Genomic DNA, 72089 nt, shown 5'->3' with positions numbered 1-72089 from the left:
TTCAATTCAATCTTGAATTCTCCAACTCTTGATATCTGCAACTATCCTGTATCCAAACTGGATGAGATTCTAATTGAAAAACATTTTTATTTTTATTTTTTTACAAGGACATCTTTAATTGACAGTTCTTCTCTTTCAGAAGAGCAGTCCATGTGAAATAGTTGTCAGCCATGTCACAAAAGGCCAGTCTGTGTGTGGAATGCTACCTGCTCCTTTGCTATGTAAATTTGGTTTGCAGGGGAGTTTATTGGGGGCAGTAAGATGGACAGTTCTCTGCTGAAGTTCAGTTTTTGATGGCTAAACTTTGCACACTCTGCAGAGATTTCCTACACAGCTCTGCAAAACTAAAAACCTACCGTGCACAGTCCTCATGGCTTTGACCTTTGCAGGCAGCCAAGCAAGAAAGAACCTCCGTCATCAGTTTCATTTTTCAGATCCAGTTTGTTATGTTTTGAGCAATAGGGAAGTTAATGGAACAAATAGTGACTTTGGTGAAGCCGTTCGTCTGTTGAGTGTTTTGATTCACAATGGAAAATTAAATATTTGGGTTTATGTAGGAGGTATTTTCCTTGATTTTATTCAATTCATAGCCCGTGTTAGTGGGAGGTCAGTGTCGGAGAGCATTTTGTTTGGTCTCTTCAGTACTTTGGTCAGGACTGAAATATCTCAACAACTATGCGCTGGTGTGAAATTTGTTCAGACTTTTGCAGTCCCAAGTAAATGAAGACTACTTTATGGATCTGGCTTTACCTCAGCACCATCAGCAAGTTATTGTTTTTGTTTCATAGGGAAATGTCTCAACAACTATCGAATGAATCATCATGAAATTCAGGACAATATATCCATGATGTCCAGACAATGAACCCTAATCACTTCACTAATCCCTTGAATTTTCCTGTAACACCACCAGAAGGTCAAAGTATTCATGTGTCCTTTGAAAAATCTGTTCACTGGAAAGGCACCTCACATATTCTTCCATACAGTTCCCCTCTATAAGGACTTCACCGTGTTTTCTGTTCTGTTTTATTCCAGGCTGTCACATGTAGAGACAGTTTATAGGGTAATCTGTCCGGATTTACCCATAAGTAAGACCTTTGACAGAACTTTGGTATGTTTTCTCATTTGTATGGACACCTTAGAGGCCATTTTATCACGTTTGCTCGATCGTGAGGGAGCCTTGGACTGCATTTTCATGACATTTTTTCGCCCCCTGGGGGCACGAAGGTGGGTTCACCAGTGCTGACATTTAGCTCAGAGCACTGCTGTGTCTAAGTACAGCCTCACAGCTGCGAGCGTGACTTTCTTATTTCTTCATCTTTATTAGGCTTTTGCAGACTTTTTCAATATGCATAAATACATACATAATAGTTCATTTGCATTGACCATAGGCTACATTGTTCAGCCATCGGTCAGCCCTGACACACAATTTAGTACACATCTCTGCTCACTCTTTCCAGGACTGGGCTGACATACCTCTCAGCATCCACACACATAGTTTATACTAAACACACAGAATCAAAGCCAACAGCATACTGTATATAACCAAAAAAAGAAAAACCTAAAATACTACTGTTGTTAGCGCACAGGGAGGTATGCACATATTCCTGAGTTTATCACATCTGTTCCCCAAAGCCAGGAACCATCAAAGACACAGAAGACACAAGCAGAGCCCCTTGAGCTGCAAGGGCCCTGGGCCAAAAAGCAACTTAAATCAATTCCATTTGATTAGGTGCCACAGCATACACTACATCATTATAATTCCATTAACACAGGGATGGATTTTCAATGAATGTAACTGCAGGCAAATGGTTGGGCATAATTGTGTGAAATGAAATACAGCGCAGGTTCAAAATATGGGTGTGAATTTCTTTCTTTTCTCCTCTTTCTCCTCCCCATTTGCAGATAAGGACCGCGTCTCATTTTCCTGCTCTAGTCTTGATCTTTTTTTCCGAAGTTCCCCTTTCCCCCCACAGCATTTTGAAGGCTTTTAGTATGCTTAGTCTAAATGATTTCACACTTTATTATATCAGCTTTGGCTCAGTAGGCTGGGGTAAGACCTCCATGTAATTGGTTGATTTACCCCTAACTACTGATAAATAAATAGTGTATATACAGTATGGCATTAGTTACAATTCACTGGGGTTAAGGATTTAAATTACTGCTATTGTTTTTTCTCTATTTTACCATCCAAAAACCAGCATTTTGACACAGGGTTGGACAGAATTTCAATATGATTTCACAAGTCATCTATGGAGGCAAGTGACTGCTCCTCAGAGAACATCATAGCATGAGTGGACCCATAGTATGACTTTAAAGACCCAGAGTAAAATATCTATCAGGAAACCAGCAAAGACAGCTAGATTTACTGCATGACTTCTGCAATTTTCTGCCTCACTAATCAACCTTTACTCTACATATACCAGGATAATTTAGGGCCAGTGATATAGGGACTTTTATTTCATGGCATAGGCACTCATATGTAGCTATAGGCCTCATGACCCAATTTATCCTATCACAACAACTGAACAGCAAATAGGTAAAAAATTTTTGGTCTCCGGTGTCTATATTGATGTTTATCTTAATTTTATATATATGTATGTATATGTACAGCGCACTGATGAGCCAATATTTTATGATCACTCCCAGATAGAGTGAACAACACTAGTGTCAAGGCACCAGAATGTATCGAATCATAAGTGCACAGTTGTTACGATAAACATTTAGTAAAAAGGCTGGAAGATTTGACTTGATAAAGATTTGATAGATAGATAGATAGATAGATAGATAGATAGATAGATAGATAGATAGATAGATAGATAGATAGATAGATAGATAGATAGATAGATAGATAGATAGATAGATAGATAGATAGATAGATAGATAGATAGATAGATAGATAGATAGATAGATAGATCGCTGATCAGAGCCAACTCAGAGTTAACTGGTCCTTAAGCTGCTGCAGTTCGTGTTGGACACGGTGCTGCATCTTTAATGCAGTTCTAGCTGGGGAACTCATCAAATATTTGTGTCTTTCCCAGTCAAGCAACACAGTGCTTACATTGGCTGAATGACTCGGTGCCCCTGTGTCCCCTCTTGGTAAGTTGTCCTGTGTTGAACGGATGAGGCAAACAGGTGACTTTCATTGGTGACCCTGACCTATTCATCAGCGCTGAGCATGGAGAAATGCCTGGGCTACTGAGAGAACATTTAAAATGATAAATGTAGCACATATAAATATATGAACATAAATCCCAGAAAATTTGCAGGCCAGATGTTTTACTTGTAACATATTGATCTAATCAACTACAGTATGGCAAAGGACACTTATGAAATAACAGCGTGGACTCAGGCAGCATAAAACTGGATTTAACTACCTTTAAAAAGTAAACAATACTAATTATCAAAGTGCGATTGTTGCAATTCATTTTAAATAACATTTGCTATAACACAATGGTCAAACATTTCCAGCTGATATTAGCAGGCCCCTTATTGAACTCCAGCATCATATTCCTACAAGGGCAATTGGATGAAACTTGTATAAATATCCATATTATTTTAGTCATTAGAGCACCGTAATAACATATGAGCAAAAGCTCACTGTAGTCACTCCATGGTTTAATATTTAACTGTGAGCCAGCAGCACTTTGCCAGTGAGGGAGCGGAGCAGCAACTGTGCCTGTTTATGTTGAGCAAGGGGAAATCAAGGGGAGATTTATGAGCATAATAATGAATCCTATGCCTGCTTTAATTACAACAATCCTGGACTCTTTGAAGTAGGCTGTTGCAGCTGGAAAACATTTGCCTTGTGTCTTAGTCTTTTACACTGCATAGATAAACATGGATCAAGTATTAAATTTGCATCTCGGTGTTTTTTTTTTAAAATTATTTTCTCCTATTTGTCAGTATTGCTGTTAACAAATTGTAGCAAAATGAGCTTAATTGCCAGCTTACATATGTATCACAGAGAACATTTAGGATTCACTTTGACATTAATTTAGTGAAATTTAAAGTGAACTGGGGGCTAACTAGGTTTGTGAGATACATTATGCCATTAGCAGCTCCTGACTTATAAGCACAGATGATGCTAATATATTTCATGAATGAATTTTGAATGTCAACCAAGCATCATTAGAGAGGCAAAGAAGAGCCTGGCGCAGATGCTTTTCACTTGCGTTGTCTCTGATGCATCTGTCCCTGCCGTATGTCAAGTGCTCTGACTGTTCCAAACCGAGCTAAACAAGGCAAACACATCAAAATCAGTGCCAAGGCAGGTGTGAGACAATTCCACCTGCGTTTCACCGGGCATTTGCTTCTCTTTTTTCATGCCCAGATAAAGAGTCTGATCTCTGGCAGAATAAAAGGGATCTGTCAGCTCCTGGCAGGCTGGAGATCTCCAAAGGATCAGGCTCCCAAAACGCCCACCTGCTCTCCCCAAGGTGATGCTGATAGAGGTTGTTTTAGTCTTCTAGTTACCAGCCAGCCTGTTGATAGCAATTATATTTGATCCTACATTTACTTAGGATTTTCATATTTTCCTCATGAACTTTTGAGCATTAAAGATACAGTGAAATAAAAAACTCCAATCTGGTGACACGTGTCACCTTTGTACTTAATGTTTTGTTACATGCAAACACCACATTTCTTGTTTTATTAATTAGTCCTTGGAGTCCTCATTTTAATTTCATTATTATGCAAGGTTTTTGCTTTTATTTTTCCCTTTGCATTATTCATTGAAATTGTACAACCAACATGATTCTTGCTTACTAAAGAAACAATAACCAAAGGAATAACCTTAATAAGATTTTAGGGGCATTAAAGTACTTAACACAAGCATAAACATGATAGGTGAATCAGTTTCACATCAAGCTATGGATTCAAAGTTCACGATCAGCATCAGGAAGTAGAATTGCAGTATGCATGACTAGTCCAACTTTAGTGTGAGTAGGAGAAATTTTCCCCAAAAGTTTAAATTGGAGGAAAAGCATTTGACCTTGCATGGTCTTGGCTGTGATGGGAAGATAACCTTTGCATTGAAAGGCCTGCATGAAAAACCACTGAACCGATCATTTAAGAATACCATGGGCATGCAGAAGCATGGTGGATTAATCATTAGCACCATTGCCTCACAGCAAGAAGGTTCCTGGTTTGAAACCCATCAGGGACCTTTCTGTGTGAAGTTTGCATGTTCTTCCTGTGCTTGTGTGGGTTTTCTCCAGGTACTCTGGTTTCCTTCCACAGTCCAAAAACATGTATGTCAGGTTGATTGGTGACTCTATATTGCCCATAGGAGTGAGTGTGAGTGTGTGAGGTTGTTTGTCTCTATGTGGCCCTGTGATGGACTGGTGACCTGTCCGGATAGGCTCCAGCAGATGCCTATGAAACTGTTTTAATCATACTAGGTACATGGAAAACGTGCTTTATAATGTGTTCTTTGCTACAAGATATTCAAAACCACATTCTGCGTTGTTTAATTACTTAAAATGCATATGTGAAAAAGATATATGTGCAATATAGTTATCCTACAGTATACAGCATTCATAAAGTCATACTAAAGGTATCCACAAATACGAAGGTTAACATTTTGCCTAAACTGTTTTAAAATAATGTAATCCCAAGCAAAACAATAAATAAATAGATTTTTATTCATTCTATCAGCTCATATTATGAAGAAACAAACTCATGCACACTCATGCAGTACATAGGTTATCACACACTACACTCCTCAAACACCTGCTTCCAGATGATATTAACAAAAAACCTAACCTAACCCCAATAACGAATAAACAAAAAATGCACAATTTAACTCCTGCATGTGGAGCATTTGGTAGAGCGTGAATGCACCAGTTATGTCATTCTCTACCTTGTGTGCACATCACAACTGCACATACATTATACATAACATTTTGTTATCACTGACTGGCATATGGGACTATTTATGCTGATAAAATATGTTATATAAATATATATAAAATCATGGGACATACAATAACATCCTCATAGTATGATATAACCAGAAGCCTCTCCACCTCCTCTTTTTATAAATACACTGTAGGAGAGCACTATACAGGGACATAGCATCAAAGAACAGAATGAGAAGAAATGCTCATCGCAAATCTCACTGACTTTGCCCATGGCATGACAGGCTGGTTGAGTATTTCTGATCTCCTGGGATTTTCATGCACAACAGTCTCTAGAGCTTATTCAGAATGGTGTGAAAAAAAAAAAAAATGAATGACTGACAGTTCTGTGGATGGAAACGCCTTATTGATGAGAGGGGTCAGAGGGGAATGGCTAGACTCATTGGAGCTGGGAGAAAGACTATGGCAACTCTGATAACCACTCTTTACAAGTGAGGTGAGAAGGAAAGCATCTCAGAATGCAAAACACTTCAAACCTTGAAGAGGATGGGCTGCAGAACGGCAGAACACCACATTGGCTCCCACTCCTGTCAGCCAAGAAGAGAAATGGAGGGCTGCAGTCGGCACAGGGTCACTGAAACTGGACAGTTCAGAATCTGGATTTCTGCTTAGACCTGCAGATGGTACGGTCGGAATCAATGGCATGAATTCAAGTACTCAACCTGCACCCAAAAGTCCAGACTGGCAGTGGTGGTGTAGCGGTTTGGGAAATGTTTTCTTGGCACTCTTTGGGCCACTTAACAACAATCATTCATGGTTTTAATGTCATGGCATATCTGTGTTTTATTGCTGACCATGTGTATCGTTTTATGGCCACAATTTACCCCTCTAGTTTCACAACGATTCCAGTCTTCTCTCTCCCAAGTCACCACAACTGAATCCAATAGTGCACCTTTGGGATGTGATAGAACAGGAGATTCACAGCATGAATGTGCAGCTCACAAACCTGCAGAAATTATGTGATGGAATTAAGTCAACATGAAGCAGAATCTCAGTTATGGTTTTAACTTCTTGTGGTATCAATGCCACAAAGAAGTGCTGCTGTTTTGAGAGCAAAAGGGAAGACATATCTAGAATTAATATAGTGTTGCTAATAATGTGCCTAGTGTGTTGACTAGTTTTAGTTCAGAATTAAAGCAAAAGAACATTTTTAATGAACAAACTCTTGTTTGATTTTTCTCAACTACATTTCCACCTTTCACTACTGTGTGAGTTGTCTATCAAAGGAGCTGTGTGAATCCCATTAAGGCTTTCAACACTTTTGTGGTTAAGACATAATTTATTATTGGTGACTTGGATCACACAACAGATTGACAAAGTGTTATTTAAGTCTTTCTTCTATATGCAAATACCTTTGAAAATTGGATCTGAATCTTAGGTGTGAAAACAATTAGTAAGGTTGCACATTTCCAAGTAAACATGTTCTTGTAATACACTTTATTTCTAAAATGGAAGAGTGTTGACTTTGTATACAGACAGTCCTGATAGTTTTTTGTGATCAACTTATTTCTTGTTTACTTAGAGTGCAGAGTGCAGGCAGCATTTCAGAAAGAATCCCAAAGTAGACCTATGTTTTCCCAAATGATTCTTTTTGTGTGTCTGTTGTGTTGATTTATTTCATTTTTTGGCAGGAAGATTTTGTTGCTGTGGAACAAGGTCAGAGCCCAGAATACTGCAGGGGAAACATGTTAAGTGAGCTGAGAGGAGGCAGAGTGTATTTGATGGATGTTTGGCAGGTTTGGAGTGTAGTGCCTTAAGACCTCTCTCACTCTCTCTCTCTCACACACACACACATACACACACACAGAGTCTGCTACTGCTTTTTTCTTTTTTCGTTAGGTGGTGGATGGTTGCACGGCCTGGTGCATGGCATCGATCAAGAATGCTGATGTGAAATTAGTGATATGGTAGGAGATAACTTAATTTTTCTTCAGGGGTTTAGTCTGGGATAAATTAGATGTTAGATCTTTCCAGTCTTCTTTAATGCTGTTGAAGTGGAAGGGAACTTCTATCACAGGAACTGAGCAACACTGGCCTCTATAGGCAACCAGAGAAACAAGACTTAAAATGAGTAACTGCAGGCTATGAGCTGACTCCATTATTAAAAATAACAAATCTCATTCTGTCTACCTCTCTTTTCCTCCCTATGTGTGTGTGCTTATGTTTGTATTTGTGTGTGTGTGTGTGTGTGTGTCTGCCTTTTGTATTTGTTTGTGAACACGTCAGTGCGTGGCGTCTCTGGCACACGTCTGTTCTCTTTGTGACTGTGTTTGTTAATGTCATTCGTGACAGCCAAATTGAAGGTGCCATTGTTAGTGCCGGAGGGCAGCGGGAGTAAATTCGACAGCTTGACAGCTCTCATTAGCGTATTAGACACAAACAGTGGCACAGATGCTCCCGGTCAGTCCTTGGTCAGCCTGGAGCTTCGCTTAACGGCCTGCTGACAGGTGGCTTTGTGGCACTCTGTCTCATGGTTGACAGGGTGGCAAAGCAGTAGCTCATCTTCAATAGACTGCTGGGATTGCCAAGGACAGCAGATATTTCACAGACATGAATACTGTAGAATAATTATTAGCGAATTTTGAAGGGTTTACAAACACAACCAGAGATACAGCATACAGTAAAAATTATATAAATAAAGAACTGAGAGAAAAGGATCAGAGACACATATTCACATGAACTTCACAGTGGGTGGTTCTGTGGCTATTTCCATCCAGTATCAGGTATTGTTAGGGAAGGGTACAGTGAATAGCTGCCAGAGCAAATGAGTACTTGTGTTTACACTGCCTTGTTGGTATAAAGTTATAGAATTTATAAAATTGTTAAAAAATTGAGTGAATATACAGATATCTGTGTTGTATGAAACGTGTGCACCACATTGATTCCTCCAGTTTAAAAAACACACTCAAACAGCACGCAGAGTGCACACACACACACACACACACTGCGTGTTCTGGTTCAGTGGTTCACTTTGGAGTCAAATTTTGCTTTTTACTGTAGCTATTGTCATTTGTTACGGCACAAAGCTCAAAAGTTCGGTTCTCACTTTAACTTCTCACCAGCTAAAAAAAAAAAAAAAAAAAAAAAAGTTGGTGCCAGAGGCAAAAAAGTTCTGTTAAACTGAATGAAAGTTAAATGATTTTTCCCACACACCTTTTGAAGTTTTTGCAAAGCCTCAAGGGTACAGTAGAACAGGGCTTACAAGTAATACAGATATTTAGAAGCCTGTGCAGGCAAATAGTTTGAGAAAAAAGTGAAAGTAGAGCCGTATGAAAAAAGAGTGAATGTAACCCAACAGTGAAAATGACTGAGCTTGTAAAGAAAGTTTAACATTCAGCTTGGACTTTCTGTGCTACAGACATTGTTCACATGCATATATTTGTTTCAAAATGCCCATAAACATCACAGAACAAAATCATAACAGAATTTTAAAAACGAAAGAAAGAAAGAAAATGAAAAGGTTCCTGTTAATGACCTAAAAATGTCATGAGTCCCTCTGGGGACTTCCTGCCTGAGGACCTTTATTGTGTAGTGACTTCCGTTTTCTCCTCGCACTGGTCCCTGGCAGCTTTGTGTTCATTTGTGTTCATGTGTTTCACCTGTCCCCGTTATGTTCACCTGAGTTTGATTACAAATTTATACCTCCCCTCTTCCTTTGTTCTGAGACGAAGCATTAGTTGCATATAGTTGCAGTTAGTTGGTGTTCGCTATTAGTAAGTGTATTTTTGTTGTGACCGTCTCACTCGGTCCTTTCGAGTTTTTACCGTGCTATCCGGTTGGTCTGAGTTTTGTGTTTTGTGCCTCGGGAGTTCCCCGGGAGGAAATAAACGCCTCAGTTGTCCTGCATTTGGGTCCTCACCTCTCCTCCTTCACACCACACCACCCACACGCCGTGGCAAAAAAAGTTTCGGTGTTTGCAATAGGTTGATGACATTTACAGTAAATCTGCCAAAAAAAAAAAAAAAAAAACTGAATCAAAAATTGTTTTGAAAGTTTAAAACTAACGATGAGTGTTTTTGGAAATAGTCTTGAACTTGCCTTTGTCAAAAACAATATGTATGATATTTATTGGATGGACAAAAAAAAAAGTTACTTGTGGCTTGTGGGGTTATATGGACTGCAGTGTGATTCTACTGTAAACTTACTAATGTCATTTTATCTTATTACCACACACTAAACACGTCATTGTTCATTTATTTGTTATATGACAAGTGAAAGATACAATATGAATGAGTTGACAGGGTATACTAAAATGCTAAGTAAATTATCAATGTGTGAAAGATGGGAACTGCTCACAACAGTGAGAGAAGGTGGTGGGGGAAGGAGAGAGAGCCTATTTGTGACACTAAAGTCTATTAAAATGCCAGTGTGATTTGGCGAAATGGCGATTTTGCATGGAAACAAATCTAGGTATGGATACTTGTTATTTAAGAGGCCTAACCCTGAATGGGTTTTGCTCATAGGTTAGGTTTTCCCAGAGGGCTGGGTCAGTTGGAAGTCCATGCAATTTCCTCCTAATCCACTTTAAAGATTAATATCAAAGCATGCCAGTGCATGCTATAAACTGTAATAGTGACATAGTTGGATGTTGATTCTGTGTATACAGGTTTGTGCTTTACACTCTGCATGCATGTGTTTGCCTGTGCTTTTACTGTTTTAGGAATACATCTTACACTTTGACTGAAATCCCAAGACAGATTCTGAAACTGTAACAGATGGACAGTGGCACAGATTAAGAGAAATAAACAGCAGAGCAAGGAAATTTAAGAACTTTGCAGTTACAAAGCCAGCCTTTTCTTTCATTGGCTCAAGAGATGAAGCTGTACATCAAAAACTGTAAAAATCTAATACCTGAAGAATGACTTACTTTGGCTACTGGCCATGACAACAGAGAGAAAGTTTCAGTCCAAATATGATTTCACCGTTCTCTTTCACATCCCACAAGACACTGTAACACCGCAAATCTGCTTTTGTCAGCAGCAATAATGCAAGACACCTTAAACTCGAGAGTGCTGCTAGCAAAATGAACTGTCCTCATTGATTAACATTATTCATTACCTTGCCACTCCTCTGAGGAGCATTATTGCAAATCTAGACAGGGATGAAGGCGTTCTTTACTTTCGCAGTCTGGTCTTCTATTCTTCTGTAGAAGATTGTTTGATAACTGCAAAAAACATGTACCTGCACTGGAGTTATACCACATTCAGGTATTTATTATTTACAGCCACCATGTGTTTGTAAACACTCTATGAATTAAGATATTAATGATGTTACCACGTACTGTAGTCACGCTCCAAGCATGATATTGTAAAGGTTTGTTTACATATGACTGAGCCGGGTTTTCACTGAATGCTAGGCAGACTTTAATGAGAATGTGCGTTACTATTTAAGATGGCAGCTTGGTGTGTTTGTGTACACACACATGTTTGCTCTCCTTTTTTCACACTAAGGATCTCACATGGTTATTGACAGAGCACTGTGGGCAAAATCAGCTTTGCTCATAAGCCAGGGAAAGTCAATAGCAAGAAATTAAGACAGTCAACAAAAATAGCAAACAGTAGACAGCTAGGATAGATGAGAACATGGAGCAGGATGGATTCCAGTACTGTGCCATCAACCTTATGACAAGTAAAAACATCCACATTTATAGTAAGGCCTGACATTGTTTTTGGAGGGTACCAGGGAACAGGATGATTACCAATACTTCACCTATTTTTAACAGATTGCACTGGCAATGAGAGTGCAGACACGTGGCAGCGGGCCAGGTGATGACCTTGCTGATGGATGTGGCAGCCATGACAAGGGGTAACCAGCTTGCCATTGCTGTCCGCATCATTGCAGACATTGTCAGATGCAAGCCTCCAGCTTGTCAGGAGAACAGCATTTTACTGGCTGACTCCACTAAAACACTCACTTTGTACTGGGACATGGTCTGCTAGAAACACCGACTGTGGCATTACTCCTACAGAAATAACAAACACATTAAAAATAAAATTATTTTATTTGACATCATGTCAAATAAACTGAAAGCTCTGTTGGAGTGCAGATGCTTTTATATTATGAATATAAATGCACAGAAATGTAGAGAAACTTTTTTATTCACCCAAAAAGTTCTAGTAGTTTTATATGGTGTATGTAAAGCATCAGAGACCTACTTCACTCTCTACTTAAAATAACCAAAATAGCACATTTTAAAGTATTCCCAAGGCTGACTTCAAACAAGTGAAACATCTCAAAGGGTTTAATTTAGTGAACAGCTATTGTAAGTTGCTCCGTGATGAATCATTATTTTCCAGCTCATTCATAACAGTATTCCGGTCTTCTTTCTGCAATAATTTTCTCTGTGTATTCAGAAAAGTTGGGAAATATTAAAATGATTTGTAAATAAAATTCATCTAACTACTCTGTGTTTTATTATTAGAGAATTGGATGGAAAGAAACTCTTCTTTTTTTTTTCATTATATACCCATTAGTCCAGGTTGGGTATTGTTGATATCGATATGAATGTTACACACTAACACTGAATCTTTAGTCTAGTCCAACATTACATAGAATTTTTTTCTCTACACCTGTATTTATTAATAATGGGAATAATTCAATGTTTTGCTTAAAAATACTTAGAAATAGTGGTATCGGTTAGAGCTAGCAACCATTTATCTTAAGACTGGATACAGAGAAAAACACCTGCACATAACAAAATCTGCATGTCACCTTGTTATGTTAACACTGAGCACTTGAGTTACTGGTAAATTTTATCTTACCTTTGCAGCAGTTGTTTAATGCTGAACAATTGCTGGTTCCAGCAACATGTCTATTATACCTGTATAGCCATGAAAGCAGTAACAGTCCTTTCATCTAACAAAAAAAAAAAACAAACAAAAAATCCCTAAATGTAGGTCTAAATTATTGGTAAGCTAGTGCCCTGCTGATTTTTTTATGTGCTTCTCCTTCAGTTCAATGCAGAGCAACCTAAAGCAGACATACTGTGCACAAGTTGCCACAGTCAATATCCTTTTCTAAATGATTGTCCTTTCTCTAACGTTTATGCAGCGTGTTGCCATATGGCTTTTGCATGGTACTGTGATACTGCTGTGCAAATGTGTTGCTTTACTTGACACCCGAAACCTCATTTACTGTATGAAAACATTAGCCAAAAAGAATTTTGCAACACCAAATGTCAAACCAATGTTCATGGTCTGGATTTGAAGAGTAACAGAGCTTGACGCAAGGAACAGGCAGTTTAATTAAATCTGGGAAAATACAAGACAAGACGCTTTCAGGCTCAATTCCTAACATTTGAAAAGAAAAAACCCCAATGGTCACACCCAGGAGTTGGAGCCCACTGGTTCTGAGCTCTGTCTCCTTCAGCATCACGGCATTGGTAATGCTCACAGTTTTCCCACACAATGTTATCTGCAACATGGAAAATCTAATCAATGAGTGAATAAAATACAAGACAACAGATAGTAAGCCTAATAATGAAAACACTGTTTATTGCATGCATGGACAGGAATTTCAGTGTTGTGTTATCCATATGTAATGGAGTTTAGTTTGTGGTACAGCGACAATCCACATCAACTAAATTATGGTCTCTGGACCATAACACCATCAGTCATTATGTCTCCTCTCAGAAATACCACCACAGTGATGCATTTATGAGGAATGCAAATAGCTTATGAAACAATAGCTCTTTACTCCAGTGATGGCCACAAGGACACACAGTCACACATACAAATCAAAATACTAGATCCCAAACTGTCAGTACTTTGCACTGCTATATACATAGATAATCAATGTCTGCTAAATTTGGCCCCTTTAAACAGCACTCCTAATGTATTACACAAAATATACATCTCTGTTGATGTTAGACAAATGGGGACATTAGTGCTTCAGAGTTGATCTGACAAAAACAAAACATGAATCGATCATTGTATGAACATGGTTCAGCACACAGTTTTCTGTTTTCCTCCTGTGCTAGATGATCTCTAACTTGATATCAAGCTGTGTTACATTGTGTTTAATGCTAACGTGGACTCACACCTAGCCTACTCACACACTGGATATTTATAGCATGGCAAATCAAATACAGCATCTTTAATAAATCACCAAACACAATTAAGACAGCGCTTCACTTTGTAGATGCTTGGACTACATCTCCCATACGCAAGAGACACGCTTTTTATTTCCAACAATCCTTTGCGCCGTCCTACGCTCATAGAAACAAGAAGGTCGCACAGCAGCATAGTACTCAGGAGGAGAAGAAATTGAGTCGCAATCATGTTGGGACAAGCTGTGAGGCGCTTCACAACGTCTGTTGTTCGTTCTGGACACTATGCTGAGGGACCAGGGAAGGTGAGAGTACCTCCTTAAAGCAGCATCATTATTTTAAACGTGATGTTTTGCGACGCGGCCTTGTCGGAAACGCTATCCACAGCCTAGCGTTAGCTACTTGGAGGTCATGTCCCTCATTGACAGAGCTGGATCGTCATGCTAGGAAAACTAGCCACAGGCACATTATTAAAGTTACCAGAGCACTTGAAGATGGGGACAGTCAGTGTTGATTTATTGTTGGACAGTTTTGAATGACGACAAGTTGGTTAGCATTAGCTTTGTGGCTAAGAGGTGGTTTATTGTTAGCTAAGTCGTTCAATGCTAACTTGTTAGAATCTAACTTAAGAGGTTCATTTATATATATATATATATTTATATATTATATTTAATGCGACTCAGGGCGTTTGGTATAATGCTGGAACATCCACAAACACTGTGTTGTCAATAATAATTACTCAAATTATTAAATTCAAAATTATTAAAACGAATTGGTTTGTACTTCCGGCTAATCGGAGTAGCTTTAGCTTACAGCTAACGTTATAGGCTAACGAGTGAGGGACCTGGAGAAAGGTGTCTCAGGTCTGGACGTTTTTCACATTTTCTGGACCTCAATAATGGCATCAACATAAACTCTCTCTTGACAGTTTCCCATTATGCATAACACGTTACCCCCCAGTGATCAGTGTAAAACAGGTGTCCATTTAAACACAATGGAAATGTGTGTGAGTCCTCTAGTATTGACACATTTCGTTGTGTCTCAGTCTTTGTCACAGGACGGCCCTTCATTAATCTCTGCTTTGTAATGTTTGAATGCACTAGGATGGTGTATGTGCTAAGACTGAATGAATGTAGATGTTTTAAATGTGAAAGCGAAGTGTTTTCTACAATGTGCAATAAGAATAGTTAATTTAAGCATTGCATTTAATTTCTTGGCGTTTCCCTGCATCACATAACAGGACTTTTTTTAAATATATATATTTTTAAATACAGAACCTGCCATTTTCCGTGGAAAACAAGTGGCGTCTGCTGGGAATGATGGTGGTGTTCTTTGGCAGTGGCTTTGTGTTCCCTTTCATTGTTGTCAGACATCAGATCCTGAAGAAGTAAAATGGCCCAGTGCTATTACTCAGCCTTCAAGGTAATTATTACTGCTATGTTTATATAGCATATCTACTTTCATTAAAATGTCAGGATGATGTGGCATTTACTTCAGCCTTGATTTGAGTAGTGACCTCAGACAATGACAGTCCTTCAGTGCCTCTTCAGCTTTTTGCTCAATGGCATATCTTAAATTACCTGTATGCCTGAGAGTGACGGTAACAAATGTCATGTGGGTTCATATTGCTGCTATGTTTAGATAAGCTTGCACTTTAGCAAGTTAATGTGACAGTTTATTGCAGACATTGATGTGTATCAGGTGGGAGCAGGTCATAGTTGTTGTCACATTTATCTTCACCAGTGTTTACTCAGAAATTGCTTTTCTGTCATCAGATCGGTGCAAGTCTTCTTATCAATTTTTTTGCCCTTTTCTTGTTCTCCCTGCAGGCTGTCAGCTGGAACATATTTATACATCAGCGTTCTGTCCTGGCAGAAGAATGGAAATCTCTTAATTGTCTTTGTAAATAAAGTTTCCTCAAATATGATCATGTCTACTCTTAATCCTTGAACTGGCAACAGTTATTTTATATGTAAAATCAGTAACCTTGTTACAGAAAGAGAAGGTACATTAAACCTTAGTGTTGATATCTTTGATTATGTTTTAGTTTGTTTTTTTTAGTCAAGGTGGTGAAGTTCTCATTTTAATATTGTTTAATATGCCAGTAGATCTAGACTGTAAACACAACATATATTTTTGCAGGAAGTAATGTGAAGGCATATTGATGTGCAGGTCTTGGCAGATGAGGATGGTCATGTTTGCCTAGTAACTCATTCAGTGTTTAACAACTGAATATAGCCCACATGGTTCAATGAGATTTGGCCTTGTAGTATTTTATATCCACAAAAAGTACTAGTACTCCAGATTGATGAAGGATCAGGATCATAATCTAAAGGTACTGTAACCTCAACCTCATTCAAATGCTTTGTAGATCCATAAAGGTTCACAAAATAAGCAGCTGCAGTATGTGGTTGGCCTTATGCCATAAAGACAGCATATTGTAGAAGTTAATAGGGAACCTCTAACTTTGTTGCCATTGAAGGGAGGGGAAAAAAAGGAAATTGAAAATCAGTATGAGGAGGCTTGCGATGAAGAATCCATTCCTCCTCGTTTTAGAACTCTTCTGATGGGTATTGTTCCCCCACTACAGCTCTGCTCTACTGAATAACCTTTTTCAGTTTAATTAACCCTATGCTTCTGGCCATAATTATCCAAGGACAACATTAAAAAGAGAGGTGTGGCTGCTCTGTTTGTATGGAAGTGTAATGTAAAAGTTAAGAGGTTTTCCTTACGCTTTTATTCAGGTCTACTGTGTGCCCGAAGTCATTTGAACGAAATAAGCTACGGTTAGTTTTTCATTTGCACATACTTTATAACCAAGAGGTGCCTGAGTTGGCCTAAGGACATGAGGGGAGACATATGAGGACAAGCTGTAAGTGTGAGAAACAACCTGACATATACCCATTGTAACCCTTTGGCTCCCTGACTTTCACACATACACAACTCATGACCACTTGTAAACCTGTCAGGTGGTTTTTGTGTTTCCTTGCATTTAGTGATGATGTTACACTGTCTGTGCCTCTGGGCCCCCTGTAAGAAAAAGCATTCAGGTCGTGTAGTTCTTGGTGACGGTGATAAAGGTAGTACACGTTTAAACGGTCAACAAGTGGGAACCAATATTTCAAAGGTTTGTTGTTGGCAGTCAGAACAGGTTGACCTTTGTAGCTCAAGGATAGAGAGGCTTTTCTGTTCAAAAACTACTCAACATATAAATCTGGCACCCCACATCATCACAAAATACTAAACTGCACACACCACACATTTTCAAATTGCCAAATGTTTGCTGATAATGTAAACAATTAACAGTTGATCTGACACACATGCTGAACAATGCGGCAGTCTCATCAGCACCAAACACTTTCCTGTTTACATGCACCTTAAGGTGATAATGCAGATCAGCTGTCATTTCCATACGTTTCTGTTAAGAAAGTGTGGGGAAATCATCAACACTTTATAATGCAGGTACTTGTCATTCTGCTCAGTGAAACCTCAATATCTTTTCTGTTTATCATGAAAAATGTCTAGCCTGTATCCGTCTTAAATAATTATTTCTCAGAAGGGTCCTTATCAGCATGTAATGAGCCATCATGATGAAGTGCGCAAGCCTGTATTGAGAGTATAGGCTAGTTGAGTGATTTTGAGTGCATCTCAAAGATCACTTTTCTTCATTCACACAGAATGAAAGAGCTCTCAAGTGCCATTAGACAAATGGGATCAAGTGATATGATGGTCCTTTGAAAGTCTAACTTTTGAGTATCAACACTTGTCCCTGACTTGGAAGGTGCCTGTAAAAAGTTAGTTTGGTAATTTCTCACATCCAGCGTGTCAGTTTGAGTTTAGCATTATCTTATGAGCAGTTAGTTTTGTTTAAGAAAAACTGGTTACAGTAGTACAGCTCCACTTTTGTGCTTTTAACTTTGTCAGAAGTATAAGAAGCTACTTTAAATTCCACAGTTAACTTGGTACCACAGTACACTCTACCACTCCAGAGTGCTAATTTAATCATGTTCCCAACATTTGCACCCATTTGCAAAAAAAAAAAAAAAAAACTAGATTATAAAGAGACATGCATTTGCTCTCCCTAGGAGTACAAATTTAGACTGGAATTGACAGTTTGTGAGATCAGGTCTGAGAGGAGTGTCATGTTATCTGTGAGTAAAAAATGTGAACCAAGAACTGGGTGCTTTTTTATCATAAATGTTTGATCTATTCTCTGCCATTATGGGCTCTAACCAGGGCTTTTAAGAAGCCTGGTTGATGCCAGGTTCCAGCAACGAGGACTAATTAGACACAATGGTGTTATCTGGACAAGGACCAAGTTGCAGTGCAGTGCTGGCGACTTATGAAAAGTACAAAAGGTTGTGCTGGCACAGGGCATATTGCAGTAGGGGTCCTATTGTGTCCACAGTAGTCTACATCACACATTTTAGATGGGCTTGCACCATGAGTGATTGCAGGAAGGAAGAGGAGGGAGAGACAGAAAAAGAATACATTACAGGAGGATTACGTATCCAGCATGCCAAGTCTCTTGCAGGAGCTTGTCATGCTGCATTTAGTATGTAAGTGTGGAGGAAAATGAAAGAGAGAGGGAGTGCTGTTGTGTGTGTCAGTGGTATGTTTTTTTGTTTTTTTTTTTGTGGTTTGCCAAAATTACCACCTTCATTGTAGCCAATATCTAGAAAATTCATTGTTGTAATTGTCAGTCCAAATGCTTTACATTCCCCGGTGTATGGGCGCTAATTAAAACTAAGTGTAGTCATTAAAGTTCAATTCCATACCAGCTTATCGCCATTCAGTGATTCTTTAACATTTTACAGATCCATGATAATAAAATAAATAGGTTACCTACAATTGCACACCCACTACAATCATGAAAGCCTTTACAGCACAGTAATTCCACACATGTAGCGTTTTTGTTTTCTCTTCTGTCCAATTAAGCACAACAATACAATTTTTAATGCTCTGCAGATATGTAAGTTACCTTATTTTTAGTATTTCTGGCCCTTCAATGCAACCTGTGTGGACTGCTCAATAATAGACTTTTCTGCAGCTCACGTTTAGAGTCTAATTATAGACTCATTTGCACTTCAGAGGAGAGGACAGTGGGCTTAGCTTGGTGTAGAGCCTACACAATCATCTAATAAAAAGACTTGACATTTTATCGACTCCCCTCAGTAAGAGGCATTTCACATCCAGCTACAGTATTGTCGTCAAACAATTATGTCTGTAACTATTAGTTGGTGTGAGCATACTCAATAGTGATTGATGGTTATATAAACATTTACTTATTCTGAGTGAGAGTGGGTGCCTGACAAATACTCTACAGACTAAATTACCCCTCTGGGTGAGTTGGATGAGCTCCAATCAGTGCATTGTTGTAAACATCTTGCACAGAACCATTTTCTTGTACCACCCAATCACTGTATTGCATCCAGTACCAGGGATGCTTTAGATGCGGCCTACCCATCATATCAGCATGATGACGAGAGGTGAAAAGAGTCACCGAACAACACCCTGACTCTACCCCGTCAGTCAATAAAGTTTCAAGGACGCGCCGAGCTCCCAGGTCTTCTGCTAAACCCAACCTCTTTCCCTGCCCTGTGTGTTTGCGTTACTCTGCCTTAAAGATGCTGACTTGTGGAGAAGTGCAGAACTGTCAGTGCAGGAAGATGAAGTGTACATTCACCTCCTACTTTGCTGGAGTAGGGCTCTACTGCCTCAGCCAGGAACTCTATTAGTCCAGAACCTCCAGGGGATGGATGTTTATAGGGGATGAGTGCTCACGGGATACCAAGTTGACTTAAGCGTATATGTATGCATTTTTGTATGTCACAGAGATATGCAAAGACGCACAAGAGAGACTTTACCATTTGATGGCATTTTACAAGTGGAAGACAAAAGTGAGTTTATCAAAAACCACATTGTCAGAAGCACATGATTGTTACAGGACATATTGCATTTTGCAGACTTTATATTTCATTAATTTTGCAGTACTTAGAACAAAAAAATCCATGCACTCAACCCCATTATGGATCTTGCCCCCTTTTTTCATCAGCAGCAGATCACAAAAAGGGGTGAAACCAAAAGAGAAAAGTATGTCATCTGTCACTTCAGGTATTTTGCAGCGGTCTGATATGAAAATAACAAATGAAAAGACCTGGCAGGGACGCTGGTCAAGATCCGGCACTGACATAATGTCTACGTCCCCTCCAGCTCACTTTAGAGCCCAGAAAAGTCTCCAGTTCAATAATGTAGCACCACACACTGCCAGAATTAATAGCAAGTTTGAGGGTGAAAAAGTTATAGTTATAAAGTTGATATTTGCCCACTTCAGTCTACACTCTCCCACTTTAAGCCTTATGTTAATACCTCAGAATGGTTGGAGGTGGATTGATTCTTCCAATTAGCTATGTGTCAATTTCACAAAAAAAAAAAAAAACATTTTATCTTCAGTTAGTGCATATAAAATAGCCAACTACATCAATCGATCATGAGATCTTTCCACATATGTGGAGCATATTTGCTGTAACAAACCCCTCTCAGTTTCACCAGGGTTGGGTTGGTTCAGTTCCATGGGTTCCATAATCCTCATAGACAGAAAAACTAACTCTGAAAGGTGTCTTTAATGAGATGCTTTCTCCAGAGATGCTTTCTTCTGGGATGGAACAGCAGGGTGGGAATAGGCTCTGACAATGTGAGACTACTAGAGAGGTATAGCAGAGAAAAAGGAGGTGCAGTTGATCATTTGTTGTTGTTTTCTCTGGCTTTCTTTCCTCCCACAGATAGAGAGGAAATATTTGAACCTTTTCTGGGCCAGAAACTGTGTCTGTTGCTCTCCAGTGGTTTCCCGACTCTGACTGTAGAGATTCAACCCACAGCATTGCACACATACAGAGGCATCTGCCACAAATCTACATAGTCACATTTGCACACACATAAGCCCCAAAACAGATGCACAAACATTGTTCAAGTACATCCACGAGAATCTTACTGAAATATGTATACTTTATCAGCCAATTTCAGGGACTACATCTATCTTATGTGTGATTGTATAAATTGTGAGAAAAAAAAACACAGCAGCCTAAATGTCACAGTTGCAGGATCAGCTGCTCTCCCTGGAATAGTGCCACATATGCAAGCTGGGAATGTTCCTAAGTCTTACATCTGACTGACATGTAGATACAGATAAACATACACACACACACCTATGTCCAATTTGCAGTAACCAATCATCATAACCTGCATGTCTTTGGATTGTGGGAGTACTCCGAGAAAACCCACTAATGCACAGGCAGAACATGTACTGTACACTCCATACAGAAAAGAAAGGCCACAAGTAAGGCACAGGCTCAAACCCCTTACTGTGAGGCGACAGTGCTAACCACTCTAACTCTGTGCCACTCTGTATTTATATATTTAAAGAGAGACAGAGCACACAATATTGTATAGACAGCTGGGTTGAAAACAGACAACAGAGAGACATAGATGGATATAGAATACAGAAAAAAAGGTGAAGCATCTGCACAGGTATAAAATCTATCTCGACACTTGTTTCCCACTGGCGGCAAACAAAGTCCTGAATTCTGAGCGTCAGCACTTTTATAGTTCTTGCAACACTGTTTACCATATTTGTGAGATTTCTAATGTAGCTCTGCAGTAGTCCCCCAGGACAGAGATGCAGAGGTACAGAAGGAAGCTATGTACATATAGTGGTGCACTGTGGTGATATTGTTGGGTAGCCTGATAGCTCCCCCATCTGGACAAACAAGGACAAACTATCAGCCTGTAATTTTAAAGGAAATCTTGGTGACTTGCAATACTTGTAAACGCTAAGGTTACAGATGTTGCATGATGACACTAAACTAAATTAAAACAAAGCTCTTTGAAGTTTATAATGACATATTTTCCATAATATTTTTCATAACAGACTATAAGGTGGCAGGGCAGATTTTGAATGACAAAATTTTCAAGACGTATTTCTTACGACATGACACGGCAGATTCAGACTGGTCAAGGTGGTTAGCATCTTGGTGACTAACACTGTCAGGAGTGTTTTATAAAGTTGGGAATGTTAAGGCCTTTTCACATTGTTGTCAGAAGTAGTCTAGATCAGTGTTTGATGGTATGTCAGTATCAATTTATTTTCTCAGTTGATCCAAAATGCAATGCAGTCATAGCTGATTGTCACACATTCACATTAATGCCAAACTACTGCAGACAGGTCAAACTTTGACAAGCTCATTACATAAAACTCAGAGCAGCACAGTACGAGTCCATACAAACACAATTTGATCCCGGATAGATGTTGCGAGAGTGTTTGTTCAGAGGGCGGGATGCAACAATAATTGTTTCTTTTGAATGTGGGAACAAAGCACCAACAGAGATAGAACACAAGTCACAAAGACAGGACTGACTGTGCCGGGGAAATATGAATGAAAGGCTTGTGTCTTGCAGAGACAGAGAGGGAGTACTGTGTCAGAGGAAGGCACGGGGTGCTCAGAATGGTTTGTTTTTTCTGCACAACAGTCTCTTCCAGGATGTTCTTTGGACAACACAGATGTTTGGATGAAATGAGCAGGCACAATTCAGGTTGGCCTGAGTTCAGTTATTCTGTGAATGGTGCCTTTCAAAGCCTCACTGATCCACATGGTGCCCAGGTCCTCAGCCACACATCCTCCAACCACAGCAACTCAATATTGCAAACATAAAAGAGTCAAACAACTGATTTCTTTTTTTTTTTCCTAAATAAAGCACAGATATTCACTGTACAAATTAGATTGTATTGTAAATGTGCCACAAAATGACATGTAATTCCACTGGTACTTTCACCATGCAATAACCAGGAAGCTTGAAATCTATATATCTCAGAGCTGCTGTCAAGGATAAGCCATTTAAAGTTCTACTCAGTGAAACGCTGAACTTTTATCTTTACAGCAGCTACTCAAAGTTATACAAATTTAATTGCTTTTCAGTTTTAAATAGCATATGGACCACTTCAGAGTTCTGTATATTCATCATCTTGTTAGTTCTTTCAACTTTTATTATATAGGCTAATCAAGTGAAAATCACTCATTTATCCTTTTCCTCCTTGCAATTATAAAGATATAAGATGCAGATTAGATTGATGAAAATTGTTACCTGCTGCTTTTAGTATGCATGTGTGTAGAGATCTACACAAACAAAACCCTCCCACTGCTCCATGGCCTGTTCACTACAAAAAGAAAGGCCAAGCTGTCCAATTAATAAGAGAGGTTAAAGTTGACTTTTCACTGACTGGTCCAATCACACATATGTGCGCTGGTTAATTTGGTGAACAAAGTCATGGCTGGGGTGGGTGGCCACTTAGGGAAAAGCAAGGTGAAGGAGAGGAGATGGATGAGAGGAAGCACGATAAGGACTGACTGAGGGAAAGACTGCGGCCCCCCGACAGCTCTGCTTGCATGGCAAATGAGGAAGCTGACTGAACAAAAACATTTGCTGAATCTGTAATGGGAACGATCAGACCACTTCAGGAGAAAGCAGTAGGCTACAACAAAGACCAAAACAAAACTTTTGCAACAACCAAACACCGATAAAACTGCCGCAAGATGCACTACCTTGTCATAAAGTCTGCACATAAAAGTTATTAAAAATGTCCAAAAATATTTTAGCTTACTATTTGCTACACAATAAAATAACATAACCAGCATTTTATGTCTGCTCGTTCCATAGGGCATGAATCTAATGTGACAAGTGGCTCTTTCTATTTTAGACTCCCTATGGATACACAATCAAAAACATTACACATGACTCTACCCAGGTAGCCAGTGACTCCACTCTGCAAACGAAACTTTTGAGGTTGCAAAAACAATTGATAGATATTTCCAAAATATTTCATACATGCACACACAACTCACTGGGACTTAAAACCAGCCTCCTGTCTGACAAGCAGCCATGGACAATGCTCAAGCAAATCCATTGCTCCTAAATCTATATACAGACAATGGTGCCAGTTTTTCCTCCGCAAGCTAAGAAAATATTCCTGTCTGCTGTCTCTCTTACCCTGCATCCTGTCACATCTTTCACACTTTGGTTTATGAATCCAAACTGACAGCAGGCAGACTTCGTTTCAAACTTTGAGAAAAGTGACTCTGAATAGAACATGTAGCCCTTCGGCTCCTGGGGGCTCCAAGACTCCAGAGCTTACTTTAATGGTGCATTTCAAAAGGAGAGAAAAGAAATATATTCAAAACAAAGAAAGTGGAGAAGTAAAAAAAAAAAAAACACCTATATTTCCAAGAATTCAGATAATGATAACCTTAGAAAGCACAGGAAACGTGATTTATTACCTGTGCTATGAAAGTTGGAGAAGGTACTGGTTTAATAAAAAAAAATTCTCACAGAACTTTAGCCACATATTACCAGAATTTCACTGTTGTTTCATCATTTCCAGTGGAGAGCTAACCTATCATTATAAGCTCTTAAAGAAGGCATTCTCAGCAGTATTATCTTGATGCAATGTCATCATATCATAGCGTGCCCTTATTCTGAATAAATGTTTTCATCTATCCTTGAAAAGTTTCCCCTATGGCTATATCATAATATTTCATTACTTCAGTGTAATTTTCTTAGGAATAAATTGAACAAAGTATGTTGGCTTAATTTGATGCAGCTATGGTCTTTTAGAGTCTGAAATTGAATTTCACCTACCTTCAAAGTCTGGTAACACAATTAAGTTTAGTTCTTTGACTTTAAATGGGATTTTGCTCTGAAGTGTCTTTGTTCTGAATGTCTTTTCTTAGAAGTTAATTGCATTTTCTGCATATGTTGTTCACCACTATAAAATGGGCATTTGTGACACCTGTTTTTTGTTGCTACTCACAGGGCTGCCTTGTTGTCAAATTCCTTACTGCAACATGAAATGAATACATTTATATTTTTAGGTTATTGGAAACTGGGTTATGACAGAAGTCCCTAAACTGGCAAAGGAAAATGTGGAAGATCTTTGGTATTCTTGTCTCTGTTTTGCTGCTAAATTGGTCCAATTTTGTCATCGAACTTCACACTAAAGAATCCCTCTTTTAGGGGCTGGAAATTTCAATGGTTCATTAATTCGCTTTCCTTAGTAAAGTTAAGGTGAATGGCCTGCCTTACAGAGCAAGAAAAGATGGTCTAATTAAACTATGCTCCCCACCACTCTATTTAACCTCTGACTGTTTTTTAATGAGTTACTCACATGGAACAGGTTTGATTTATATTCCAATGATTCACGGACAAAAATATCGTTCGACCATCCACAGAAGCCTTAATCTTAACCTGGGGTTATCACATTAAGGCAATTACAGTCTGCAGGAATGAGAATTGAAATACCTGTTAAACACTCCACAGTTATAAGAACCACAGTCTCACATTTTATCCTTTAAAGTCACGGTCATAACAAATGGATAAAAGTTCCAGCACATTTTCTGAAAGTGAATGACTCTTAGGGTGAGGAAGAGGACAGACAGAAGAACAGAGCAAGCAAAGACAATAGGGAATCTTATGGGTTTTGTAAATACATATTATAGCTGAGTATCCGGCCAATCAGTCCATGCAAGCCCAGCTTCCCTGGAGCTTCCTCAGTAGCCATCTGTGAGTGCAGCAGAGAGAATAAGCAACAGGGAGTTTGGGAACTCTGGAAATGCTGAATCAAATCTGCACTACCAGCTGCAAGAGGAGAAAAGTGTGATATGGTGGCCTGGGAGAAAAAGAAATTAAAGAATAAGTAGAAGAGAAAACCTGCTTTATGGTGAAAATAATGCATTACTGTTAGTATGCCAATATGTTTTTGGTGGAGAGACACTTAAACTTGCAAATAAAGGCACAAATATTTGCATAACTTTGTTTTTATTTTCCAACACAAGGTTAAACTGTATTATGAAATGCGTATAAGTGTAGCCAGCACCTTATTATCACGAGAGAAATGCGAATGAAACTTTATGAAATTATACCATATAATGCTTTTAGCAACAGCTATGCCCTCTTCTAAACAAGGGAGTCAAAAGAGTGACTGACTGACTTGAGTGAGGGACTGAACAATTGAGGAAGAAACAGGGGAGTAGAGCAGGAGGGAGTGAGAGAGCCAGGCAGTCTGGGAGGGAAGGAACAGACTGCTCTATCATCTCCGCCCAGACACCACTGGGATTTAGAGTGAGAGACAGTATAGAGCAGTGGAGAGACAAATCGCTTCTCTTGACCTTTGAGAGAGTAGCTACGTACAGTAATAATCCACTGAGAGGGGGAAGTTGAGCTGGCCTTAATATTGGGGTTTTCACTTTCACTGCAGAAAAGTGCTCTTCCAATATACTGCTGCAGAAGATAAGGCTGGATGCGTGGAGGCCTGCACACTCCTGTGGATTTCTGTACCTGCATGTGTTTGTTAGTATTTGATCACTGGTGATTGTGTGAGAATTCATTTATCTTCCAGTTTAGAACTGACCAGGATGCCACAGTGCACTGTGAATGCACATATCAGTTTAAAGATTTTCTCAAGCTAGATCAAAATCTTCCTTCCAGCGTGTTTGCTGTAGCATTTTTCTCCTACCTAGCAGTTTGGTGAGGTCTTGAACACTGAGCTATCTACTTTATGTGTCTCCATTAAATTCTAACTACGGCTATAATTCTCCTCCCTTTGATTCAGAAGCTCTCCTCTGCACTTTTTTGCCATACAGTACTACATTCGGGATTTGGCCTGCAGTGATGTGCAAGCACTGTTGCAGCATTATGGGCCCTTAACTTTTTTTTTTTTTTTTTTATCTGCTACAGTGCAACTCTGTCTCCTGGAGGTTAGCATAATGGACCACTACCTGGTGGTGCCTGTCACTATAGTGTGCACTGCATTCTGATCTACATCGTTCTGGGCTTTAAGTACTACTTCATGCCCTGAGCAATTATGGGCTGCTTCACTATAGTGTGCTGGGGAGAAAGGTGCAGATATATTGGTGGGAACAGTACCATTTCTAGTAGTGAATTATTCATCTCTTACATTACTGTAGAAATGATTTAGGTCTTTCTTTAGATTGCTTGATTTATTTTCACCTGCAATTTCTAAGAGTCACTTCTACCAGGCTTTTTTCTTCTGCTGTGGTCTCACCTTAGAGCACAATATTTTTAAAAAATGTATCATTACTGTATACAGCCTACTGTAGGTATCTGACAGTATTTTCAGATGACACTTTCTCATTCTTCTTTTTTATTCAGTTACACACTAAATGATTTCTATCTGAGCTGCACTGGCTTCACGGCGTCCTACATTCATTCACTTCGACAAGACTCTGTAGCCCCTCAGTGGTTTGCTCTATATGCATCATCTCTAATCATCATCCCTGTCATACAATTCAGTATGTGGGGAATCACTATCAGTTACGCACCAAATCTAAACCTAGTTGTCTACATCTGATTGAGCAGGAGGGGGTCTGCTATGTCTTACTGCATGTTCCCCCTGAATCCAACAACAGCAGGATGAGCTGATTGACTGTTTCCTCAACACAGACAAATTAATAACTGCTGCAAAGATTCAGGTCATCCTTGAAGAACGGTGCTCACTACAACATAATCAATTTGAGTAGAGCACAAAACATGCCATTGTATTATTACAAATAATAAATGAATATTAGGCATCTGGTAATGCAGCCAATTTGTCTTTCTGAGGGTTGCTAATGGTGCAAAACACTCTAAGTGAACTAACCAGAAAAAAAACTTTGGATATTCTGGCACTTTTCATTAAAAATAGCAATCAGGGTTGTAATCTTCGGCTGCAATTCTTGCTGAAGTCAATGGTGCTGAAACAACAACCAGCCAGTTCAATCTAATTTCAATCAATCATAACAGATTGTGCTCACTGGATGAAACTGCTGAGACAAAGAGATGGAAGCTGGTTCTGCTAGGGGTATATACATAGCCACCATACATTCAACATTCAAACAAATTGATTGAAGAACTGACCAAATGTTCCCCAATAGCCTGCCTTTGTATTATGATTTTTACAACTGAGCATGCCTATTTGAAATCTGTTTGACCTTCCATAAATATGTTTGATTGTTCTTTAAACTGGGGACGTCCTTGTCTGTGTATTCCAGATCGCTGCCTAGGCTCATTAAATATCTCCTCACCAGGGCGGAGGGTCACGGACACTGGGTTGAGCTGTCTGAGTGTGTATGTGGTGTGGAATACCAGAGGAGCCCAGCCCAAGTGCCAGTCAGACATCCCCCTCGATCGACCCCACCTCACTTCAGCTCTAATGAAACAGATGAATTATAGCTTAGTGTCAAGAGTTTCACAGAAAGTGATGTTAGCAAGAGCCACAGCAAAGATGTACCTTATATACACGCAGAGACAGCAAGAGGAGGACTTCAGGCTTTGCGTTATGCATACACAGTGTGTGTATGTGTGTGTCTGTGTGCGTGTGTGTGTGCGTGTGTGTGTGTGTGTGTGTGTGTGTCTGAAAAAGAGAAAGCATGTAGAAAGTGGCAGATAGAGGGTTGGGAGTGTAGGAAAAGAGAGAAACTGTATACACACACACACACACACACGCACCCACACACACACACACACACACACTGCAGCACTCCTTCTTTCTACAATTCAGTAAAGCCCAGACGCTGTAAACAGGATTTATGTCATTTAATTAAGCTTTTGTACAATTGCCTTTATTTACAGCTGTATGAAGCAGGCAATGGGGAACTCATGGCGGCATGATCCAAACAGAAAGGACATAATTTCTGTCCTTTACTTCTCATTGTTCCCACTTTTGACTATGTAGATATGTGTTTTCTTGGTGTTTCATCACAAATTAGTTATTCTTATGGTGGAAAAATAATTACCATTTGTTTTGTTTCAGTCCATGTCAAAGCCTTAGCTTTCAGTTATGGATGGGCAGTGTTTTTGCAATTTAGAACTGTACTAACTGTTTTAAGAATCACCTGTAAATGGTGTCATCAGAAACTATAGCCTGCTTGAAATATACTGAGATTGTGCATTTTCTTCTGTTATTATCTCCTCTTAGAACACATCTTTCATTTTCACCAATCTGTTTCCTAATTTGAGAGGAAACGCTAGTCTGACACATCCCATAATAGTGATATATTTTCCTGCCTCTTTCATATTGCAATATAAGAGCAATTGCTTCAGCTTTGATGGTACAGTGCCATCTACTGGCCAGTCTGAACTGTTCCGTGGCGGATTGGTTGCTGATACAGAAAATAAATGAAAACATGTGATTTTGTGTGCCATGCCTGTCTAGTTGGACAACAACAGAGGCCCTCTCTGACAACTGTTCCCATCTCCGTGTCAAAATCAGAACACATGGCAGTGTCTGTGCTGGCTCTCTGCCATGTGGCAGACTCACAGACAAAGCAAAGACTGTTGGCATTGTTGTCCTCAAGTGAGTCTCATTAAAAGGCATTGTGAGGCAAGAATCACATCATCCCTGTAGATATTTCACTATGCATCATTACATTTAATTGAATATCTATCACAAGGCAAGATGCACTGCCATTAGCATCAATTAGATTGTGAATATTTTCAGTTGGATTTGTCCCAAACAATGTTTTTTTGTTGGTTGATTTTTTTTTCTTTGTTTGTTTGTTTGTTTTGGGGCTTTTTGGGGGGCAAATTCTAACAAAACCACTCTTGATTTATGGGTGCAAAATCTGTCCAGGAGAGGGGGCTTTACCCACACGTTTTCTCTGAATGGGGTTAGACATGGAGTCTGGCAATACAGAATGTCTTTTTGTAGCTTTCTTGAAATTTATGGCATGATTAAACTTAAAATCGCAAATGTTAAATATATAATTGAAATCTACTGTGGTGTTTGTCAAAACGTCTTTTGTGTGTCTTTTGTGTCTCTAAATACATTTAAACTTGAGGATCACCAACCAGACTCCTTTTATTATTATAGCATCTATTTATTACTAGTACTGCTGGTGAACAGCAGAATTTGTATCAGGCTGTTTTTTTTTTTTTCATCATGTCCTTTTGTCAACCCTTCTGAATGGGATGGGACATGAAACTATGATCAGATACTCAACAGGCCCCTGAGGCACCCTGCCTGAATGCAGAGCTTTACTTCTCATTATGGTCCTCATAAATGGGGAGGTCCATAGAGAACAACAAAAAGGAAAGAGGCAGATGGAGGAAAAAGCGGAACAGGACTTGATTTGCAAGTCACAAGACAAATATAAAGAACCGACCTTCACACAAAGAAATCTATCTATCTATCTATCTATCTATCTATCTATCTATCTATCTATCTATCTATCTATCTATCTATCTATCTATCTATCTATCTATCTATCTATCTATCTATCTATCTAAAGGATATAATCAGCTCGCATTCCCTCCACAACATACAGTGTGTATGTACTGTATGTACACAGTCTTGAATAATACATTCCTAAGCAGCTATTGTTGTGAAAATTGAGGAAGAACAGCAACAAACACATTCTTTCACTCTAGTGTCTTGAGGCATTTTTTTACAATCTTTTGGAAGACAGTGAAGGAAGGGACGGATAAATATAGTTCCTGTCTAGCCACTAATGATAAAACCATACCTGCTGATCCGGAAGCTAACCTTCATCTCCTTTGAAGACCAAAAGCCAAGAGCAACATCAAGAACTCCTGGCCTATTCAATCAAGCACAAAACACACTGCTAAAGTCTACAGGGAGTGGTTCTTTGCATTGTCTTGAACCCTTGTTTTTGATCTCTAAATTCCAAGGTGTGTCAGAGGAACAGCTATATTTTCAACAATTTAAAAACACAGCACCACAAGCCCTAAAACAAATTCTGTGTTCTGATTACAGTAGCTGAGGAGGTACAACAACTCTGCTGCAGGACAGAGGCTGTGCGTGTGTACTTACGTGTGTCTTTGTGAACGGTGGCAAGAACATTAGCTAGTAAAAGCAGAGGATAAAGTGCTCTTTAATTAATTGCAGAGTTTTGCCCTCGAGCAAAAAAATTATGCCTCCTCCTGGTTTTTAGAGACACTGAGAAAATTGCTGCTGGTGAAAAGACAAACTGCAGAGCCTTTTCCAATCCGTCTGAGGTCTGTCTAAATCTCAGCATCAGGATCATTACAGTGAGTGCCAGTGAGGTCAAAGATTAAGCTGGCTGTTAATAAAAACAGTTACTATACAGAGTATATAATACGGTAGGGTCATTTTCTATTATTTGAGTCAATGGAGTTAATATTGGCAAGTGGCAATATAAACAGGACTGCAGTAGCCCCTTTACTTTAAATAAATGTGATATTTCTCTGCTGGAGTGTGTGGGTTATACACAGCAGAGAAATATGTTTCCTCTACTAATGGCTTGTCCTAGATTTCCCACACCTGCAGTGCCTTTATTTTTCACAGTGGTATTCCACCATCAGTCTTCCACTTACCATGAAACACAGCCTCCTACAGTGTGACTCTGGGCAGCCTATGAGGTGCTCTGTTGAAACCCAACTTCATTACATTGTAAGTAACACACAGTTTTTTTTTTATTTGTTTTTTTTTTTTTCGTGACATCCATTTCAGGGAGAGGATTATGTCAAACAGATAGCAGGCACACACCTCCAAGCACTCTGCTGATCCATAATGTAATCTATTCCATAATCTAAATTTGTTTTGCATTATTCATGCGAGATTGTACTTTTTTTTTTTCTGAGGGATAATTCGCTTGTTATCGAGCCACTGAATGATACAAAGAGCCTCATGAGGAAACCGCAGTAGTATACAATCATTTAGTTTTTGATATAGGCCACTGCCGCTGATGTGATCAAAGAAAATGTTGCCGTCAGCATGTAGAGTCGGTGTATAAGTTTATTAACAGCCACTGTCATAATGTCATAACCAGCTGTTTAAACTACATCTCCTGCCATGTGGAGGTCCCTTGATCTTACATCAACCTCCTCCTGTTTCCCACCACCGCTGCTTTGCTAAATATATTATGCAGCTATGCAAGGGACGAACTATATTTCAGGGATTTTTTTTTTATTTTATTTTCCTTACTTACAAATTAAATTTTGCTATATTTATTATGCCAAATAAATTAATGCTTGTGTTCGGTAGCATTAGCTTTACTGCCTGAATGCTTGAGGTAACATAGACCTCGTTGCTCTATGTGTAAAAAAATCCACTGAATTTAACCATAGGGTGTCCAAGCCACCAAGAACACTAGGGTTAATCATTTTTATCTATTTATCTTTAAATTATCTATCTTATATTTCTGTAAACCTGTTAAAACTCCAGCAACATCTTTTCCTGGAGAGGCATGGGTACATACTACATGGGTTGCAACAACAGGCACACAGAGCCAGATCAAGCAGAATTAAACAACATCCACCTCGGTGCAGAACAGTAGGGGGTACCGCAGGTGATTGTAAAGCACACTGAGCCTAAGTAGAAAATTTGCTGAACATAGCACAGATCAATGGGGAGATGGTGAGTAGCCGGGCGCTACTCGCGAAACATGTCCTGTGTTGCTCTGATCAAAGTGCCATGACATGTACATCTCTGTCTCACTGACAGACAATTACTTCTAATATTTGCACATTTCACCTATATGGGGAGACATTTCAGCAAGAAAACTGTTGTATTTATTACCTCAGATTGTGCAATAATATGGGTAGTGTAGAGCATATGAGAGAAATAGTAAAAATAATAGTCTCACTGGGTAAATCTGCACACACACACACACACACACACACACACACACACACACACACACACACACACACGCACACGCACAAATACACTTCCCAAATCTGGTTTTAAAGTATGAAGACATGAAAAGTGGTTGTAAAAACTTTGTAATTTGCTCTATCAACAACAAAAATGTTGTGGTCTGATTGGATTCAAGTCAGATTATGTTTATTTTTATTTCACATCACTGAGCCTCCTTTACATTACTGGCTTGTTTGTTCAATTTATAGTAAGCCATAAACATGTCTGATGCTCCTAGAAGTGATAATGGAGAAATCCTGTAGAGCGAGTGATGATGTTGCACAAATAAAGAAGGCGAATTACAAGAACAGTGTGTTTGACTCCTGGAGCTTTACAGTCCTGTCCAGACTCAGTCCCCTCAACTGATCCATTCATTATTGATGTGTGCAGAACAAATATCCTAAGGGTAGATATTTGAGAAGGACAAAGGTATCTTTGTTGTTTTTGAGGAAATGCTTAGCTATGTTTAACAACCAGATCATCTTAAGGACTTGCCTCTCAAGAATGTGAGGGCCCCGCCTCCTCATTTCTCATTTTGTCTCAGTATTGATCTGTGCATGCTGTTACAGTGTCTAAAGAAGGATTCCAAAGATGAGCACAGATGAAATGTTGCTTTGAAACCACTTCTGCTGTGAATAATACCAATAAAACACCCAAAGGTGATCAATGGTAAACACTTTAACTACAATCACATGCCTCTTTGAAATATAACAGGTGGATGAACAACCAAAATGACACCAACATGTATACAAATGTCTACATAAAATGTATTCATTGATCTTGTGTAAGGAATAAAATGTCTGGCATGTAAAATAGACACATTAACACAGCATGTGCTTACACATGCCAGTAGCACTGCCTTAACTATACTTTCTATTGATCATACTGTTATAATGTAGAATGTAAATGTAAATAATGTTATGAGCATAAAATAAGTGTCATAACATAAGTGTCAGAGAGGCACAGAAACACAGACGGTTGCCCTGTTCTCTCTAAGGGAGCATGTGGTGCGCTGATGTGACAGTAAGCATTGGACATGTCTCTGGGGATGCTTCATTATTTACACGTTGCCTTCTTGTGGCCCCGATGAGACATGACAGAAGCCACAGGAAACTCATGAATTAAACAGTGGGGCCTAAAAGCACAAGGGGAGGGTATGGGGTGATGAGGTGGCCTGGGGAGACAGCAGACAACTGGGGCTGCGGATTACAACACACGTTGCCACGGCCTGAGAAACTAGTGCGAGGTGAGGCAAGGAGGAAGGGGCACACAGGCACAGATGGAGATGACAAAATAGAGCCAAAACATCCTGTTGATGAAAATGTATAATGAAGATTCAACAGAGAAAAAGATGGCAAATAGCAGAAAGTTGTGAACTGAACTGAGTGAAATTGTCTTAGTGACACAGACAGAGGAGGGGCATAGCTAAAAGATCAGCAGCAGTCTTAATTTAGCCAGAGAGACATTAATCCCTAACGGATGCATATAAAAGACAGGAGTGAAAATGATGTCATGCATTCAGTGGACAGTTAGCCGGGTGTATGATGTCTCAGCTGTTGCTCAAATAGGATGGGCAGTGAGTAGCTTCTGGTGTCAGTCTGCATGTCTGGATGAATGGAATAACCTCATTTAGGCTCTGACTCATCACCTGATGCAGCAAACCAATACGCAGAAGCTGGGCTAGGCAATAAAAGACTCAGGCATTACCCTTCCTCTTTTAGAGAAGCGATAAAATTTGACTAATGGGTAGTGAGGTCACAGTCATAAATGTTAAATTTGAACAATGATGAATTTCTTGCATATTCCATATAACCTACTCTGCATGGCTATTTATATTCTTAATAAAAGTAAACATTAGTTTCAGGAGTAAACCAGGATGTGTATTAATATGATCTTGTGTGGGTAATATCTCAAATATAATCACTATTTGCTGGATAAGACCACATGCATATGTCTCCCTCACACACACACGTTCACACAACCTTATGTGTTTTATGAGTCTGATATTTGTAAGTAACTTTTTACAGGAAGTGCCTCTAATGACAACCCCTTTCATTAGCCCCGAGGGTGCTGCTGTCCATCTCTCATGGCGATCCCAGACGGGAAAAGGAAACGCCCAGACCAATGGTGCCAGGGTGATATCATCTGATCATCAACCTCAAACATGGGCGCTGAGCCACACAGTGCATTTTCATATAGTAGCAGGTCTTCATCCTTCACTTTCCCCTTTTATATTCAGGAACATTTTTCTGTAGCTATTGATCCTGCAGAACAAGTGAAATTGGCTTGTCATATAAAATGGGAAGTTGTGGGCATTATATATCTGTATGGAAGCCAAGTAAATTAGGCTTATTAACTTGAATCAGTAAAATCTTTTTTTTTTTTTTTTTAACTTCAAGTTGAATGGATCTTTTCTTATTGATGCAGTCCATTAGTTGTAATAGTATTCTGTCTGTGGAGTATCAATTGTCATTCTACTTGTACTTGAGTGCTCTTAATTCCCTCCTGACCCCATCTGGACAAGAACCTTTTCGAACAATATGACAAGGCACTACAATGAAAAATTTAGTGGCAGATGCAAACTGAGCATTTATGCAATTCAACTTACTTCTGAATCAAAATCCCAGATGGGTTGCAACGTATTTAGTCTATTTATTTAAACAATGACATGATAGTGCTTTGGCATAAGAAATTTCCATCTCACAGATTGATATAGCATGTAAAACAATTGAATGATGTATAAGCATATAAATGAATAGTAGATGAGGACCTGTGATCTTTGTCAACCACACTATGATTGAGTAAATGAAGTATGGGCTTCACTATAATAGAACAGTGCAGCACCAACCAGAGGAGGTGTAAATAAGGTAGTATAATATATTTATAATACATGTGTGAAATGCAAATATAATATGATTCTTGCAATGCCTACCTATTTACAATGTACAGTTTGTGTTGTTAGATAGCAGCCAGACAAATGGGTAAGATGTTGGCCATCCTATTGTCTAAGGATCCACTGGTATGTTTAATAAAACTCTGGTAACAGAACAGCGTGAAGCCATATTCAAATAGTCAAAAGAGGTCTTTATCGCACTGTAAATTCTATTCCTACACACTCTTCTTCATTGTCACACCAGACATTGAAAAGTCATGCAAGCAGTGAACTTCTACCACTGTCTAAAAAGTGTGACTGAAGGTGCCATGTGCTTTCTCCCCCCGCCCTCATCTCACCACCACTCTGTCCATACATGCATTCGAGTGGCAGCTGCAAATTCCCCCGCTTGCCCTCTGAAAAAAGAAAGTGAAAAACAGCTCTCTACACCACAGCGAAAGTAAGAGAGCTCTTCTCATCAAACCATGTAAGGCTGCCAACGGGTGTCAGGAAGAACCAAAACGAAAAGTACAGGAAAGCAGTTTTTAGCCTCTGTTGCAACAAACAAATAATTTGCTAGCACGCCATTGCCAGTGTTTATACATGAAGACAAAAAGTCTTTTTGAATTTTGTACTGCTTTGTTATTAAGTAGATGCATTATTCACATGCATGTGTGTAGACGCCACCACCCACATGACCTGTAGTTATTCTTCTAATAAAGCACCACAGTGTCCTCCCCATCTGGCTTCTTCAACTCCCTCTGGGAACTGAAGGAGGTGTAGAGCAGCAGACTGTGCCATAGCCTGCTCAGCACATTAGCAACTCACTGACACACAGAGGCCGGGTGAGCACATATTGAAGCAATGCCAGCAGGAGTCTCATCCGGCACCAATTAGGATATTACAAGACAAGTGGGCAGGCAGGGAAGCAAATGCAAAAATAGGCTGTACAAATAAACATAAATATGCAGCAGGCCTCATACCTTTGTCTCTTTCACTCTGTTTTACACCACAACACACAAGGAAATGTCACCTCATACCTATAGTACACACACACACACACCAGATCTGCTCAACAACAGAAGGAAGTGCCGTCTCTGCAGCATAATACCCATCATGTGTGATGTAAGAAATCAAGTCATGTGGATTGTTAGAATAATGAACAGACCAGATAAAATGCAATGGAAAAAAAAACTCAAAGATATTATATTTTGTACAAAACACATTCCTAAATATACCTTTTAATCAACACAGCCTTGTGTGGGTTCGCCTGCATAAATACATATAGTTTTGATGTACAGCAACTGATTTCTTTTGGCCTAATGTATCACCTAATGTGTCAGCAAATGCTACAGTAGCCTGCATCCTGGCATGATCTGACATATGGTTGAGGTTAATATTATTATTATTATTATTGTTGTTGTTGTTTCTTGTTTTTTTTTTCAGATGAATAGTTCAAGTCAGATCACAAAGCTCACTGGTAATTAAACTTTAAACATCTGGTTAACACTAGATATGGGATGGGAAGAGTTCATAAATCCACATGAAAGTATTTTTGGAAAACCAGGCCCCTGCTCCCGAGGACCCATGCTCACGCTATCCATCCATGTGTCACGCACTTCCTTTCTAAAATTTTTATGTTAATATGGTGAATTATTTACACACATCCTGATGTGTCGACAAGTGTCCTCTGACTGAGAAAGGATAGATAGCCTGTCATGCTCACTTACGTCTTCATATTTAACACTTCTATCTCAGAGCTTATATCTAATATGTGACTACAACATCCTATAACCACACAGCATGAAATAGGACTGACAAGTCATTTAAGACAGGGTTGGCACAGCAATTTGCCTAATTCACTTTAAAGACAAAGAAATATCTTACAATGACCATTTGCAACAGGTAATATGTTGAATGGCTCTTATTCCCACATTCCTAATAGCATGGGAGTTTATTTTATAAATTACACTGAATGGTATGATGTCAGTTCACAACATCACAAGTCAGTCAGTATAAGTCACTGTCCTCAGAGGCGTAGGAGAGAGGATACCTTTCTATGCACTGTCTTTGAGGGCAATCAAGTGTTATGATAACAGACTATGAATATGGATGAGAGCCTTCAGTCGACACACACTCAGTCTCCTGTGGCACTCAAATCAGTGCCCAGCCTCATATCTAACAACACATTATGGTGAAACAGAGCAGAACAGCCAGGCTGCCCTGCAATTTGCATTCACACACTCTTCATCCCCTCTGGAAATCTGATGGCACTGCACCCCCCACCACTACATAGACACAGACCAAATCACAGAGACACATTCCCACAGCAGTTGAATTCTTGAGTTTGGATAAGATTATTTAACCTCTCCAGGTACAAAATCTTCATGTTCTTATTCTGATAAACAGGTACACAGTCTGTGACTGAAGTAAATAATATGGTACATAGGGAGAATGGTTACTCCACCTCTCAGCAGGTATGAAACTGGCTCTCTCATAACGCCTGTCTTCCTTGGAAACGGCCATTAGCCACATCCTGTCTCCAACCTCATTACAGTAAGTCTGGGAATATCTACAGGATACAGTCAAAGTGCCATGCAGAGACAGAGGGTCCTCCAGATTGCACCATCATATAGAGCCAAATGAGGACTTGGGACCTCTGGACCATGGCCATATGGTGAATGCAGGGGTCATAACTTCTCGATGAAAAATGACCACTTACACGGTGGCCTCTGGCTTATAAGTATTCTTGTGACTAGTGGTGCATGTTTATTTGCATATTTACAGGTGAGTAATTGTGTGTTTCTCTTGAGTGACTCTTTGGGCTACAGGTTATGTCAGGTCATGGTTGACTGAGCTTCTGTGTCACACAAGTTAAAGGAAGCATGCACTTTACTGTAGAAGATCAGCTCTGTTAGTAACCTGCAGGAATGCAAGATGTGCTTCCTCTTGGGTGGCAGCATAATAATTTCACACGCTGTCCATCGCTGTTCGTGGTGTGTATCAGGAGCCATTCGTCATGCAACATGCATTTAGAAAAGAGAGGGTAAAAAAAAGGGGGGGGGGGGGGGGGGCACTAATATGCTGCCACTCACGTTAGATTATACTTCAAATCAACAAATCAGTTTGACAGAGGGGAGCTGACAGCAGATGTCATCCAGCTGTGCTTAAAATTTCTCATATATCTATCTAAGAAGACTCTAGAATCACAGTACAAAAACTTTAAATATTACAGAGAGATGGGGATCAAAATTTAAAAAAAAAAAAAAACCTAGCGAAAATAAACCTCCACTGAGCAATACGCAAAGTGAAAGGGACATCCAGTCATCCATTTTTTTTTTTTTTTTTTTTACAGTGACAGTTGCTCTAAGATGGATCAGTGTGGAAGTGAAATGGTGATGGCAGCTGCCCCAAGGCCATGACAGGGGATGGTAAGAAGAGAACAACAGTGGCCCACTGCTTTTGTTGCTCAACAAGTAAGCTCTATCAGGTCAAGGTTAGCCCCATGGCTGACTTACTGGAGCTTACAAATAAACCTTTCAGCCTGCAAATGACATATGAATGTTTAGAAGGGCATTTAAAGCTTACCTATTAGAATTGACATAAAATACCAACTTTAGTGGGCTCAAATGATCAAATTGTGCTGTAAAGGTTACAGCGTATATTAAGTGTAGTAATATGAACAAAATAATAAAATGTATGTCAAATATATCTCACATGTCCAGCAGACAATCCCTTAATATGTCTTATAACGTAATTGTGTGTTTATGTCTTCCAGCATATTTTTCAGGTGCAGTAAAATTAAATAAAACATAGGACCACATGTCCTTATTTTCTCTCATAAATACAGTAAACCCATTCAGACCTTAACACCCCAAGTACACTTTTACTGCATGTTAAGAAGCTACTCAGTATAGTGTCAGTCTCTCTAACAGTCTCTGACATCAAATGCTTAGCTAAAATAAAGATACTCCGTCATAAAGCCAGATATTTTTCAGCATGTGTAACAATTGTCATTTTCATACTTTAACAAGACCAGATATATATTTCGGATTTATCATCAGTATTCAGAAACAAAGAATGAATATTACCTAAACTGCCTGGTCAGGAACGAAATCATTGGAGTGGAACAAAACTAAGGGCATAAAAAATAGTACATTTAAAAATATATATATATGTATATATAAAATAAATAAATTTTCAGTGTAGGCCTACCCTAATAATTTCTCCAAGTCTTATTTTCTCTCCTATCCAAATACCCACGAGTCAATCTGTCAGTATGTTTATCTATTCTCTGAGTCCCTAAATAATTTCATGAAGCCGCATTTTGACCAGTTTAAATCTAGAATAACATCAATGGGGATCAGTGTAAATAGTCAGTGTACTGATAGAAGATATGACGGATTGAAGCGGTGGTGCTCTGTGTTCACTTGGCTGTGTCTGCTCTGCTGGAGAGGAGTGGGAGAGGGAGGGGAGAAAGAGCAGCGCAGCAGCGGGCAAACCACCAGCCCCGAAACCCTGAAATAAAGGCGAACTTAGCAAGGGAAAATATTTAGGTTTACTACATGGCCGTGTGCATGAAACAACACAGCGTCCGGACCATTTAGGCAACAGGACTGAGTCGGTTTTTTTTTTGGACTCGAAGCGGCTGGAAAGTCAGAAGGAGAGAAAACAACAACAGTGGGAAAAGACGGGGATTACACGCAACAGTGACAATAAAACCACACTCCCCGACAAGTGGTCTGCCTGGAGCCGAGGGTGAAGTCCGAACAAAAAAAAAACTGGAAATATTGGTAAAGTGATATTCTGCTTCAGACGTCTTAACTGTTGGTTTCTAGATAGCGTTTCTGGGTGAACTTTAAACTCAGGAAACAATGAAGCCATAGCAAGCAAGAACTCATCAAGTGTCTCGAAGCTGCTAGCCAAGCCGCTAGCGTTAGCCAAGTTAGCTCGTCGGCTAATGTTAGCTGGCTAGCTAAACGCGTTTTCTGAGAAACTTTCGGTGTTGTTTCCGCGAAGCACAAACACTGAAGGAGTATTGTAAGAACAGAGGGGAAGGGCAGGTTCCCTTCTGGGCTTCTCCCCTCTACGCATTTTTCTAATATGATGGCTGCGGAGGTCAGCAGCGAGGATACGGGCTCGGTCACGACAGGGACAGGGGTGGCAAGCGGAGGAGGCCCGGAGACGGCCCCTTTCCCCTACTATCCCAAGAACAGAGTGCGAGTCGCTGATTTGGGGCAAGGACCAACACCGATCCTACGCCATCATTCAAACACTTCACCGGACTCACTTTCCGACATGAGTATAATCTATCCCATGGCTGGTGGGGATTTGACCGGACCAGTGCTGTCCGCAACAGGGAGTGGCGGAGCAGGAGGTGGACATTCAGTTTTCCATGGAACAAGCTCAGGGACCGTGGGCGGCATGTGCTGCTCTCCTACTTCGGAGGATCCCAGCAGTCGGATTTCACCCACATCAACCGGACCGGATGGGCCCGGTGTCTTCCCCCCATTGCCACCACCTCCTCCTCCCCCTCCAAGCTGTATGGGACTCGGCAATACTATGGATGAAAGCGACATGCAGGATGGATACGAGGAAGAAGAGGTGATGTTCCCCCTTTCTGCACCTCCCACGAACCAGTAAGTATAGTACTAGTAAAAAAATCACATCCTGTTCATTAACACTCAGAAATGATAATTTCAAGCTTCCTGTGCCTTTTGTTGGGTTCACTTCCTTCCTGGTGTCATTGGTGTACCACTGAAGACTGAATTTGTGTTCATGCCTGCAGGTTCAAGAGTAACTTGGACTGTTATCATTAGATATGATTTGCATTTACTGCCTGCAATCATCGCTCCATGTGCTGTGGATTTTTAAAAAAAACAGTTGTGGCTGTAAAATAATCCCAAACAAAAATATCTACTGTGCATCTGTTCTACATTTGGAAAATTGTTGTGCTACTGGAAGAACACTCTCAGATTGAGCTGAATCAGTACCAGAATGTGCAATTTATAGATACAGCGGTCAAAAGAAAGTCAAATTGTTCTTGGACTGAGTTAATGAAGCTAACAGGACAGAAATGTCTTAGTTTCATTTATAACCAACAGACATGGACCATAAATTAAGTGGTTTGCTTAAGAGTTAGGATTTGACCACACTATTGCAAACTAATTGATGATATAATAATAGTTCACTTAAGCACATTGTATTCTACTAGAAAAGCTGTTGAAGCAGTGAAAATAAGGTATTGTCTCAATAAGTAAATCCTTAGTGAGTGTGAAGGTGACCAGCACTTACATCTGTCTGTGTGAAGTCAGGGCATGTTATCTAAGTAGAATTCAACTATATCTGTGCCCGGTCTTTTCAAAAACACTTGTATCATGCCTATATCATGGACTCTGGTCACAGTTCTTCGCAACTGTATAGACTGTAGCTTGAATCAAGGCACTGGAAACATAAGCAAAGACAGACATATTTACAAGGTAGAGTAATACTGCCTTATCAACTTCGTTAATACTGTGTATTCTCATTAATTAAATGGTGATAAAACATCTGCTTGTAAATCACTGCACAATCTTCTGTTAAGTATTTTGCTTTGTCATGCTACTGGGGAAATATAAATGATCTGGAAGAAAAATATGTTTCTGCTTTTCTGCACCTTTGAATATAGCCAGTATATGGTCATCTTACATAATGGGTGTTATGTGAAATGCATATGTTTTGTTAATGATTAAAATGAAACAGGTAAAATGGCAGAATTTTAGCCCGTCTTGATTGAAGCATGGAAAATGCACCCTTAGTATTGTATTATATTTAATTATAGCTCTTTTTATCAATTTGACATGCATATACACAAGCACATGACCAAACCCGTGTGCTGCTGTTGTAATAACCTAAATACGGCCCACCCATTTGTTACAGTCTCATTAGAGAACTGCTGAGCTTTGTCATTTCTGACCCTCATACTGTGAGATATGGATGTGACTGGGCTGGGTGTGTGGATTCAGATCTTATTTTAGGAGTCACCCTATATCTCCCTGTCGGATTACAGGGGAAGAAGTCCAGCATTTCACCAGTCTAGTCTGTACTGGTAGTGAACCATCCTAAATGAAACCAAGGTCAAATTCAAGTTTTTACTTTTGGTGCTACTGTGGAAGTAGGAGCTTTGCCAAGGAGCTCCTCATGGTTGGCACTCACATTCCGGTTTATCAGCTTACAGGGTCACCAGTGAACCAGTGGAACAGTTATCAGTTGTATCACTCATGCATGAATGGCATTGATTTTCTATGGTTTTTCTTGTTTCACAATGAGCAACTTGTAGCCATTAACACGTAGCCATTAACACATAACTTTACACACTGGTGAGAGTCAAAATGAATCAGCTCTCTTTGTGGCCTACCCTGAGATTCTCAACTGAGTTGTGCAAGGTACATGCACAATACAAGCTTTCCCACTGTATTTGGTTTGTGGTTTTAATGAATGGAAGAGGAAGCTGGACCACATTTCTTTAAAGGTTCTGGTTATTAGTAGCTTATATTTTTACTATAGGTGTTGATTCATAAAGAAATTACCTTTACATGCATTGAACTTGTTAAAAAAAATGCTTCTGTTCTTTGTATTCACAACTTAACATTTTGTCCAAGAGCGCACCCTGTCGGCTTTCTTTATTTAAAAAAAGCACAACGTTTTGTTGTTATTATGATGGTATACCACTAAAACTAGACCCTTTACAGATTTGAATGATATACATCTTTTATCTGTACGATCAGAATTGACGTAGTAATTTAAGTTTGTTTCGGCCTTATCAGAAAAAGATGCGTCAAAACGCGTCGGCGCGTTCGTCGACCCCAGAGGGTTAAAGGTTCTGGTTATTAGTAGCTTATATTTTTGCTATAGGTGTTGATTCATAAAGAAATTACCTTTACATGCATTGAACTTGTTAAAAAAAATGCTTCTGTTCTTTGTATTCACAACTTAACATTTTTATTCAGTAGTTCACTTGGGAAATTTTTTTTTTTTTAAAAAAAAAAGGTTGAGATAAAATACTGAATCTATAAACATCAGTGTCAGTGGATGCCTCTGTAAACGAGACAAGTTATAAGGTGCTGCTTCTACCTTTCAGTGACCCAATGACTGAATTAAGGTGACGGTTAGCCAGTTCTTCAGAAAGTTTCATTGATCCACTGTGATAGACAGCGCTATTATATGGACCCTCTGCAAGTTTACTGTGTCATCCAGTGGTACTCTCTTATACATGGTGTCTAATCTAATATACTAAGATTGAGGCAAAACGGTTGACAGTTATGGTCAGTTATGCTGCTGTTTTGACCTGAAGGCATTATAGTAAACCTAATGGCCACACTGTATAGCTTTAAATCAACTGATTGTGTCACACTATTTATGTGAACATCTGATATGTGTGTAATACATCTGACACATACATTTGTTTTTAGAGATTTTTTTCTTTTTACCTCTGCGCCTATAATAGCATATGCCATTGGCAAATCTACCATTGGCTGCATTTGCGTTACATTCACAGCTGACTACCCTGAAGGATTCTGATTCTTACTCTGCCCCCTCAGCTGTGTAGCTAGCTGTGTCTTCTGTAATTGTGCTCCAAGACTGATCTTGTATTCCTCTGAGTTATGTTAGCAGTCTGCAAAGTGCATGTTGGAAGAGTGATGGTGGAAAACTTCCACTCTGTTGGAAGTGATCCCGCTGTGTTGCACAGTGACTGTGAAAGCAGAACTTGGCACATTTGCAGAGTGTGGTAGAGTGAAATTGTTTGTGAGAGTGAGAGAGACAAACAGCAGTCACATTCATTCACACCTCTATACTCCAGTTTGTCATTCATAAACAATGGCTACAGCACTGTGATAGGAATTTCACACTGATGATAGCTTAACAAGAAGGCAAGAGCGTGGCCCTAACAGTAATGCCTTTATGAATCCCAGACGCAGTGTGGGAGCTTAAACAAACACAACGTTGGGAAATTAGACGTTGATTTTGAGTTTCCACGGAGATTGGAGAGGATTATAAGTCATAAAGGGTTTCCCTGAGGAGGTAGTGGTAGGAGGAAGGAGAAAAATGGGAAAGAAAAGTTGGAATTTAAGATCAGATGTTGTGTCAATTAGTTCACCAGATTAAGCAGTTGGCTGTGGAAAAATCTCTTAACTATAGAAATACGGTAAGTGAGCCGCACTACCTGTACACAGTTAAATTTCAAAATGGTGAAAGGCTCATGACATCTAGTTTAATTAAGTTGTTCCTGGATGGAAGCTGTTCCCACTAGTCAAAACATTACAGCACTTTTATAACAAGACAGAGTTTTATTAATGGAATTGGATCAGTTATTTCACAGTTTTGATGACTAGTGAACCCAGCAATTAGCCTAGGATTAAGCCTGTAAAACTCTTTTGTACATTAAATGCATTTACTTTAATAGTCGTAGGTAGAAAGCTATACAGGCTATTGCAACCTATTAAACTGTGTTTGCAGCTTGCCATACAACTTCCCTGTCAGTCTTACAAACATTATTTTAAAGCATGCACGTGCTTAGGGTTGGTTTAGTAGAACGCCGACTAAAATACCAGACCTACTCTTAGTAGTATGAGATACATGTTGTACATTGATAAGGCGAAGCCTATCGTTTCCATGCATTTTCAGTGTGTTACACAATGTCCTGTCATGCCCTTCCAATACCCACACTGCCCTGCCTTTTCTCTCCTGCATCCTGTTTTCAAGACTTCTGAGCCACTCATTGTGGCCTTAACAGGATCCTCAAACATTTCAGTGTTTGACAATACAGAGGATTTTGATTTGGAGGACTTTTCACATTAGTTAGGTGCACTCAATGATTGGTTGGGGAAGTCGCACATAAAGTGTTGCAGTGCATGGCTTACTGTAGTACTACAATCATGACCTCCTTCATAGCAAGAAAAAATAAAAGTTGATTCTTTTATCTGTGACATTTATTGCATTATTAAATGTACAGAGAGCAGCTATCCAATGTTAAGGTAATTTTTCACATTTCTATATTATTGAGATGAGCTGTCTCTCTTGAGGATGTTTCTATCAGTTATCCTGCATTGAGATAGAGTGGCTGTTCCACCTTGTATAAATCAGAAACCTAGGAGGAATATGTGTTGGTAGATAACAGTGAAACCTATTATCACTGATGTAATGATTTTATTTCAGGAAGGCTGATTCACAGCAGGAAAGCTGAGATGTCAGCTTTGGTCCCCGTGTGCCTTGCTGGGCTTTAAAATGATGATAGTTGGTTAGCATTCAGTCTGAGATAGGCAAAAGATGCACGGATGGGCCTTCATCATCTCTCCATCTGTATGGTTTAGATCTGCCCCTGTGTAATGACATCTTGACTGAAGTAACAAGTTGTGACAGTCCATTGTGTGTAAAGTGAAACAGAACCATTTCACAGCCGCTGTCACAATTTACATAATATTTTACATAATTTGCGTAGGTTGGTTGGTTAGTGCATGCACCTGCACAGTGTTTACAGTAAAAAGCTCTGGCATTTGTTCATTTACTAAAAGCTCTTGGTGTGAGGTCGAAATCAGACATTTTCTGGGCGAACAAGCTTCATGCCATTGTGTGTTTTGTGGTTGAAACCAGGCAAATTACTCTCTAGGCTCAAAGTCCTAAGGTTGTGTTTTTGTTTTCTACTAGCCTAACGCATATCTGTGTATTTGATTGCTCATGGGCAGCACATAATTGTGTATTCGTACTGTCCTCGGTGTGTGCAGAGATGCCACTCCCTACCCTTGCTGTGCCACTGCTTCAAAAACCAATAGGCAGCATGCTCATGATTCGTGGTTTTATGAGAGAGAAACACGGGAGAGTAAGGAAAAAGAGAAATCCAGTGGAAGATGAAGTGGAAGCAAAGACTGCAGGGCTACAGCCTGCCGGAGACTTTGATAGTTTAGCTTTTAGAATTCTTCAAAACAGGATAACAGAGTTGGACAGTTAATCCAGTTTTCTTCTAATTAGTTAGCAAGACTGAATGCATGTGGGGCATCTCCGGGTCGTCCTGCTCATCTTACTTCAATGGATGTTGCTTGTTGACCCTGGTGAAAAGAGATGACTGTATCAGGACGGCAGCAGGGTCACATCATCATGCCTTGTACAGATTTAGAGATGACTTTGCTCTGCTTTCCACGTTGGAGCTCACAGTTTCTGTCTGGCCAGCAACAATATCACTGGAGTGGGTACATCTTGTGAGACCACGGGACACGGGAGGGAGATGCAGCAGAGGGCGAACTCGGCGTAAGTAGGGCATAAAATCACCTTGCTTCCTCAACAATGGGATGGTAGAATTAGCTGACAATTCCAGCTCATCAACTGCATTTTGTTTTGGGAATACAGTTGTATTGTTTGTTAAAATCTTGTTTATTAAAATGAAAAAGTACTTTCCTTGATGTGAGATTTTCAGGCAATTCCTCATCTGACTTTTCTATCAGATTGTTACCAGGAATTCTCTGAGGTATCTTTTCATGTCGTTTGCTTGGATGGTATTAGTTCCAGTTTCGTCAGATATTAAAATCAGGGAAGTTCATATTGTCTGTCTAGAAACATGGTCAAGTGTGCATTGACTCTATTTAAAAATGGTGTTTAATTTGTGTGGAGAAAACATGTACTCAATACTCCCTACAGAAAGTTTGCAGCTCCACTGAGGTGCATTTCTAATGCATAGTAATGCAATGTTTCATTACTATTTGATGCTAATGGGGGCTGACAGTATGTCTGTGGACATGTTTGAGTACAGCTTCATCCATCATGAAAGATGCTGCAGAGAGAGAACTCGCAGAATATACCTAATGAGAGATAAACGGACTGTCCGGGAGCCGAGGTCCAACTCACTCAAGTCCCAGTAATGTGTGTCTGTCCTGTTAGTCTTATTGCCCCAAGAAACTTGGCTCCAGCACACAGAAACAAAATTCAACATATGGAAAAATTAAAGCACAAAGCGCACATTGCAAAATCTCTTCTTACCTGAAACTCAAGTTTAATTTAATAGAATAGATATTATACAACTGCTTTAGCGATCCATGCGATGTTATATAGTTGGGTTGTTGTAGTTGTGTATGTATACTATTTTGGTACATTGGGGTGACAGTTTGTTTCTTCTACGATCAGGCTATTGATGTTTTTGTCAGCCATTTTCTTTATCCATTTATAATTAATTGTCTATTCCTCCTCTGGGGCATATGCAACATGCTTATGCTTGTATGGCTGTCTTCAAGAATTGTCTAAAATATCCTACTCAAGTGCTGAGTGCACATTAATATTACAAACAATATGAGCAGTGCTATGGCTATTGCTATGTAGCCTCAAATTAATTTATATTAACAGGTTTATATTATTTAAATGAATTTCTGTAGGGTAACTGCTGTTGACCATTTATTTAAAACATCAATTACATGGTACATAAATGTATGATGTGCTCTCACATATTTTATTTCTGCAGTATCTACACAAATTAGCTTAGTTGTGTTCTTTATTAATGAAATAATTGTATTAAAAAAATACATAAATAGATATGTATTGACATTATTTTATTTTATGTTGTGCAAATTGTTTTCCAAATAGTAAGTAAAATTTCTTTTTAATACTTATTGTGTCCTGCAAATATTTATTTTGTCAAATGTGGTCATCTCCAGTTCCATTTGTGTGCAGTTCTCATAGAGTACTGTTCACCATTTATGCTTCCTGTGGTTTTGTACCACTTGTTGTTCCTTCCTAGTCAGAAGCTAAAAACAGTGAGAAAACCACAGTTGAGAGTTTTCAGTTAACATCACAGGCGTAAACTACAAACAGTATGTCACTGCTGTCTTGTCAGAGCTCTCATGATGCAAGATTTCTAAAGCATCCGGTCTTAAAATACAGTACACAGTCAATTATGCAGCTGTTCTTTCTGGTGCCTAAGGCCTGTGTTTTGTTAGCTTGCCCAAACTCACAAGGCTTGGGCATGTGAGATTTCGTCTGCCTGTTGTTCTTGACAGCATGACACAGTTAAACTATGCATATACGCTAACCCAGTAACTTGTCTGGTCACAGTAACAGCTGAAGAGAGGATTGCCTGTGGCTCTTGTCTTATGATGATGTGGGTCACCTGTGTGAAAGTGAGGTTCACAATGTCGGCTTTGGTGTGGTGAAGGATGACTCTGAGTGATTTGCTCACTCACCTCTGCAGTTTGAACCACACCATTGCTGTGGTGTAGTTCTGACTTGGTTAGTGTAGAAAGCACAGTTTATTATTAATTTCTAACAGTCTGTGTTAGTTGGCCTGTATTAGGTGCCCCCAGGAGAATTGTATGCAGAGAGTTTACAGTCAGTAGAGGAGAGCACCAGGACGTCACTTTGCTGCTTGCTGTTCATGTACTGACATGACAGGGCATTCCTCACGCTGATAGAACCGTATCCTAACACCACAGTTGTTGCTCGTGCTCATGGTCTGTTTGTCATAGCCCTCGTCCCATCTGGCTAATCCATTTAGATACCATTTCAACATGGGCACATTTATGTATTATTGAATTTTACAGCTCAGTCACAAAAGTTCAGGGAACTCGTTCTGAACGCAGTTCATTCTGACCTTTGTCCTGAAGGCCCAGACATCTACGAGTCGATGCTAAAGCCACTAATACAAATAATAGCTGTTTTGTCCCCTTGTTGTTTTAACTGAAATCACTGATTTAGTTGTGGGGTTGTAATTATTCCTTAACTCTCAATTTTTTTATTTTTATTTTTGTTTTAGACAAAGAAATTTCACACTTGTCTTGTAACTAGTAAGTCTTGCACTTGAACTTAATGCACTAAAGTTAACACACAGCTGTTACCCTTGGCATGTCTTAGACTGTGTGGAGTAAAGCTCTTTTTGTTTTATGGTAAATGACATATGTTGCTATCACCTGCAGGTCTAAACATCCCAGAATAGACCCGCTAATGCATTTCTTTGACATGTGCACCACAGCCTTACCCACAGCAACATCAGCAGGGTGTTGGACAGCATCATACACAACGTCAGGGAGTCAATCAGTTTGAATTAACATTTTGTTGCATTAAAATATTCTCCCTCTTTGAATCATAAAAGTTTTATATTTTATTAAAGTCAAAATAGTAGAATGATGGTTAAATTGAGCAGCTTAAAGCAGATGCTTTAGCTTGTATATAGAAACTGCAGTGCTTCCTGTACACAGGTTGTATTAGTAGCTGCTGCTGGTTATTGATGAACCACATGCCTGTTCCTTTGAAACTGTTTGGTCTGTTGGTTTTGGAGACTGCTGTCACTCGCTCCCAGAATTCATTATGTAAGCACCACAATGCTGATCGCCTGACCACATCTCACTTCCCATTTCATTCTATGCTGCTAGCTCTAGTTCATGCACAGCTAGGAACACAACAGTAAATGCATGCATGGTAGATGATTCACAGTCACAGTGAATCCAATAGTAAAAGTCATTGCATTGATTATAATAACGCACCTTTATAGGAGTATCTCCTACAGCTAATCACATGTTGTGTATGAATACCCACTCTGTTCTCTCTGTTCTGTTATCCCCTTATGATTTCCTGCTTCTTCCACAGCCTGCAGGTCTGCTTTGCCTCACTCGTGAACTGCTCTTGAATGCACTCCTAAATTCTCTTTTCCTCCAAAACCCCCCAAAGACCCTTCATGGACACTTAACTCACCCCTCTTCAACAAACCTTCTCCAGGTCACTTCATGATAGCAAACTTCATAATGCTTTCTCAAAAGTAGTCCCCTGCTCACCTAAACCAGATGGGAACCATTTAGGTGTTCTGTGAAGACTTAACTGCAACACCTCATTCATCTTCTCACCACTGGATGTTTTTCCAGGCAATGCTCACTGTTCTGAGATCCACCAGTGGCCTAAATTTGGAAAGGCATGTTAATTTTTTATCTCAGCTGGCAAGTCATGTCAAGTTCAGCCTCACCTGCTAAAATTTTAACCAGTGTTCTTAAGGCTTCTGTTTAATTCAGACAGCAGCACAACCTGCAAGAAGCTGAAAAATATGTTAACTCGGGAGCTTGTTCGATATGTTGTCACAAGTCTTGTATTAGTGGTTCTTTCAATATCAATTTGTTTGTCACAAAAAATTTCACCATATCATGGCAATGCATAGGATGCTATTTGTGGACATATATAGACAGACCATCCATCACTGTCCTCCTAATTATTTCCCTCATGTCTTTCTCAGGTGGTACCATGGCAAGCTAGACCGAACCATCGCTGAGGAGCGGCTGCGTCAGGCCCGGACCCCTGGCAGCTACCTCATCAGGGAGAGTGACCGCCGGCCCGGTTCCTTTGTCCTGTCTTTTCTTAGCATGACCAATGTGGTCAACCACTTCAGGTATGACAGAGTACTGTATGTACGAGCAGCAAAAGGATGAAACTAAGTGATAGATCCGGTCTGTATCTGCAACAAAAGCCTGTTTACATTCCTAAAGGAGAAGTAAGGTATCATCAATATGTTTTAAGTTGTTTGAATAGCAAACTATGTCAACTGTCCAATTAATATTTTCCATTGTTCCCATAATTTTACTGGGAAACCCAAATGGTCCCAAATTTCCATGAAATGGAGGGCTACCGAGGTCTCATTTGTGTTTCCCAAGAAGCTACATAGACTGTGGTAACACCCTACAACTGAGCTTTGTGGGTGGAATAATTTGAATAGTTTGGTGCGACCTAAGCTTTCACATCTGCTCTCTATAGAGCACTGTTATATGTGAAAATGATAATAAATAATATTACGAATCATATTATAGTGTGTCATCTCACAAAAAGCAGACAGCATGCCACCCCTAAGTACAAGATAAGGGCAGGGGAAGTACAGAGGTTATTCATTGCCTGCTAATCAAAAAGGCAGCCACACACTGCAGTGAACAGGCAACTGCAGAAATGAGCCAGTACTGAAGTGAGAATATTTAGGTTTGAAAAGTGGTTTCCTGTGGCCTGTTATGCTATTGCATACTGCATGTTATTTTTGTCATGGTCCTTAATACAGATAACAATGTGCTGTTGTTGAGAACTTTCAACTTTCATGCTTGGATACCTACTGAGATCCTTAACTCTGTGTGTATGTGCACATGTGTGTTTGTGTGACAGAAGATTTCTTTCATACAGTGTGTGTGGGTGGACCTGAAGTTAAAGAGAGAGGACCGAACACTTGTCTAGTAATAATACCCTGGTGGTGTTTCACAACTTTATAGTCAATAAAACAAGGCCGATTAGGCGATACAGTCTGTCCTCCCCCTCAACGGATATGTTATTTTCGCTATGAGGATACATTAACCCTGCAGCTCATACATTAAAGGTGAAGATATGCTCTTTCAATTCAAAGTCAAACAAAATATTCTTCTTAAAAAAAAACAAAACAAATAATAATATGCTTTTTTAAAGTGACTTAGTTGAACATTGGACAGGATAAAGTGAAAATATTTACTGGTACAAGAGATCAATAAATAGGCTCCTGAGACCAACACTTTTCATTGAGCACCCAGGTTTCGTAATTTCCTGCTGTGTGTTTAATACCATCTGAAAATGCTTAAGGACAGTAGGTGGACGTGTGATGTCATTATCAGCACATATCTAGTCCAGGCTCCTTTGCTGATTTTGGTCAAAACCTGCCGCCTCTTTTGTCAAGCTTTGATACTGATTGCACAATCTCATATTTCTCTTAAATGTTCTCTAGGCTCAAGCAGATCCCTGTGACCCTAAATAGGATCGATACAATAGAATAAGTGGGCACAGATAATGGATGGGTGGATGGATTTCTGGTTGCCTTTGCTGCATAGATATCATCCTGTCTCTAAAATTAACTACACTGACTTTTGTTGTCTCTCAACAGGATAATTGCCATGTGTGGGGACTATTACATTGGTGGGCGGCGGTTCTCTTCTCTATCAGACCTGATTGGTTACTACAGCTATGTGTCTTGCCTGTTAAAAGGAGAGAAACTTTTATCGCCTGTGGCGCCTCCAGAGGTGAGACTGGTAATTTAAGACAGTATGCTGTTTTAGAGGTCACTTCCACTGAATTTGAACGTTTGCAGCATTTCTTACATTTCTGCATTATTCTAAGCTTTTTGTTGCTTGTACGACATGACATTAATTTGTTTGGGTATTTTTAGTTTCGTAGTTGTTTTTAATAAATATTAACTATAATGTGAAATAGGCCTTGAATAAATATTTTGAGGTATGTTAATGGTGTCAGATTTTGTCTGACTTTGGGTAATTTTTCACTTTCAATTTAAGGACTATCCATAATGTAAGATGCATCTTGTTTTATTTTATCTACTTGGGATTTTCTTTTTTTAAAATACTTTTTTTTTATAGCCTGACTGTGACATTTAGATGCAACTTCTCAAAATGTGATAAGCAGCTTCTTGTTTTGAGTAATAGGTCACCCAGACTAAGTGAATTAGCAGTCCCTTATGCTGTTTGGCATTTAGTTGGAAATACGTTTTCTCAAGGATTTTTCTAAACTGAATTCAGATATTTTTAAATATGTCACAAGCATGCAAAACATGCCTCAAAAAATGGAAAGGTATGAAAAAATAAATATAATCTCCTGAAATGTTGTCTAGTACTTTAAGCTAATAAACTGATGGTTTAAAGCTGGGTGGGAAATTACATCTTCTTGGATTAACTTGATACCAGCCATGATTCCTTTATTTAGCCATTTTATGTCTTCCTTTTTACTCTTCTTCCTTTGCCTTTAGGCAGGATTCACAACTGTTCAAGGCAAAGTTAATGCTAATGATCTTTTTTGCTGAATTTGATATCTCCCAGAGCGAGTTACAGTAGAATACTTGATTTTGTGGCATAACTGCAGCATTTACCATAAATGTGGATTTATTTTTTGTTTGCATGTTTCCACAGCCTGTAGAAGACCGGAGGAGAGTCAGGGCCATACTTCCATACACCAAAGTGCCAGATACTGATGAGATCAGGTAAATGCGTGTGTTTTGATTGATGCAAAAAGTATTTTCTTGTCTTACACTTTGTATTATAACATTTTCATATCTAGCCTGTCACTTTCTTAAAACTACTCTCAAAATATATCCATAATCTTTGAGACAAGGACAAGCACTGATGCTTTCCTGATCTTAAAAATATAATATTTCACTGTAATGCTCCACAAGAGCAGCCTCACTTAGATTTTTTTTGGCATGTCACAGGTCTGCTCTTCCCTTGACAGCAGCCTGGAAAGCACATCATCTGACTTGTTAATGAAAAACAGTCTTGTTCCTGTCATTAAGTGGCAGTAGGCACACTTACTGAATACCGGATACTCCTGATTTCCTAAATCAAATAACATCTGTCTGAATTTAGCTTAAACACTGAGCCTGCCAGTAGACCACAGACTTAATTGATTAGCTAGAAAGACAGTATTTACCTGCTTCAAATGTTCTAATTCAGAGGAGACACCTGCTGGTAATGCTTCATTATTACACTCAACATTAAAGTAAATATACAACTGACAGTTCCTGCAGGTGAAAGTTAAATATCAGCTGATTTCAAATTTCCCTAAAATCCTCAAGATCACAGTGCCTTGACAGAGCAACAATGCGATAGAGATAGATAGAGATGATATTTCACCAATTTACTATATGTATAGCAGAGTTTACTATGTCTTTTACATGTCTTTAGTTTTGCCTTTTTCATACATTTTGCACAAAGTCACAGTGCTGTCACTTTCTCCTGACTCAATGAACATACAGCTTCCTAAAAGGGGACATGTTTATTGTTCACAATGAACTGGATGATGGCTGGATGTGGGTGACCAATGTTCGCACAGAGGAGCAGGGCCTTATCGTGGAGGATCTGGTGGAGGAGGTGGTAAGTACAGATTAAGATCTAGTCTTTCAGGTGGATCACATTTTTGGAATATGTGTATCAAAACAAAGAAAATGTATTAAAGAGGAATAAAATAATAGTGGCATCTGTACAGTAAATTCAGCATTATGTTCACTATAATAAATTATACCCAAGTGAAATCAGTGTAGTACTCAGAGTTGTGATTTAATTTAATAACAGGCTGTGTCCGTCACAAACACTGCAGTCATTGGTTCATTAATTTGTGTCTTGATATGTTTCTGTTTATTGTATTTTTCAGGGGCGGGAGGAGGACCCACATGAGGGAAAAATGTAAGCTGTATTACACCAAGCTCATTTTTCTTAGTGCACAATATCTGAATGCATTTTTATGCATGTGAACAATATCTTCAGATATATCTGAAGATATTGAAGATATTGTTCACATGCATAAAAATGCATTCAGATATTGTTAATGTTAATGTTAATGTTAAAATGTAAGCTGTATTACACCAAGCTCATTTTTCTTAGTGAACAATATCCCAGCCTGGTAGGATTTTCACTACAATGCACTATTACTAAGTTACTCAAGTCTATTTTGTGGAAGTGGTTGCTTTCTTTCTACATTTACAGAACATATAATGCTGTTTGTTGCCTCCATAAACACAACCTAATTTACTGCATAACATACAGTGGTGTGAAAAAGTGTTGGCCCCCTTCCTGATTTCTTATTTTGTACGTTTGTAACACTTTGTTTCAGATCATCAAACATTTAAATATTAGTCAAAGATAAGACAAGTAAACACATCATGCAGTTTCTAAATGAAGGTTTTTGTTATTAAGGGAAAACAAAATCTACAATCCAGTACTGCATAACCAACCATTATTATTGTCTCCTCACTTTCATCCTTCAGCATTGGCAAATCTTCATGTCTGACTGAATTAGAGACTATCTACTCTACCTGCCTATACACGTGTGAGCATGTCTATAGGCAGAGGATGGTCACATTTGAGCTCTTTTTTTTTTCTTTTAAGGCACATGACAGGGCACATCTGACAAAATTGGATACAGTAGTGTTTCATTTATATGGGTCATTCATTCAAGATTTCAGTGTGGAGAGGTGGTGGTGTTGCTGCACATTGAACATCAGTATTTAGTTGACTGATCTAATCCAGCTCTGCCTTCTTATGGTTTTGTTGGATCTCCAACAGCTGGTATCATGGGAAGATCACCAAGCAAGAGGCCTACAACCTGCTGATGACAGGTATCATTCTTCTTTGCCTTTCATTTTGCTAACGTTATCGTGGATTCAGAAGATTGAGAGATTTGTTTGTTTTTTCCTCCTACTTACTTCATAGTTGGCCAGGTGTGCAGCTTTCTAGTCCGGCCATCAGACAACACACCTGGGGACTACTCTCTCTTTTTTCGCACCAATGAAAACATCCAAAGGTTTAAAATCTCCCCCACCCCGAACAATCAATACATGATGGGAGGGAGGTACTACAACAGGTATTTACAGTAGTCTGTCCTTTATTCTTATACATCAGTCAATTGAAAAGGTGATCACATTATCAATCTGGCTACCTGTTAAATAAGGAACAAATATATGCCAATGTGCCTGCTTTCAGTGGTCCCAAACATTATTTTTGCAGTTGTAGCCACTGTGTTGCAGTTGCTGATGCATCTTGTTCTCTCTTTCTGTCTGGCAGTGTTGATGACATCATTGACCATTACAAGAAAGAACAAATTGTTGAGGGCTACAACCTGAAAGAGCCAGTTTCAGTGCAGGTAGTTAAAGTTGTATACTTGCATTATTGAACCTGTTTTTTGACTTAATGAGAAGACATTTGAAAGTGTGGGTGCAATGTGATTTGCATGCATTGCTCACATACCTTTAGCCAAGCAAGGTATTTAAATATAATTGTCATTCTTTATCTGTTTGGATAGAGAAAAACATTCTGAGTGCAAACCTCATTGAATTCTATAAGTCATTTATAACTCTCTCATTTATAATTTATAACATTTATATTTTGGGTAAAATATTTTATTATATATATATATATATATTTAAACCTTGTTCTATTTAATTGTTCTATTTAATTTCTTCAAAATCTAGACTTGAATGTTAAAGATGCAATGTTAGCTGGCAGTTTGCATCGATTTGATTTTGTCTGTAAAAGGTATGTGATGCTTGATATGTTTATGTATTTACTCAAGCACCAGGAACAAGTTCTTGCAGACACAGTGGATGGGAGAGAAATTTATAACACTATTCGACGGAAAACAAAAGACGCTTTCTATAAAAACATTGTCAAGAAAGGCTACCTCCTGTTCAACAAAGGTATATGTAACATCGGTCTTGTGCAGCATTTTTAATAGAGATCTCCAGTATCCTCTTGTAATAAAGGAATCTTGTCTTGTGGTTAAGTCAGACAGGTGTTATTATTTTAGCAAACCTTTCTCTTTCTCACTCTTACCTTCAGGCAAAGGCAAACAGTGGAAGAACCTTTATTTTATCCTAGAAGGTAACGACGCACAGCTCATCTACTTTCAGAGTGAGAAGAGAGCCACCAAGCCCAAAGGGCTGATCGACCTGAGTGTGTGCTCCGTGTATGGTGTGCATGACAGTCTGTTTGGCAGGTGAGATGTCAAAATATTGCTCCTAGTCTAATTTATTTATATTTTATATTATAGTACAGGAAGTGCTGTCATTCAGCTCTGAATACTCAACCCTACACACCACATGAATGAAAATCAGTTTTACGATGTTTTAAAATCTTCCAAATCTTATCTATTTTACTTTTTCAGGCCAAACTGTTTCCAGATTGTTGTCCAGCACTTTAGTGAGGAACAGTACATATTCTACTTTGCGGGAGAGGCTCCAGAGCAGGCTCAGGTAATAGAAACACATGCACATCTGTTTTGTCTAGATGTTGTTTCTTTTTTGTGTGTGTGTGTGTGTGTGTGTGTGTGTGTGTGGGTGTGGGTGTGTGTGTGTGTGTGTGTGTGTGTGTGTGTGTGTGTGTGTGTGTGGTGACCTTGTTCTGTTTTTGCAGGATTGGATGAAATGCCTTCAGACTTTCTGCAGTAACCTGAGGAAAACCACTCAGCCCACCTCCAACAAGAGACTTAGACAGGTACATATACTATCCGTCACTGCTTGCTGGTGTAGACAGAGTAAAGCAGTGCATGATCAAATTCAGTAAGCGAATATATTGGCATTTATGGTTAGCGAGTAACTGTAAAATCAAAATTTCAACTTAAGAATTATTAAAAATGGAGTCTCAAGTTTAATTGGCTACGTGCATTTAAAAAAAGAGACATTTTTTGTATTCTGGTTGGCTTAACACTGCTACTGTAAGAGTTGATCATGTTGCACTATTCCCACGCTCGACTTGAATTTTTGCTTTTGAGGAATTGCATAGTCAGTTACATAGACTTTGTTTTACTTTTTAAGACTTCTTTAAGTTCATACCTTTTACATGTGGCTCTTTAAACAAATGAGTAGCTATTAAGGTTTGTTATTTTAAAAAAATATAAGTGTTGTGTGTGTAAAAATGAGTGATCGGGTTAATACATACAATACCCTCTCTACATACATTGTGTGTGCTAAGTCCTTACTTTTCCCTCAGGTGAGCAGTCTGGTGCTGTATGTGGAGGAGGCCCACAAACTGCCAGTGAAGTATTTCACCAACCCCTTCTGCAACATCTACCTGAACAGCGTCCAGGTGGCTAAGACACACCCCAGAGAGGGTCAGAACCCCGTCTTCACAGAAGAGTTCATCTTTGAGTGAGTCTGTCACATATCTTCCCACTCTATTTGATTCTTTTTATATTCTCAGCAATTTTTAAAATTTGTCTTTTTTTTCTTTTTTTTAAATAAAAATTTCTCTGCTTGGTAACAGAATTATGAAATTATTTATCTGTTGTTTTCAGTGATTTGTCCAGTGAAATCAACAGATTTGAAATCAGCCTCAGCAACAAAACAAAAAAGAGCAAAGAAAGTGACATCTGTAAGTACATCTCAATATTTAAAAACAAATGTAAAGCTCTGAATTCACCTTGTTTCTTTGATTCATTTCATAACCACCCTTTTCTTCCTGCATTCGTCACCACCTCAATCGGTCTTCTTCTCAGTGTTCATGCGTTGCCAGTTGAACCGTCTGCAAAAGGGCCAGATGATTGATGAGTGGTTCCCTCTCAGCTCGCACGTGCCTCTGAAAGGTATTGAACCAGGTTCCTTACGAGTGCGTGCCCGCTACTCCATGGAGAAGATCATGCCTGAAGAGGAGTATAGCGAGTTCAAAGAGGTCTGATTTACCACAAAGTGGTTTTGATTGCAGTGTTTGTTAATTCTCTGCTTTGTTGTTCATGAGAAATGACAGTGATGCCACTGCTTTGTATCCTCTGCAGATGATACTGCAGAAAGAGTTCCATGTCATCTATGCTCTGGCCCATGTGTGTGGTCAGGACCGCACCTTACTGGCAAGCCTCCTCCTGCGGATCTTCAGACACGAGAAGGCTGAAGCCCCTCTACTCAGGACACTCAATGACAGAGAGATCAATATGGAAGGTAAGAAATATGCACACAAGACAACAAATACAGTTATGTCATTAATAGCAGAAATCATTATTGAATGAGTGGAAATCCTTTTTGAATGAATGGATTGGCATACACTTCACTCGTGTTTGCTTAATTCCTAAACTCAAGAACTACTCAACTGTTTTTCAGGGTTCAGCTTATTATTGAGGTTTGTTGAGAAATATCTAGTCAGGTGACTATAAATTTGTATAACTTTCTCTGCTCCTGCACTGTTGTCAGATGAGGCCACAACATTGTTCAGAGCAACCACACTGGCCAGCACACTGATGGAGCAGTACATGAAGGCCACAGCCACACCGTTTGTCCACCATGCTCTCAAAGACACCATCCTCAGAATCATGGAGAGCAAACAGTCGTGTGAGGTAAAGACCTATGAAGGGTTTCCCCACGCAGCATCACAACTCTCTAAGCTGTTTCTCCCAACACTCATCTGTGGTATAAGGTTAGCGACATGACAAGGATGCCATATGACTTACGTCACTTAACAAGAATACAAAAGCATGATGCAGCATCAACACAGCTGAGGTCTCCAGCCTGCTGTTTGAGCCTGTTTGTCACTATGAATAATTTAAAACCTACTGTTCTTACTGTTCATACACCCAATGACACAATTGTCTTATATATGTTGTTACACATGTTATCTTAACATCTCTTGTGTGATTAAAGTTAAACATAAATATCCCAAATGCATTTAGCAGTGACATTTACCATCCTTGCCCAGTATTTCCCAACATTTCACTTCATCTTTGCTGTTACTGCAGAATAAGATGAAGTGGTTCTTACCTCTGCTGAATTTTAATGAATTCATGATCATTTATTGTCCGCCCCCTGCCCTGCCCTCTCTGTCTCTTTGTCTCTCTCCACCCTTCCTTGTTTATTTCTAGTTGAACCCTTCCAAATTGGAAAAGAATGAGGATGTGAACCCGAACCTGGCTCATCTGCTCAACATCCTGTCTGAGCTGGTGGAGAAGATCTTTATGGCTGCTGAGATCCTACCACCGTAAGAACACACACAGATAGTATTGCCCTGTTTTGTGATTTGATCATTTTACCTAGTTTAAACCGGTCTAATAAATCCAATGGATCATTCACGGTCTCTCTATGATGACCCAACCAGGACATTGAGGTTCATCTATGGCTGTCTGCAGAAGTCTGTGCAGCAGAAGTGGCCCACTAACACCACCATGCGTACAAGAGTTGTCAGGTAAACAAAAATAGTCTATGTTGGACACTCTTCTGAGAGACTAAAAAAAAGCTGTCGTATCTTTTTGACCATTTTTACTGTTCATTAGTATTCAAACTTAATGTATCTGTTCTTCTTCCAGTGGGTTTGTCTTTCTGAGACTGATCTGCCCTGCCATCCTCAACCCCAGAATGTTCAACATCATTGATGGTGAGCTTTGATTCAGAAGCCCAAATAAAAACCTCTTTGCTGTATGGAAGTTACATTCCTTCTCTTCTTGCAGACCCCCCATCTTCAACAGCAGGCAGGACCCTCACACTGGTGGCCAAGTCTGTCCAGAACCTGGCCAACCTGGTTGAATTCGGTGCTAAGGTATAAACTGGTTGTATGCAGTGGAATTACTGTTCTTGTGGTGAAAAAGACTTTCTGAACATCACAGTGTTTCTATTCTCAAACAGGAACCCTACATGGAAGGTGTGAACCCTTTCATCAAAAACAACAAACATAGGATGATCATGTTTCTGGATGAGTTAGGGGTAAGTCATATTTGTTGTTTTCTGGTTGACAGAAAATTGCAGTTGTTTTAGTAACTGTTTTTTAATTTAATTTTTTTTTTTTTTTTTGCTGTTCTCTGTCATAAAAGTAATATCTTTGGTTTTTAAACGTTCAAGAAGAGTAAGTGATTTGTAGCTGTCGCCTTGGCTTTTGGGGGATTCTAATGGGAATATTAGAAATGATTTTCTTAAAAGAAAAACTAGTTTTGAAAAAAAAAAAAAAAACCCAAAACTTTGTGTTTGTAGAATGTCCCTGACCTCCCTGAAGCCACAGAGCACTTTAGGACAGACCTGTCCCGGGATCTGGCTGCACTGCACGAGGTCTGTGCCACGCACTCGGATGAGCTCCGGACACTGAGCAATGAGAGAGGAGCACAGCAGGTCAGAGAGTGATGACTGTCTCAGCTATGCGTGCATGGGAATGTTTCATGCCATCCTGAAGGTTTATCCTAATTCCTGTTTCTTCTCTGCAGCATGTGTTGAAAAAGCTGCTGGCCATCACAGAGCTCCTCCAGCAGAAGCAGGCTCAGTATGCCATGTCCAACAGCAACAGGTAGTACTGCTCTCCTCTCCTCCTACCCTCCCATCCTTCCGTCAAGTCTCCTCCATTGGAGTGCAGCACCGAGGAGACCTCGCATGCTCTAGCCTCATCACTATGGCAACCCCTCAACCACCACCCTCCATCATGTCCTCTTCTGATAGTCCTGTCCATCCCCACCCACCTGCCATCTTGTCCTGTTTTCCACAGCAGAGCTATGCAACAACAGCAGCTGAGTACAACAACCAATGTAGTACTTAAAAAAGGAAAAAGCAAAAAAAAAAAAAAAAATGCACCAGTGACTGACAGCTGTATGCACAGGAAGAATAATGTTCCCTCATAAACTGTGTTCATGATTCTGACTTGGGTACATTTCAGTCCCTTCATTATGAGGGCCAAATATTAAGGTATTTCATATATTAAAAGGTTTCTTTGTACCCATAACGTGTTTTGACAGCACAGGTTGCCAAAGTATACCCCAGCCCCCCTTCCTGCTCAATATGAGGAAACTGACATGAAGAACCTAGTTCTCTCTGGCCCCTTGTTAACTGGATTATGAGCAAAAATGCTTTTTATACTGTAATTAGTGACTGATTTATTTTAAGGTTGTGACAATATCTGCTAAGTACTGAAACTAGCAGTTCTATTTGTTCTTTTTCTTTCTTTGTTTTCTAGATTGGAACAAAGTCTTTCAGAGAAGTATGGTTATTTTATATTAAGAATAAATTCTCTTGCTGGAATCATGAGTATATAAGTGAGATGAGCTGATTTTTTTTTTTTTTCCTTTAACTGTATCAGCTATTTTTGATTATTTGGTTAGGCTTTTTTTTTTTTTTTTTTTTTTTTTTTTTGAAACTTCTCATTGCCAGACAAGACACATAATCAAAGAAACCAAGTAAAATGAAAGTGTTTACAGCAGTACATTTTGGAATAGTTCAGACTGTATCACACATGCATGCACTTATTAAACAGTTTTTGTAAAGTAGATAATGGAGTCTTTCATTGTCCCTTGACAGAGGTAGGAAAAATGTATGCACATACTCTCATGTGGCTTTGTTACCTTTAAGGAACATTTGACCATTCTGTTTATCCACAGAAACCTGACGACACAATATGTAGAAAAATACTTTCTTACTGCAGAACAAAAGCAAATACAATCGACTGCAGTGTCGTGTAGAAAAGGAAATATATGTACACTAAACAAAGTGACACTACAGGCTTGGTCAGTCCTGTCATACGTATTGACAGGTCACTATTGGAATTGAACAGCAAATAAACTTAAAACAACCATTAAGTGCTCATATCAGGTCTTCATCAGTCCATTCCTGGAATGAAACAGTTTTGGTTATTCAGGACTGTACAAAGGCAGACATAGTTAATTTAGATCAACAGTTTGCCTGTGCATCACAAAATATTGTCTCACCTCTTCTGTCAAACGTGGTTCTTTTGCAACATGGCCATCTTCCTGATATCCTCGCTTTCGTTTGCTACAATACAAAAAGTTTTGAGCAGTTAAAATGTAAAATTAGTTTCTGTAACAGACCTGTGAATCACAAGATCATGCAAGTCATTGTTGGTGAGCTCTGTTCCATATTGTCAGTGTTTGTTTGAAGTTCATTATCAACCACTCATTTAGGTAAAGTGTGTGACATCTAGTATCCACTACGTCACCATGATCACCATCAGTAGTTGTAGTGTCCTACATCTCTTCGTTTTCAGTTGCTGCATCATTCTTGCGTTTACACCATAAGTGTAGCACTAGTCTTTGATAGCTCTGCCCTCAGAAGCATTTTAACACACGCTAAAACTGAGTATTTCATCAGCATGTGCCTTTCACAAGTATATCCACTTTATCTTACAGGACAGAGTGCACCATCATGTCACTGGCTGCTGCCATCCAGGTAATGTGAGTTTTGTGGATTTTCACCTGAGAATGAAAGTGTGGTAGTCTGATCACACAGTGAGCCAGCCAGCCAAAGTGAGGCCTCATCCCATGAGGCGCACAACCGAAGACTAAAGCCAGTTTGTATTTATAAGCATGTGGCCTAGATTCCTGGCAGTTCAAATGCAATATGGCTACTCTCCATGGAAAACCACTTGCTGCATATCTGAAAACTGTCCTTCCAAAGCCCTTTTCGAACTGCTTCAGACACCAACAGTGTGTGTTGAACTGATTAAAGACGCCTCGTCACACAAGACTTGAAGAGATGATTTCTATGAAGATGGACCTGAGATACAGTCAACTGCAGAAATGTCTGAACCTTCTTTACCCTTGTATGCCTGATGCTCCCTCAGATTGCTGGACTCTTTGGTGACTGACATGGAGCCAGAGAAATGGGGCATCCTGATCAGCTGCTTTTTTTTTTTTTTTTCTTTGGACAACAAACTTCCAAGGACATTAGACTGAATGCAATCCAAGGTTTTGAAGTAGCATTTTCTGCCATCATCAGGGAATTTAAACAGCACCTCTCTCCAAGACGACACAAGCCTTAAACCCCTGTTCAACACGCCATTCTCTTTGCCCACATCACCTTATTTAATAAGCTCTTCCTTCAAACCATTAACTTCCATCGTGTTTGTGTATGAACTACCATGCAGCACTAGAACATTACATTTTTATATGCTGCTTTGTTTGTTGATATTATATATTTAGGCTTGTATAGAAGTAAAGTAAAAGGTGTTTGTGTATGACATAGACCTGAGAGATAGTCTGTCTGTAGAAGATACCTGTAACCTGTCCTGTGCATGTGTTAACCCTGAATGGATTTTGCTATAGTGTGTGAGCCTACACATATGCTGCTTTAACAAACGTCACCTGAACTCCCTCTATGCCTTGGGATGCTTTCAAAAGCTTTCACGCATTTGCAGTCTCTCCTGCTCCTCCCTCATCACAGGTGGTGTTTCAGTACGCCTCTGCACCGACTGTTCTCGCACGGATCCGCCCTCGGAAGTCATGCCACGCACAGATTTACCAACTTCAAAGTCGCAAGGGTTGGCCTCACGTGCCTCCTGATGATTCAAGCAGCTGCAAAGTCTGAATCTGTGCCTGTCATAACTCAAAGAGTTTACCAAACTGTTTACTGTAGCTGCACTTAAGATACCACGGACCTCACCAAGTGTTAACAGACAACTGGCGACAGATGAGCGATAACAGATGAGCCTAAAAGTCTCCTCATCAGCGATACCAATATCTGCTGTACTACATGGTATTGATGATGTAGGTAGGAATGTGGTGTGCTGTTGTACTTCTTTTGTGTATTTCCTATAGCTGATGATGGTGTGTTCCTTTTTATTTTTCTACCTGATACTGAACCTTGAACCTTTTGCATCTTAGATACGACGACCTGGCTAAAATAAAACTGTTGCTACAAATGACGATGGAAATCTGGAGTTGATCATTTGGGGGTGGGGATACAGAAATTCAATCTTGTGATGGTTTAATACAAAAGCTACACGGTAAAACTCCTATTACTGGCCCAATACAAAATTCTGACCAAAACTTCACACCACATCTTAACATGAGGGTGAGTGAATAAATGACAGCGATCATCTGTTTATGGCATCTTAACATTTCTCACCTATACAATAAAGTTGCATATTTTGACTTTTAATGGAAAAATATAGTGTGGCAATATATTGTTAAATATTCTGGCTAGTGGAAATCTCCTTAAGTGTCTTTACAGGGAGGAAAAAAAAAAAAACTGGTCAAACTGAGCTGGTCAATTCATCTTACTTGCTTGGATTTCCAAACTCAGCATGGATCTTCTCCAACCTCTGTTTGTAAACATTCACCTCCTCTGGTTTGGGAAGCTCATACTTCTTTAGGAGGGTTTTCATCCCTGAAAAAACAAACAAACAAACAAAATAACACTTAAGTCCTAAAAAACCTGTTCCATGTAATATAACATGGAAAAACTCAAAACACAGCTCAACGTCACCATCTTCTGGCACAAAATTGAAGGTGCAGTTTACTTACGTCTCATCGCCTCGTACATCTTTGACAGAGCCTCTTTGTCCTCTTTCAGTCCCAAGCATTCAGTCACGTAGCTAAGCATTTCAAAAAAATAAACATGTTTAACAGAAAAAAAAATAGCAAGATTTGATAAACGTCTAATTCAGAACATGTATGAAACATTTATAAAAATTCCAAGTAACAGTTAAATCCATGTTTAGTGTCCAATTTCTTTTAGACACATACTGTCTGTGCATATTTGCAGTGAAAATAAAAATCAATGCTAATTTAATCTGAAGAAAACTACGTTCTCTTTTAATTCTCTGAAAGTAGCTAGATTTAATAGTATCCAAAAATAAATCCACTTTCTTTTAAACTGAAATTGAACTGCTGATTCATGTTTTAACTTGAACACACAGGACACATGTGACTCACCTCTCCATGTTGAGACCGGCTCTTGAAGCGCTGTTCAGGATAGCTGTCAGGGCGATCTGAGAGGGAGGAAACAGCAGCCCTGCGTCTGTCATGGTTGCCTGTGTCAAAAAGTCATCTGCACTCTTCCTCAGCGACTCTGGGTTCTCCAGCGTAGGGTATCTTGTCTGGAAGATCAAATGTATGAGTGCACAATAATTCAGAGTTAAGACAAATTATTATCAGGAATTTAAAGTAAAATACATTTCCACTGTTTATTAAGCACATGAGTAATATTCAAAACTCTCCAGGAGTCCACACACCTTGAGGTCGATGAGCAGTCCCTCCATGGGTCTGTAGGGGTTGTGGACCACAAGGTGGAAATTGAGCTGTTGGATTAGCAGCAGCTCATATTCCAGGATTTGCTCCAGAACCCTTTCCTGCCCTGCTGGGGTCTCCTGCACGAGGTTGCCCACAAACTGGGTGCTGGACACGTTGAATTCATCCACTTTACAGGATAAGTATGCACACGTCAGCCTGAAAGAGGTGAGTGAGTTTCTAATAGGTTGTATCCAGGCTGAACAATATATTCTTGTGCTGTGTACCTTATAATAGTTGGACTATAAACGGTAGAAGCTAAACTTTACTATTTCTGAACAATGCTCTTCTTTTAGTTATTACTAAAGAAATAATTTGATTTTATCCAAAGAAAGCAACATTTTTAATTCCTTATTTAGTGTTGAGTTTCCAGCCCCATGCTTTAGAGCTCATCACTTAACCACTCCCAATGAACTGCTGACCTACCTTAAAGGTTCTGTGTGTAATATTTAGAGTGATCTATCAACAGAACTTGAATATAGTCTTCATAAAAATGTTGTCACTGGTGTGTAATCACTGGAAAATACCAACCATTGCAGTGTCTTAATCTCAGAATGAGCCTTTTCAATCTACACAGGGAGCCAGGCTCTTTTCATAAAGTCAGCTTTGTTGCCCTGCCATGTTTCTACATTAGCCCAGAAAGGACAAAACAAACACCGGAGTTAGACTAGGAATTACATTTTGTTTTAAAAAAAATGACAGCCATCGTACTCTCCCTCGTGCCTGGAAACAAGTCGGTGGGTTGTGAGGGGGGTGAAGGTAGTGCTCAGAGGGGTGCATTCTGCAATCTCACCACTAGAGGCTGCTAAATCATTGCACCTAGATGTCCTGATTGGTCAATTAAGGTCTAACATTTCCCCCTGCCTTTCACCCACAGAGAGCTGGCATACGCTCCAGCTGACCCTAAATAGGAATAAGCTGGTATAGATAATGGATGGATGGATTAGGTTAATGAAGTTCTGACTGTAACCCAAACAGAAGGGTACCCAAACTTTTGTATATCATTGCTGTTTATTCATTTATAATTTATTGCCTTTGGATTGTGGGAGGAAACCAGAGTCACAGAAACCCACCCAGACATGAGGGCCCAGGTTCGAACAGGATACGAACCCAGAATGTTCTTGCTATCAGGCTGTGTTAACCACCATCCCACCCTGACAAAAACTAAAAGCCCTTAAAATAGCTCAGAAACATTATGTATTAGCTCTGAATTCCACAGCTCCCAATGTTTCCAGTTAGAAATATCTGAATTTCATCACTTTTAGTCCTGCAGCTAAAATTAACGGACCATTCCCTCTTTGGCCTGTGTATTGACTTTCACTCTTGGTACTCTGTGTGTGTGTGTGTGTTTTTCTGCTTATACAGTATGTATCAGTGCTCATCTCTCAGCATGATCAGCAGTACTCACATGATGATCCTAGGGTGGTACTCCATGATGGAGTTGTTCAGGTAGAACCTCCTGAAGTACATGATGGCTGTACCCTGAGCAGGGGAGACACACGTGGTTCAGACGTCTACAGATCAAAATAGGAGGCGAAAAGACACACACACACACACACACACACACACACACACACACACACACACACACACACACACACACACACACACACACACACACACACACACACACACACACACACACACACACAAACAAACTACACGTACCACTACAGACTTTGGCATCACAGGCTTAAAAGCGCTGCAGAAATCCAGCAGCCTCTTCTCATAGTGTCTGAATAAAATGTCCTCTTCATGGCGCTCCAAGAACATGGACTCAGTCAGTCCAGCCTGAGTAGCAGAGATGTAGGAGGACGTGAAATAAAATGTTTACATGCTTTAACATAATATTCATGTTATGTGCCGCTTACCTTCCCACTCTCCAGCATCTTGTAGCGGAACTTCTGATTAGCTTTGTACCTCATGTGCTCAACTTCGTCCTCACTTTTAAAAATCCAGTATTTTCTCTGCGAGCTGTTGTGGAACATGACTGCTCCTGCAAGAAAATGGTACCAGAATGGTTCAATACTCAGAGAGAAGCATCGAAAACAAAGATAAAATCAATGAAGTCAACTTAACGTCACGACTCACGGTGAGAAAGGCCAATTAACTTCGTTTTTTTGCGATTCTAAATATCCTTTAGTCCATCCACACCAGTGGCGGAGTGAGACATCGGGCAACGCTTTACAAAACAGTCTAAATTCACACGTATCGTCAAAACTGTCTGAAAAATACAATAATAGCAACAAATAAAACGTCGTAGCCCTTTTACGTCAGAACTGTCGCGCTTTGATGACACACAATTCTACCGTAATGTTCTACACCGCGCACAAACATTGTACTTTCTCTCTCTCTCTCTCCCTCCCCCTCTCTCTCTCACGCACACACGGACACTTGTATTTCTATGTTTGTGAGGACAATCGTGTACAGAATGTGTTCCCTAGACCCTAAACTAAACCTAATTCTAGCCCAAACCTAAGACTTAAAGTCGTAACTCTCCAACAGGAGTTTGAAAAATGTCAGCACCGGGGAATGTCCTCACTTTGATAGAAATATGCTCGCAACGGTACTCACAAAGATAGAAGTACAAGTATACACACACACACACACACACACACACACACACGCAGGTCCTAAAAAACAAGTAATATTGTTTTTTTAGCCGTAAATAGTAGGATATATCTCATTTCTATTAAATATTAATGTAAACATTCAATTAAAAAGTATCTTACAATTAGTCTGCGCGCACCAGTCACTGCATGGCTGCAAATACTGTTACACCAAACTGTCCATAATCCACTAGTTTAGACTGTTCTTGCCATATTTTATTTCCACTGTTCCCTTCAATGTTTTTGTTTTGTGTTTGTTTGTTTGTTTGTTTGCTTTAAATCTCCCAGCCCCAGACCGATTACCTGCATGAAACTTCGGAATAACAGAGCTGGTTCACGTCGGTCAAATTCTTGGATTTGGATCATTGTAGATGGAAGAGCACAGCAGAAATTGAATCACACAGTATGTTTAGACGGAAACACTCAACCCCCACCAGTGTTTCCGTATACCGTAATTTGCATAAACATGAGTAATTTATGAATAATAAATGCCCCTGCATTCAGCGGGAGCAGTTAATTTGCATATCGCCAGAGCTACAGTTTTATTTCCTTAGTGCGGTGTTATCGTGAAGCCCTTCAAGCCTGCATAAACCAGAATCAAAGAAATAATGCTTTAACAGGTATGTGCTGAGGACTGCTTTATTATCTTAATCTCTTACTTTACGGGCGCAGAAGATTTGAGCTCTAATGTCTGAGGCAGACTTGTCAAACGCTATACATTCAGTGCGCAGCGGGCTTTCATCTGTAGTAGACTATCCATCGCTCGGTCTTGCCCTGTAAATTGCATAAACATGAAGTGCCGATGCATTATTGATGAGACCATTGCAACGTTTACTGTATGTGCGCGCTGATAGGGCGTGTAATGCTTGCGTGCGTGCGTGAGATTGTGTGCATGTATGTCTGAGTTGTCACTCTAAGCAAACACCTTTTTTTCCCCCACATAATCCTGCAGTGTGGTGCAGATGGCTTAGATTTGTCTTTTCATCTTGTTTTAGAATTCCCTAAAACACACACACACACACACACACACACACACACACACACACACACACACACACACACACATATATATATATATATATATATATATATATATATATATATATATATAAATGTATATATATGTGTGTATATATTTGTGTATATATATTTGTGTTGAATTTTCTGTTTATGTTTGTGGCTGTAATGAGACTTGTTCAATGCCTCCTCCTTTATTTACAGAAGAAATGCTTGGATTTTGAGCCACTGAGGGAGCAAGTAAAACTTTTTGTTCTGCACGTGTGTGTGTGTATGTGTGGGGAAAGACTTTAAGTCAGGCTTGTGTGTTACTGTGAGTAAGGGTTGTGTCTATATAATGTGACAGGCAGAGTTTTATGGGAAATCAGACTTGGGTGATTTTGTGGCATCACCAGATCAGCTGAATGATCTCTGAGCCTCCCTGATCGAGTTAGCCTCATCCTCCCTGAGTAAGTCTGCACTGCTGTTATATTTCAGCAATTCAGCTGCATATGAAAACTTTCCCAGGCAATTCATGGACATGCAGTCAGCTTAAATTCAACTTTGACTGACAGATTGATGCTGTGTGAAGTATCACCTTGGCCATACACAGCTTTGTAAACGGTTCTCGATGATGATGATGATGATGCTGAGGAGAAGGAAAAGCTGGGAGAGGATAATCCCCACCTTTATGGCCCTCCTCCCCACTGTCTCATTTTTGAAGTTACTTTCTTGTGTGTAAGGACATCATTTGGAAATAACCTTGACAATGATGACAATGAAATTATTTCTCTGACCAATGAGCTTGCTTTAATCTGTGTTTCCCCTTCTCTGATATCCCCCGTTTTATTGCAGCATTCAATCCATTTCAGCTTCACACACCAACAAATACAATTAAACCCAGATTCAAGCTACCTACACGTGCATATTAATTATTCTGCCCTCCATCCTGCACAAACACCTCCCACCCTACACAATGTGCTGTGGTTGCCATGGTAACCCTGGGTTGGTTGGCAGTACTGATGTCAGAGACTCCTCCAAGGACGCTCATGCAGGCGCTGGGTCAGGTGATATGTGCTGCTGCTGCTGGGCATCGACTAACACCCAAGAACAAAATGGCTGCCATGCCCCTCGTGTGTGTGTGTGTGTTATTTTTTTTTTTGCTGCATATAAAACTTTCTCTCTTTTTAAGCAAAAGAGGAAGAGCACCTGTGCTCACCTTCATACCTTTTTGATTTTGTGATGCGTGCAATATGGATGATGTGTGATATCCTCATAATGATTGATGTGACTGAAACGCATCACAGCTGCTGAGCTGTCTGAGCCCCTCAGACATCAGCTGCCCGTCTGAAGAATTTAAAAATCTGTCCGGCTATTTAAGTGCATTCACATCTGTGTGCGCCTTTGTGTTTCAATGTGTCTGTACATTGGTTTCCTCAGGTTGGCATTAAGCAGCCCAGGGTTTTTCTTTCCCTTCCCCCTCCCCTCCAGACACTCAATGCTCCCCCACTGTCTCTCTCTCTCTCTGTCTCTAATTGAGCTTTGTGTCTACCTCCATCTCCATTCAAATCCAGACTTATTTGCATACTGCCACCGCATGCCGGACAGCTCCCCAGCTGTACAGTACAGAACTAAATGAGGAACACAGACCCACTTTACGTGACGTGAATACTAAGCAGTTAGGAGAGTCATTTTCCTGTTTCCTGAAAATACGGCTACCTGAGAGATGAGGGGTAGAAAGAAGGGAGGACAGTTGCATCAAATCAGTGCATTCTGAGTGAGCCAGGCATTACCAGTCTGAAAAGAGATTTTGATGTAGGGGCAGAGTTCATTATTTTTCATAAAACAAGAAATTGCATAAGGTATTTTTTGGAAATTCAGTTCATACCATAAAACATTGTGCAATAAAATACAGGATTTATCATGCTTTTATTTTGTTATAAATCTCGCAAGATAATTGCTCTTGTTTGCTCAAATAATGCCAGGTTTAATTTGGACCCAGAAGCCCTTTGGCTTTTCTCTTACCTCAGTCCTGCTGAGGCCTGATCCTGAGTTACTGTGCACTTCACCAACAAGATTTGCTCAACACTGAGGAATTTTAGGGGCTTTTTTTTTTTGAGTGCACAGAAACATAATTATGTTGTATTTTTGATGCACTCCAAACACACTTAACAGAATGTTAATGGGAACCTTAAAACCCTGAGGCAAATTTTCATTTCCAGAATATTGGTAGGGATTTGTGACATTTCAACTCATTTCGGGATTCAATCAAAGCCATAGCTCTAGGGAGAGCAAAATGGCATGCTCTTTATGGCAAATCCAACTGTCCTTGGTTCGCTATATGCATACAACTTCTTCCTCCACAGTCAAACCAGTGAGAATTGGATGAAATTTGATGACCCATTTTAACTTTACCTTGAAGATAAATGCAAATGGTGCAAAAATGTGTCTG

At 39.5% G+C, this 72089-nt stretch overlaps 3 protein-coding genes across 4 annotated transcripts; 2 read left to right on the top strand and 1 right to left on the bottom strand.

Moving 5' to 3' along the window:
* The first annotated feature begins 14115 nt into the window (after positions 1–14115).
* Positions 14116–15892, top strand: cox7c (cytochrome c oxidase subunit 7C). Its single transcript, XM_026320703.1, has 3 exons — positions 14116–14270; positions 15240–15387; positions 15795–15892. Exons 1-2 carry the CDS (start codon positions 14196–14198, stop codon positions 15354–15356), a joined length of 192 nt encoding a protein of 63 aa, XP_026176488.1. The 5' UTR covers positions 14116–14195; the 3' UTR covers positions 15357–15387; positions 15795–15892.
* Positions 15893–40020: 24128 nt separating this feature from the next.
* On the top strand, positions 40021–61841 carry rasa1a (RAS p21 protein activator (GTPase activating protein) 1a). Its single transcript, XM_026321303.1, has 25 exons — positions 40021–41200; positions 50794–50946; positions 52444–52579; positions 53477–53547; positions 54319–54436; positions 54714–54745; positions 55625–55677; positions 55772–55922; positions 56123–56201; positions 56631–56754; positions 56897–57053; positions 57222–57309; positions 57470–57550; positions 58046–58203; positions 58350–58426; positions 58551–58723; positions 58827–58986; positions 59236–59378; positions 59901–60016; positions 60134–60220; positions 60342–60409; positions 60483–60571; positions 60658–60735; positions 61000–61134; positions 61227–61841. Exons 1-25 carry the CDS (start codon positions 40665–40667, stop codon positions 61308–61310), a joined length of 3147 nt encoding a protein of 1048 aa, XP_026177088.1. The 5' UTR covers positions 40021–40664; the 3' UTR covers positions 61311–61841.
* A 272-nt stretch (positions 61842–62113) lies between these two features.
* ccnh (cyclin H) lies at positions 62114–69062 on the bottom strand. 2 transcript variants are annotated; one of them, XM_026321305.1, is made up of 10 exons: positions 68945–69062; positions 67904–68028; positions 67701–67823; positions 67441–67514; positions 65978–66191; positions 65679–65842; positions 65268–65338; positions 65025–65130; positions 62715–62778; positions 62114–62616 (listed from the first exon to the last, which is right to left on the bottom strand). In XM_026321305.1, the coding sequence occupies exons 2-10, from the start codon at positions 68018–68020 to the stop codon at positions 62590–62592; spliced, it is 960 nt and encodes a 319-aa protein (XP_026177090.1). In that variant the 5' UTR covers positions 68021–68028; positions 68945–69062; the 3' UTR covers positions 62114–62589. The 2 variants fall into 2 exon arrangements, with proteins under 2 accessions (XP_026177090.1, XP_026177089.1); XM_026321304.1 differs by lacking the exon at positions 68945–69062 and adding an exon at positions 68124–68318.
* Between the last annotated feature and the right edge of the window lie 3027 nt (positions 69063–72089).

Source organism: Mastacembelus armatus, chromosome 9 (assembly GCF_900324485.2).
Source record: "Mastacembelus armatus chromosome 9, fMasArm1.2, whole genome shotgun sequence".
NCBI lineage: Eukaryota > Metazoa > Chordata > Actinopteri > Synbranchiformes > Mastacembelidae > Mastacembelus > Mastacembelus armatus.
Note: the sequence above shows the minus strand (reverse complement) of the source record. Positions and strands in the feature narration are given on the sequence as shown.

Bases quoted from the DNA above. Each gene is read 5' to 3' on its own strand.
- cox7c (XM_026320703.1), top strand. From the start codon at position 14,196: ATGTTGGGACAAGCTGTGAGGCGCTTCACAACGTCTGTTGTTCGTTCT. The intron at 14,271-15,239 runs GTGAGAGTACCT...TTTTAAATACAG, and splicing joins ATGCTGAGGGACCAGGGAAG to AACCTGCCATTTTCCGTGGA.
- rasa1a (XM_026321303.1), top strand. From the start codon at position 40,665: ATGATGGCTGCGGAGGTCAGCAGCGAGGATACGGGCTCGGTCACGACA. The intron at 54,746-55,624 runs GTAAGCTGTATT...GATCTCCAACAG, and splicing joins GACCCACATGAGGGAAAAAT to CTGGTATCATGGGAAGATCA. The intron at 58,204-58,349 runs GTGAGTCTGTCA...TGTTGTTTTCAG, and splicing joins ACAGAAGAGTTCATCTTTGA to TGATTTGTCCAGTGAAATCA.
- ccnh (XM_026321305.1), bottom strand. From the start codon at position 68,020: ATGTTCCACAACAGCTCGCAGAGAAAATACTGGATTTTTAAAAGTGAG. The intron at 66,192-67,440 runs GTGAGTACTGCT...CACCTCTTTCAG, and splicing joins TACCACCCTAGGATCATCAT to GCTGACGTGTGCATACTTAT. The intron at 62,779-65,024 runs GTAAGATGAATT...TTTGTATTGTAG, and splicing joins GAGTTTGGAAATCCAAGCAA to CAAACGAAAGCGAGGATATC.